General features: G+C 35.7%; 1 protein-coding gene across 1 annotated transcript; it reads left to right on the forward strand.

Annotated features, from left to right (window-relative positions):
• Nucleotides 1-39453: 39453 nt before the first annotated feature.
• Nucleotides 39454-60378, forward strand: LOC149801687 (uncharacterized). The gene is made up of 3 exons (XM_089955955.1): nucleotides 39454-39665; nucleotides 58311-58388; nucleotides 59662-60378. Exons 1-3 carry the CDS (start codon nucleotides 39518-39520, stop codon nucleotides 59787-59789), a joined length of 354 nt encoding a protein of 117 aa, XP_089812081.1. The 5' UTR covers nucleotides 39454-39517; the 3' UTR covers nucleotides 59790-60378.
• The last annotated feature ends 11711 nt before the right edge of the window (nucleotides 60379-72089 follow it).

Here is a 72089-nt window from a genome sequence, read left to right on the forward strand (position 1 = left end):
ATTCCTATTTTTCCCATTGTTTTAATTTTTTCCTCTTTTTTAAGTGGTAGCATAATGAAACTGAGATGTCTCGTTTTTCAGTGGTAGATGGCTATTTCTTTCCTAAGTTTTCCCGCCAATATACGAGTGGTTTTCCCAAAGTTTTGCTTTAACTTTCCAGCATGATGTTTCACTGAAGTTTCTAGTCTAAATTACACAATTAAATTTGGATTGAAATGGTGACCACACCATCTCTCAGTTCCGATTGGGTGTCGATCATACCCTGTTCTATTCAACTTAGCAGACAATGCCACGGCCGTCTGTCAACGTGGTGAGATTTACAACGCTAATAAGGGGCCTTTGTTCTTGAACAAAGCTTTCAACGTCCGCATGTGATTTTTGACACCCAGCTGGCTCACGTAACAATTACGAACAGGACCACTATAGCCGCGGGGTCTACTATATATCCATGGCTTCTAACCAATTACTTTGTTCTTGACTTACGTAATCGCGGGCAGGCAACGTGACACATGCATGTATGTATGCATCTATTGATCTATGGATGGATGTAGACGATTTACTGACAAGTTCCAAAAATGTAAACATGCAAAAACCCAATCGGAAGATAAACCCTTTTAAACTAAAGTAAACATGTCGTCCAAAGAGATAAAATATAAAAAGTATAGGCGTAATTTTTTTTAATTGTATAGAAAATTGAAGATAAATGTGACAACAATATGTGTGTGTGTGTGTGTGTGTGTGTGTGTGTGTGTGTGTGTGTGTGTGTGCATTGAAATTTGTATGTACATGTATACAAATTGTTGGTAGTGAAGTGGGAGGCCCTAGCCTCAGTGGGAAAATACATTATAGACCCACCCCCGGGACACTTTAGCCTCAAGATTTTTTAGCAGACACTGTGACACTCTAGCCTCAAGGTTTTGTTAGCACACTCTGGGCCACTCTAGCCTCAAGGGAATATAACATGGGGAATAGTGGACCTGTATAGCGTGAAAGGAAAGTGGGGTTGTTGTATAAGGACAACAGGAATGGAATAGGTGAGGTGACCTCACCGTGCTGAAGATTGGTAACAATGTTGCAACAATGTAGGAACAGGTGAGATGACGTCAGTCCGTACCAAAGAGCGGTGTAAAAAAAAGAACGCTTGGTGGGAATGGGACTGGCGGTACAGAGACATTTATAACTCATACAACATACAATATACAAACATAATCAACTATACAACCCACTAAAAAGAAATTAGGCAAGAAATCAAATCTTTTAGAGGCAAATGAGTGGCACTGATAAGGGCCTTTGGGTTCTTATTCTTCTATTTTCTCAAGTTTTGTCACCATTTCCTCACTTTCGCAATGATTCCTTTCTTCTTTTTCATCGATCTAAATTACTCCTGCACCTTCATCCTGTTGTTATTCAGTCTTTCAAACTCATTTATTCTTTCTATTTTCGTTTCCCTTTGTGTTTTTATTTTCGTTTCTCTCCTTTGCCCAGGTATCTTTAATCTTTTTTCACCTCTACTTCCAGAATCTTTCTCATCATTTCTTCTGCTTTCTTTAGCTGGTCTAATCCCTACTTCACAATCGATCACTCTATCCAATACAATGTGTCTTCTAGAAAGCACCTGACTTTGATGACATTATCAAGTGCCTCCTTCAAGCTTCCTACTCTCACATATTTTGGTGTAATTAATTCTCTTAATTTCTTCACTTCCTCCTCTATATTAACTTCTACCAGATATCTCGCTAATTTCAAACTGGTCACAAAGTCTAGGTTACATCGATACTTCAATTCTTTCTCAAGCCTTTCCACCACATATCCAAAACCAACTGTTTCAAATTGTTAAACAAATCTAATGCCATTTTCATTTATTCAATGTTGAATGACGCAAACGACGCACTTACTTACTTTGGATTAAAGTGGTTTTCGCACAGCCGTGCATGTACCGCTGTGTTATGCCTGCACAGCAGGCTGTTTGAATGCTCCTGGGGAAAGGAATTCGAGCCACTTCCCCAAGGCTTTTATGTGCTCAAAGAGCACTGTTTAATTGTAGCCGTCAGGCAGTGGGTCTAAGATTAGTCCCTAATTGTCTGAATGTAGGGCTTTGAAGAGAGTGGGAATAGACCCAACACTTGCTCAACTTTTCAGTTCGTATCTATTGAATTGCCTAAGGTTTGTATGTGTGGGAATTGATCCCTCACGCACTGATACTTATGAAGGCAGCGCAAAGGGCGTGCACTGCACGCTGATAGATTTTGATGTCTGGCATTGGCAAGGGACAAGGGGGCCGGAAGGTCAGGTCCAAGGTCACAGGTCGGTGCTTCTAGACTCCATGGTATTTTAATTCTACATCTGCCGTCTTGCACATATGGAAAAAAACTCTGTGCTGCTTTTCTTTGAAAGTTAAGACGAAGAGAGGTACCTAGGGTGACAGCATTATTGAGGATGATTGCCGCCTTGCGCAGCTGCTCCTGATGGTCTTTGGATTTTTTGACCACCTTTACTGTTGGATTCAATTTGGGGTCATAATACTGGTGTTATCTATTTTGATTGCTGCCTTGTGCTGCCGGTCCTGATGGTCTTTGGTGTTTAGACCACCTTATAAGTGCTAATTTAGGGCCTTATTTTCCTAGTGGTGGTAATTGGAGTGCCAGTTTGTGTATCGCGGAGCCTGATGATCTTGGGTGTTGGACCACCTTATATGATCTAGTTTTTCAGGTCTTATTGTACGTTTTAAGTGTTCGAGTACCCTTAATAGTATTATAGATGTCACCTTTGGTTAGAGTGTTACCGAGTCCTCAGAGGTAATGAGTTGAAAGTGCACATGCTGTATGAGGTTGTTAGAGAAGAAGGGGTTGTTTATAGTAAAGAAATTAATAGATTATGCAAAAGAAGTATAATGCAAATATAAAAGAAATTTTGAAAAATCATTTGTGGAGTTAGAAAGAGCAGCCTGTTACCCCTCTGGTGGTTGTTTCGGGCTATAGGCGATAACCACGCCTGATGGTCTTGCCTGTCCTTGCCTCCCACCAGTGGGTTCACAACTCTGCTCCCCTACAAGTCGTTCCTTGTGTTTTCTTTTTTTCCCCTCTTCTAGTTGCACCTATTTGCATTAAGATAATAGGTCTTGTTTATCCCTTTTTATTTGCTGGTCTATATTTATGTTTGGTTCATTTTCCTAGATTATGGATGCAGCTATTAGTATGGTGTTATTTTCTTTTGAGGCTAAGTATATTTTGTTAGTACAGATATAATTGCCGAGTACTCGGGTCTCTGAGACGTGTCAAAGACATCTGATCTTATTGTTCCTTAAATTTTGTTTGTTAGCCTGTCTCCTAGTTGTAAATAATTGAATGGTATTTTATTAGCGGGTCATACCTCCGGCCAACCCAGAGTGCTGAAGTGGGTGATATGTGCAGGTGCAGCACCAGGTCGCGCTTAGCGGTACACCTCCCTATATGGGCGGTAAACCGTATGTTCCCTCCGCACCTAATTCCCCACCCAGTTACACCAAGAGGGGTGTCCGGTGATGAAATGGCCAACTGTATTGCATAGATTATTCCACATGGTACAGTTTGTTTGGTTTGTGGAACACTGGTTTTAGTGATGTTGGAGGTGGCAGCTGCTTGGATTATATTAATTAAATTTTCGTTGAACATATTGACGTCCTCATTTTCTAGGTTTGTTGTGTTAATTTTGGTTAATTGTTTTCTGAAGGATTCCCAGTCGGCTTGGTCATATTTCCTTCTAGGGTGTTTGTTGGTGGTGTTATTTTGAACCGCAATCTGCAGAGTGACGATGATTGGAAAGTGGTCACTACCTAGCGAGACAGTTTGTTCCACTCTCCAGTGTATCATCTGTGCTTGTTTAGGTGAGCATATGGTTTAGTCGATGGCAGACAGAGATCCATCCTCCGGGTTTCAGCGAGTTGTTGTCCCGTCATTAAGGATGGTCAGGATGGATTCAGCAGCCCATGCCTCAACCAACCTGCCTTTCTTGTCCGTCCTACCACCTACATCCACCCCACACACACAGCTCGTTGTGAGCATTGAAATCTCCGCAGATGACGATGATATCTTCTACTTTATTGTTAGTTATTTGCCTAAGGGTTGCCAAATTAGAGGCGTGGGTGTTTCCGCGCGGGTCGTATATGTAAAAAATTTGAAGGTTTCCCCATCCCAGTATGGATTATTAGGGATTGTATTTCAAGTTTTCGCTATTACCTGGAGTGCGAATTATATTAACTGGTGTAAAATATTAGGTGGATTTTATAAGATAAAAATCACTCGACTGACCCATGTTACGATTTTTAAAGTGGCCTGGTGAGTAACCAGGGAGTTTGGGTAGCAGCTTAGTTTTTCCTGAGATCTTACTTTCTTGTATACAAATAATATCTGGCTTTGGAACTGGGTCTTGAAGTTTGATTTTTAATTCATTGATATTACTTGTTATACCCCTACAGTTCCATTGTCATATTATTAATATAGTCTTGATTGTATTATTCATAGTGGTGTGTGGTCATTTGGTTTGGTTATATAGGTGGGAGTAGGGTAGTTTGGCTAATATTTGTTTGATTTTGCCTAGATATTGCTCTTTGGTTTTTTTATACATGGAGTTAGGCTATTCGTGGTTAATATAATTATTTCATGAATAATCTGTTCAATTGAGGCGCTGTTGTAATTTCTCTATTTGTGTTTGGTTTTTCTTTAACTACTGGTGGGTGGGCTGGGTGTTTATATTTTTCTGATTGGGTATTACTGTTATTGTTTTCCCTATGTTTTTGTGGGCTTGGTTTATTATTTACTTGTTTAGTTCGGTTATTTTGGTTTGAATTTCGGCTTACTGTTTTGTTTTGAGTAGTATGTTTCTTGCCTTGTTCTAGGTTGGTGTTAATTAACTGCGTGATTCTTTTTTTTTATTTTTTGGCTGCATAATAGGGCATTTATTTACTGTTCACGAGATCTATTATTCTAGTTTCTCTATTTGTAGGCATTATGCGTATTGAGGTTTGTGTTCTTCCCTGCAGTTAATGCATTTTGGTGCTGCCCATCTGCAAGGTCCCTTATGTTGGCCCCCATATTGATTGCATTTGGACGCATAGTGCCCCCCAATGCTGGCAGTTGCTACAGAACCTGGGTTTATTTACGTATGGTTCCAGGCGATGGCGAACTCGATATGGTCCTAATCTTACCATGGATGTAAGGGGGTTTTATAGACTCAATCACTGCTGCATTGCTTACTTGTCCTTTTGTAATTATTTGGTCTGTAAGCCCTTTCAATAGGCACCCAATTTTCTTTAAATTTTTGGGTTCGAATTCGGTTGTCCATCCCTTGATTTGGCCTCTTTATTTAAGAACTGCTTTAAAAATACTGTTTCCTACTTGGGGATGAGGCGACTTAACATATATTGGTTGATTGTTAGACATGTGAGGTATTGGCCCTGTTTTGGGGTTTGGGATGTTGTAATATTTTGCCTATTTTGTGGTGTATTTGCACTTTTATCTTAATGTTGATAATTGAATCCAGTTCAAGGAATTTGCTAAATTGTTTTAGTGTGCTGCAGTGCACAATTATATAACTCGTGTTGGGTCGAAATGCTGTAAATTGACACTGGTGTACCCTTTGAGCGGCCCCTGTTAAGCTATGTATGATTAGATTGATTAGTTTGGTAGAATTACTATTTATGTATAACGTGTGCTCTGCTGAGTGGTAGGGGAACTTCGTGGGTTTGGAATTATTTTGTTTAGTTGGGTTTGGTTGTTTATTATTTGGGGTCTGATTCTTTGTTTCAGCTGTTGTCTGGCTGGTTGCTTTGAGTCCTTTAGCATTTTTTATTTTCATGGGTTACTTCCCTTTACCACTGGTCTGATTTCTGTTAATAGGGGTGGGGTGGTTTCCCTGTTTGGCGTTATTTTCCCTAGTTATAATCATTTCCTGGGTGTTGTGTAGACTAGCCCTTTGAGTTAGTATTCTAGAGGATCCTGGGGTTTGGCTGTTATGATACCTACTTTTGTTAGGTTTAACTGCACTTTTTGGGGGTCGGTTTTGAGTGTTGGGTTATGCTACTTATTTTTTATTGTTGATTTTCCCTGCTTATTGTCAATTGTTGGGGTTAATGTTTTTATGTCCCTGGGGGTTGTAGTTGTTGCTTCTGACTTGTTAGTTGGTACAATGGTTGCCGCAGTTCGTTTTTAATCGGTAATTGAGCAATTTCTAAGTAACTGGGGGTGGGTAGTTGTTCCTGAAATACTTGGTTGTCTGAATCAAGTGATTGTAATTCCAAATCCAGTATGGCAGGGTATCATCTAGTTACTGGGTTTTGTGAATTGAATTAATATTTGGGAAAGTTATTGGCGAGTTTGGACTGAGGTTTTGAGCTTGCTTTTGGATAAGATAGTTTCTCTCAGGAATTGTGTCAGAAAATAGTAAATGTGTGGCGCATAGTTCTTTGTGTTGAGATTTAGCGCTAAAATCTAGTGCTCCCATGGTAATGATTGGGGGGAGGGGCCTTTTGTTAATGAAACATTGTGAGAGGCCATTTTGTTCTCAAGTTTTTATAGTTGTCTAACTTGATGTTTCTTAGCGTTTGGGACTAATTTGTTGGTTTTTGGTAGTAGAGCCATTTGTGCTGATATAAGGTGGGTTGGTTTGAATTGCAGTGATTTATAAATTCTGTTTGGAGTGAGAGAATAAATGATTGAGTGAGATAGATAGAAGGATAGCGGTTATCAGAGTTAGTACAGCGTAATGAAATTTTTCCTTCCACAGAAAATCTCAGAGTGATTTTCTTGTGCTTGAGAACTTGTGAGGATTCTGCTCAGGTGTATACTAGTATGATTCCTAGTACCTGTTTTCAGGAAAAGGTTCCAGAAAATGGAGACAAAGGATGTTAAATTGAGGAAGGCGGTGACTGGGATAAATGGAGTTAAATGATGTTAAAAAGCGGTTAAATAATGGGTAACATTTGCCGTGATTTATCCCCTATAATTGAAAATCAAACAGAAGGTTATTAAGTGCTAAATAACTTGGGTGGATTCAATCCAGGTATGTTCTAGTATGTTTCCTAGTACCTATTTAAGGAAATAGGCGGTAAATTTGGTTAACAAAGGAATTAGTATTTGTTACAATGTTATTTAGATTTTAAAGCTTTTATATTTGCTCCGATAATATAACTGATAAAACAGCACAGAGTTATAATACCCGAAGGCTTAGTAAATGTACGATACCTTTTTGAATAAAATTCATTTGTCTAAAAAATTATTCCTTTTTGAGGTGGTGTATTTAAGATGGCGGCTAGGCGGGCTGGAACAAGGAACAAGATTTTGATGTCTGGCCGTGGCAATCGACAAGAGGGCGGAAAGGTCAGGTCAAAGGTCACAGGTCGGTGCTTCTAGATTCCATGGTATTTTTATTCTAATTTACCGTGTTACACAATTTGGAAAAAAACTGTGCTGCTTTTGTTTGAATGTTAAGACGAAGAGAGGTACCTAGGGTGACAGCATTATTGAGACGATTGTCGCATTTTGCAGCTGCTCTTGATTGTCTTTGAATTTTTAGATCACCTTTACTCTTGGATTAAATTGGGATCATACTATCTGGTGTTATTTATTTTGATTGCAGCCTTGTGCTGCCGGTCCTGATGGTCTTTGGTGTTTAGACCACCTTATAAGTGCTAATTTAGGGCCTTACTTTCCTAGTGGTGGTAATTGGAGTGCCACTTTGTGTGACGGGGCATGATGGTCTTGGGTGTTGAACCACCTTATTTGATCTAGTTTTTCGGGTCTTATTCGATGTTTCTAAGTGTTCGAGTACCCTTAATAGTATTGCAGATGTCATCTTTGGTTAGAGTGTTACCGAGTCCTCAGCGGTATTGAGTTATTAGTGCACATGCTGTATGTGGTTGTTAGAGAAGAAGGGGGTTGTTCAGTGTAAATAAATGAATAGATAAGGCTAAAGAAGTACAATGAAAATATAAAAGAATTTTTTAACACATTTGGGAAGTTAGGAAGAGCAGCCTGTTACTCACCTGGTCGTCCGGGCTATAGGCGATAACTTCGTCTGAGGGTCTTGCCTGTCCTCGCCTCCCACCAGTGGTTTCACACTCTGCTCACCTACAAGTCCTTTCGTGTGTGTGTGTGTGTGTGTGTGTGTGTGTGTGTGTGTGTGTGTGTGTGTGTGTGTGTGTTTGTATTTAATAAAGAAACACTCACTCACTTTTTCCTTACAAACACTAATTACAAACAAAGACACATACACATTTTATTTTGACAAGCAACAGTAACGAGGTGCTTATAGACACACTTCTAACAAAGTCAAACAAACGAAGTGCTTATAGACACACTTCTATTTTTCATCTTACTACCATGTCATTGGCAATTGAATTAGTATCTTTTTTCTAGAGTATTGGGTAGCCCTGAAATGGCTGTTATTTCGGGGACAGTTAGTTATGGCAATTTGTATCGTGTAAGATTACGTACCTGTCTGGCGGCAGTCTTTCCTACAGAATAGGGTCTGCTTCTTCACAAAGAGAAGGAGAACTCTTTTGTCGATAAAAGCGGTTGCCGCAGCGGCTGCTGCTGATGTTGATGCTACTCTCTCTCTCTCTCTCTCTCTGCTTCTGATGTCTGTACATCTCCGTCCATTATTCTTTCTCTTTCTGGAGGATTAGGTATCAGGCTTTGCCTGACACGATGTAAATTCAAGTAAGCTTCGTTCATCTTGGCTAGCCTTGAACACATCTTCATAGGAGGATGAGGCAACAATGGATGGTCAGACTGGAGGCTAACCCGCATTATATGGTTCAAGCGCGCACGCGATAGAAAACATATAGACAATGTTTAAAGTCGGAACGCTAGGATAGTTTGATTTGAGGGTGAGGGATAGAGAGAAGTTAAAGAGCATGTATCATGGGTACAAGACTCATGTTGTTTCCGTTCGAAGAGTATTTCAAGGAAGGATTGGGAAGAAGGTAACCGATGCAACTGCTCAGTAAAATAGACAACAGTTGTTTGTCTCCTTCTTGTAAACTCTGATTGGCAATAGCCGAACCGATGACACAATACACTACAAAGATTTGGCAGAAAAACACCATTTGCATTTTAGGCACACGTTCTCCAAACCACACCCACAAGGGTGGCTTTTGTAAATCTTGCAGAGAAGAACTCGGTGAATGAGTGGTCACTGTGGTAGCTGAGGCTATGTGAAAGGGCATGATGGTCACATTTTTAAAGTCGATGACATGCGAAGCGTCGATCGAAGAATCAAATGTGGGAGGATATCCTTTCCAGTGGACTTGGACTTTTTTGACGTCGTTTTCCCACTTTACGGGTTCTTCGTTCGAGAATGCTTTCGATGTCTTACACTTCGTCGTCTTCTTTGGTCACACGTTGCAACTCGGACAAGTAAAACGTTCCTTTAAACACTCCCCTTTCATGTCTTTCAATTTATAGACGCAGGATGACGGCCACACACTCGTCCAGAGATACGGAACAACTCAGTGGTCCAGTTGGATAGTAACCTTTGTCGAAAGTGCGTTTAGTTTTGCCAATGAGCACCCAATCTCAAGCTGTCAACACTACACCTTTCTTGGGGACAGCCACCGTCGGGAACAAATCAAACAGGCGCTCAAAAACAGTCACATCGTTGTCGAGATTCACTTCTTGGGGGGTGAGGGTGGCATGTCCGATGATCTGATGGTAATATCGTTTGTACGCTTAAACTAAGTGCAGTAAGACGTCGATGTACTTGAGAGTGTGTTGATGCGTAAAATATTTCTACATGCGTTCTTTCAAAGTGCTTTGAAAACGTTCTACGATGCTGGCTTTGGTTTCTTGATTATCGGTGGTGAAAAAATGAATGTCACGTTTCTTTAAGTCTTTTTGTTAAGCTTGGTTCAGAAATTCGGTGCCTTTGTCAGTTTTCCATCAAAGAGAGTGACGACCGCTTTGCTTCAACACCACTCGCACTAACTCGCTGATCGATTTAGAAGTCAATGGCACGATCCAGGAAAATTTGGAAAAGACGTCGATGACACGAAACTAATATTTGTAGCCACGATTGTAGGTGGCCAAATGAGAAACATTGGCTAAATCGCATTGCCATTGATGATCGATGCCCTCCACTCGAGTGCGACCTCTGGAAAATGTTCGTCGAATGGGTTAATAAAAAGTGTGCGTGGCTTGGTCTTGTAACCATCGTGGCACTTAAGGTAAACGAAGACTTTTCAGACGGGCTTTTGCAGCACGGTACAATTTCTGAACTCCTCCGGAATCTGCAGGATGGGATGGATCGTAATAAATGCTGGCTATCACCTTCTCCATTTTTTTATAAGTCACCCACTCTTCGATGATGCTACTTTGGAAGGGGCGAAATGGTGGTTTAGAACCAGCTTTACGTGTCCGATGTGCCACGGGAGTAGAACTCGAAGGTAGTGGTAGTGTTGGTGGTGGAGGTGGTAATGGGATGGCTTTGGTCCTTTTTTCTTTTTCCACTTCTGGTTTGCCTGCTTTCTTTTTCACTTCTGTCGAAGGAGGAGTGGACATCATCTTTTTAACCCAAGTTTTAAGTTCTTCTCGTTGGGGAGTGGGGGAAGGGATCAACAAAGACACTGCAGTCTTACTAGGAATGAGAGTTGCTGGCAGTGCTTGAAAGGTTTCTAGTACCTCTTCTTCCTCGGGCATTTGTGTGGTTGTGTCTGTCTTGACCACTGGGGATGGTGATGGTGATGGTGATGGTGATGGACTTTTCTTCAAGACCTTAATATCTTTCAGAGTGGGTAAAGCTGTTTCGTCTAAAGCTTTGTGATGAAAGAGATGTAGTCGTTGCAAGAGTTGACCGTACTTTTGAGATTTTTCTGTTTCGGACAAATCATTGCGATCCATCAACGCTTGTAATTCGTGTTGTAACTGGAACATCTCGGTCAAATGATTGGGAGGCAAATGCGGGGTCTGTTGTTCTTCCCAACGATGGTATTCCATCCATCGTTTGTAAGGCACTAAAGCCAGTTTTCGTCCTTCCATTCGATTTCAATGTTCACGTCTGAGATGTTTGGTCTCCAGAGGTCCTTTTTATCTTCTTCATGGTCCTTTTTATCTTGCTCCCATGAATTCTCCCAATTAGCATACTCCTTTCAGCAAGGGTCCTAACAACAGCAGGGGCAAAATTCCTCCGCGTTGTACCAACGTGTTCTTCTTTTGACGAATGGGTATTTTCTTTCGAGCCATTTAGCGAAGAACGTGACGATGTTTGACTAAGCATTTTTTCTGGTGTTTAGAAAAAGTTATCGTACCTTTCAAGACATTCAAGCAACATTCCCACACGGTATCGATGACGTCTTTGGAGGCAGTTTGAATTAGCTTTTTCACATGGTTGGAAACGTTTTGGACAGGACGGACAACATGTATCCATGTTTGACTAAACGAGACAGCAGTCCTTTCCTTTTCTTTCTTTTTTTTTTGGGGGGGGGACTAGAAGAGGGATTGCTTCTAGAGGGTGACATCTTTGGGTATTCAGGAGCACAAAGACACTGGTTCCCATTCTTTTGCCTCAGGTCTTTTTTTATACTGGAACGCGTCGTCACTGATTGTCTTTATGTCGTATCAATTTGATGACAGGCATCACGCTTCGTGGAGGGGTTCCCAACGGACTTAATCGGGACAGTTCTTGCTTTGACAAATCCAGTAAATTCTATAACATGCCTGATCTCTCTTGGACTTTGATTTTGGGGGCAGGTACTTTGTGAGCGTGTGCCACTGCAGCTAAAGAGGAGGAGGGTGTCACCGCCAGAGGAGAAGTTTTTGGAGACGAGGGTTTCCATTGTTTCATCAATGAGGAAGAATGGGTGTCAAATTGGGTTTGACAGGAATCACCAACAACGGAGAAGTGGAAGAACCTGAGGCTACTGGAGACACGGTCACCGTCGCTGCAAGTCGTGGTTTGCGAATGTAAGGAGGTTGCGTCCTGGCCGAAGTGTCTCTCTTGCGGATAGAAACTGTTTTCCGCTGGCTTTTCTTTTTCTAGGGCTGTGACCTGGTCTTGACATCGCTGCTTTTTTTCTTCTCATTTGGGGTTGGTTTGGCTTTTTTGGGAGTGATTCTTTTCTTCGGGAGAACTTCGGGGCATTGGGATCCCATTTTAAGAGGGAGAGAATGATGACACGTCCTAGAGAACCGTTACCGCCAGGTTTCAAAATGATTTGCTTTTTGGTTTGAGTGTAAATGCGAGGATCGGCCAGTTGCACCAAGGCTACTTTGTTTCTCTCAAAAATGCGCTTGGTTTGATGAGGAATGTGAATAATGCCTTGCAGTAGTTGACGTGCTGTCACCGTAAACCATCGTAAGACTTCTTTGAGACTGACTTTTTAAGTGTCCGAGGTTTATATAGATTTTCTTGTTAAGTCGACGACGAGGACATGTACACGACAGGCCCTCCGTCTTGGCACAAGAGGTGAAACAGATGGATACGAAATCGCAAATAATCGTGGTGGGGGGTGTGCGTTATAAAACCGCGAGTAAATAGGCGTGTGGGACTTTAGTGGCATCGTTGTACGCATCAGTCAGCCAAGGCGTTCCTAACTGTTTGGCTAAGACTTGCACTTGCGATTTATCTCTAGGGCTTTTCAACAAGACCACGTCATGAGCATTGAGACTAATGGTGAGATGGGCTTTACTATGTTGAAACAAATTTTGAGTTATGTAAATGACACTGGCATTACGATGATGCCCTTTACGCGTAAATCGCAGTTTAATTTCTCCTTCGTCTTCTCCCAGCATGTCGTCGAAAATGCCCAGATGGGTTTAACTGGGATCAGACACAATTATGTCTTCTTTGCAAGTAATACCTTCCATAAACACGATGGAATTGCCTTAGCTTTCTAGCATGAGGCTGTAGGCCGATTGCCACACTTTGTAACACCACACGATCTGTTGAGGTGAACGATCAATCAAATTATGTTTATGTTCGATAAAACGTTTGACAAATTCGGTTTTGCCTGAACCGCTAGGTCAGGCAATTAACATATTAAAGGGGATGGCGAAGATACAAGGACTCATAACTGGCATGATCTAAGTGTTTGTCAATGACTTTGAAAGTGAAGGAAGAGGAAGCAGAGACTGTAAAGGTAACCATAGTGCAGGGAATGTCACTTTTGAAACGAAGACAGACAAGATAAGAGTATTTATAAGTGTTTCAGGACACATGTATTGTCAAAATGGAACAATAAGAAAGACAAATATATATTTAAAAAAAGCCAAATGGTTAAGTACAGCGATAAAAAAAAAACACAACAAAGTGGAATATTAACAAGCCACTGTACAACATGTTTTTGGTAACCAAGGTGTACTAGGGACAGTGTGTAATGTTCTTACAGTCTCAACATTGGGTACAGTCACACAGGTGTCGTCTCGGAATGATCTTTCGGAAATGTCCATGACACTGATGGGAGTGGTTGTCCTCGGTCTCGGGTTTTTCTGTCACTGTCACTAACACAGGTTTAAAAGTTACTTTTTTGGTCCTAGCCTCGAGACCCCAATTTTTCCATCTGTCCAGTGGGGGTGTAAGTCACAAGCTACACACACATCTTCATACACATATTCAGGACCTAAAAGTTGACGAATCTTTCTTTCCCCTAGAGGTCGAGAAGTATCGAGATGAAAACGCAAGGATTTTAACAAAATGAGTTTCTCATGTTCATTTCAATGGACCACTTTCATTGTTTATTTGGTGGCAAGTACTGTTCGTAAAGAGTGCACAAGGAATCGGCTGGTAAACGAAATCCCAGAAAGGAAGTCACTAAGGCACACACCACACGTCGACCCCAATTCAACGGACACAGTTCTCTTAATAAGTGTTGGTAATCCTCCACTGTCCGAATAGTGTCATTGATTTCCTTCCACGGAATATGTTGTTTCACGAGTGATAGAGACCATGGTGTGGTAACGTGATTTATACCCTCTTGGGTGAAATGTAGCAAGTGTACATTTTGAACAGCATCGGTTTTATTTTAGTTCCGTACCAAAATTGTTTAGTCACTAACTCACACACCACACGTAGTACATAAGTTTCTTCTTGAACCAAGATTTCTTTTTGTAAATTATTTTGGTAATCCTCTAACACATCCGTTGCAATTCGGTGTATTAGGATCACCTTGTAAGTAGAATGAGTGGCATCCCAAACTTTATGAATCTCACGAGTTTCATCAATGTTTGACCAATGGAACGCTTTGAAATGAATTAGTGCTCTTATATCCTTCAGTTACCAGTGGTTGCAACATTGGTGATGTGACGAATGCAATTGTTCTTTGCGTTGAACTTGTATTTTATGTATTTTAACCAGCTCTCGGTAAATGCGTTCTCTCATCGTTTTTCTCCACATGGTCTAAAGTGATACCTTCCTGCACCAATTATTTCTCTTTGAAGTTCTTTAGGTCTTCGGGAGTGTGGCACCAGGAAGGATAGCCGCTGCCTTCTTGTTTCAGTTTCAAAAAGGCATCCACGTAGTCTGCGAAAATACCTTTCTGAGTCTCGTCGCCCTTGTGGTACTGTTCTGTCTTGGGAAAGTGGTAAATTTCGTACACTTCTAAGAGTTGGTATCCACGTCCAGAGTTTTAAACAATTCCACGCTGACCCACGTTCCCGTCAAGGCGCGTTCTTCCTGAGTGTGCTCATAAGGCTGGTCTTGATTGCACATTTCGGCACAAGTACGGCACAAGGGAAACATCAATTTTCCTTGGCAATGGTGAGGTAAAACGGGATGGTACAAGTCCGTGGGAGGCAAGACTTTGCACTTGATCAATCCTTCGTATTGTCGAATGTTGTCCAGATCGATGTGTTTCAGCAATTACGGGTGCCATGCGGGAAAGCGACAATATTCGCACACGTAAGGATACAGCGAACACACGTCCAAGTATTTGATTTCTTCTCCTTTCTCTCCGTCAGCGTGGTAAAGCAAACAGGTGGCATTGTCGGTCCTCCGTACAAATTATCCCGTGGGTTCAGTGGGTCCACCAACTTGTAACTTTTCTCAATGCGTTTAAACTCGGGATTCGTTTTAAAACGGTGATCGTACTTGAGATCCCACATTTCCACTACTTGGTATCCTTGCTGTTCTAACTTCAAGCGCCGCTGACATGTGGCCCGGTACAAGTCTTCAATGGTCCGTTGTAAAAACTGATTTTAGTGTCACGATGAGGGAAGCAAATGGGACATCCGTGAAATAAGCATCCATTAAACTCGTTCACAATCTTAGGGTTTTCTAAGTCACAGATAACCACCGAATACCCCCCGATGGTCTTTTCGCCTCCTCCGTTGCGGGAATGTTGGATGCATTTGTGTTCTTTCTCGTACAAGTAATGTAGCCAGCATAGGGCTTTGACTGAGTATTGACATTTGACAAAGTTAGTCGTTTGATGGCTAATGATAGCCATGGTGTTTTCGGGCATGAATCATTGGCGGCACACTAAGGAACACGCTTTGGCAATGTTGCAGGCTTCTTTCAAAGGATCAATCCCTCCGTGCTCCATGAATAATTATCGAAATGTTCCACAGCAGCGCCGTAAAATGACCACGTCTGAACGACAATACTTTAACATTTCTTCCTGAAAGTCGAAAGGGTCTAATGCGTGAGTCTGGTACCAAGCGTAGAAAGCTTCTCCTTGTTCAGTACTCATGCTGTCAGGGTCATAGTAGTGAGCCTCAGGCAAATGGAATAGAACGGCATGATGAGTAGCTTCGATATTGAAAAAGTGCAGAAAATAACCTTTAGCCATTTCTGTCACTCCAAACGTTTTAGGCATTGGACGCAAAGGCATAGCTAAGTAACTTATCGAATCTTTAAACTGCACTCGTCCCACTTGCATGGAAACGATTTTGTGAATGCCAATTGAAAAAGATGAAAAGGCCTTTTTTCAGGCCATCTACTTCATGTGGGGGATGGTAATTTTGAATGTAAGGCACTGCACTCGTCCTTATCCTTCGTCTAGTCAGGGTTGAGAAGCCAAATATCATTTCAATCCACAATGCTTGTGTTGCTCTCTATTGTTGTAGCCATAGTACCATTTCTCACAGTAATAACCGTATCCTAGGAATCCGTTGATACTGGTAATGGGATCGAAATGTTCATCGTGATAATGGACGTGAATATATTTTTTGACATCTTTGCCCCGAAACAACAGAGGTCCGGGCACTTCTTGAGGATGCACTTTCAACGTGTACCGTGGAGCCAAGACGTCTTGTAAATTTGGCATTTCAGGAATGCCACAAGGTGTGTCTTTGGATATACCCGCTTGATGTAACAGGAGTTCCACTTCTCTTCGTTGTTTGGCTCGGTCAGAATTGTCGAATAGTTTTCCAGACTCTTTTCCATTCTGCCTTGTCGTTCTTATCGGCATGCGTTCGTCGTAACTCATTTGGTCGTGAGGGTTGTTAATTCGGACGAGGCTCGTTTTGATGCTACGAAGGTCGTCCACCTTTTTGCGTCCAGTCTCTTGGGGAAGAGAAACGTGGGTCATGAACAGTGTCGCTTTTCCATCGGTGATGTGAAACTTGTCGTTGGCTTGTTGCACGTGTTGAATCTTGTCGATGACTTTTGAAGGTGTCAATTCTGCTGGGTTGCTAAACTCGATCCGAACATGGGACTTCATGCTGTCGTGATGAATGGAAAGTCTCAAGCGATCGTCTTCTATGGCTTGATATTTCCGTTTCAGTGTGCTTAACAAAGAATCCCACACATTGGTATTGAACCCTCTTCTTTTTCCAATGGTACGTCTGACTTGAAATCTTTAAACTTCCCCGTGTAAGTGTAATCCGTCGTTCTAATATTCTAGAGGAGCGCTTTTCCGTCTCTCGAATGTGATAGTAACTTTCAGGGTTAACTAATGGTGGTGAACTTTGGTTGGGTGTAGAATCTCTGGGTCTTGATTCTGGCTCACTCGTGTCATCTTCAAAATTGCTGTCATGAATTTGTGCCAATACTTCAGCTACGGTGGGAGGCGATAAATCAAGTTTCTGCCTCTTACTTTCTTCTTCTTTCTCCTAGACATGATGAGATCGTTTCATCTTGACTGCAAAAAGTCAAATGACTACATTTTGAACGCCATGGACCCCTTTATATCCATGTCAGACCAGTGTATATATAAAGGGCCAGTGTCTTCCCTTCCAGTATTCATTTCACTATCAACCGACCATAACGATGGAGGAGCCCACACAGTTCCAACTTCTGATCAGAGCTTTGCGAGATGTCATAAGAAAGCATTGGTTTCAGAAAAGCCGACGTACTACTCCCCCTCCTTTCGAGATAAAAGTCAAGATACTTGCTATATCTGTAAGAAGAAAGGACATTGCACCACAGTGTCCAGACCGTCAAAAAAGTAAGACAGGTATCAGAAGAGACAAAAGTCAAAATACCTGTTGTCACTGTCAAGAGAAAGAACATTGGTCTTCAGAATGCACTAAGAAATAACAGAAGCAAGAGGAAGAGAGTGGTTCCGAACAGGAAGAAGAGATACCCTCCTCAAAGAAAGAATTCAGACACGTAAAGATAGAGACAAAAGAGAAGAAAATAAGACGAGGAGAAAGTGAGGAAGAAGAGGAGGAAAAACCTGTGAAAGTAAAGAAATTAAAAACAGGGGGAGTGAAATTTTTAAAATGTTGTGTTGTGATGTGAATTGGATTGTAAAATTTGTACCAGAATAGACCAGACAAAAAACGTAAGTGTCTCACGCACTCACTCTCAGACGTACATCATGGGGAGAAAAAAAGAGACTTTGAGTTTGAATTGATTTTGGCAAAATGAATGATATCTCTTTTCGAGAGAAGAGGGTGGCCCTGAAAAGTACCCTTGGGTATTTGTTGTTTTTTGCGGGTTTTTTTAAATCAGGAACGTGACGTAATCAGCTTTAAAAGCCTTAAGCCTTTGCCACGGCCAAGGCCTCCTTCTGGACTTGCTCTTCTCGATGATTTAGTAGATATCACTAGGGGTGGTATCATAGACGTAGTAACAGGGCTGGGTTGTTTGGCTCAGGAAGGTCTTTTTCTCTTGGGTCGTATTAAAGAAGTCTGCTAAATTTGTTTCAGACTCCTTAACTCTGCTAAAATGCCTAAGAGTACCGTCACCGTTTGACTTTCACTGTCCTCCTTCTCTCCTAGGCTTTGTTTGTTCTGTGCTTCTTCTTCTTCTTGTCGTTTCCTTCTTCTTGCCTCTTCTTCTTCTCGTTGTTTCTGTTGCTGTTGAAGAAGAAAAGCTTGTTTTGCTTCCTTCTGCTGTTGTACAAATTTCTCCAATTCTTCTTTCTGTTTCTGTTTAAAATCATCCACGTGTAGTAAAGAAGGAGAAGGTGGTGAAGGTACTGGTACCAGAACGAATTCTTGCGAAGAAGAAAGAAAGTCGACTAAATCCCAATTAAAATCGACCTCTTCTGGAAGTAGGACTGTGTTGACTTTGGTAGCCACTGCTATACCATCGCTTCTCATCTCCACGGCCGGTGCACCCCAATTCAGTGTTTTCTTAGTTTCCGTCATGTTTGAAAAAGTCTGTCGCATGGATTCACTGCGCACAGACGCTAGCGCACCTATATATGGAATGTGATGTCACAGGTAGCTCTCTTCGGATTGGAAGACAGACTCCACACTATGACTGAATTTTGTAACGTGTGTTAGGATTGGTGAAAAGACTCAATTCGTTTCGATCCGCTCTTCCACTATAATTAACCTCGTTCAGTTCATTCCGTTCACTTGTTCTCTTTACAAGATGTGGACAAACGTAGAATCATCCACCCTCGTATCGTCGATGCTGTTCTGTACGGACTTACACATGTATGTGAAATCATCATGGACAATTATCAGATCACCGATACAAGCGTTTGGAAAAGAAGAATGTATGTGTGGAGACAAGGCTGTTTGAAGAGAGTCCTTACCTAGGGACCAGAAGTCAGAAAAAGTTTGAGGAAGAGAAGAAGACCTATGCGATATCCTCTATGTTAACGTAACGATGTTAACATAAACCCAAAGGCCCTTTTCAGGGCCACTCATATGCCTCGAAAAGATTTGCTTTCTTGCCTAAAATTGTTTTTCGTTAGTTGTATAGTTATTTGTGTTTGTATGATGTATGATGCATATGTTATATATCTAGAAAAGATTTGCATTCTTGCCTAAATTATTTTAGTGGATTGTATAGTTGTTTATGTTTGTATTTGTATATTGTATGTTGTATGTGTTATAAATGTCTCTGTCCCGCCAGTCCCGTTCCCGCCAAGCGTCCTAGGTTTCTTCTCGCTCTTTGGTCCCCATTGACGTCACCTCACCTGTTCCTACATTGTTGCAACATTGTTAGCATTCTTCAGTACCGTGACGTCACCTCACCTGTTCCATTCCTATTGTCCTTAGGCAACAACCACACTTTCCTTTGACGCTATACAGGCCCACTATTCCCCATTCAATTCCCCTTGAGGCTAGAGTGTCCCAGGGTGTGCTAAAAACACTTGAGGCTAGAGTGTCCCAGGGTGTGCTAAAAACCCTTGATGCTAGAGTGTCCCAGGGGGTCTGTCATGTATTTTCCCATTGAGGTTTGGGTATCCCACTTCACTACTATTGTTGAATAATGAGCATACATTAATACATATGTACGTACATGAATGCATACACACATACCTAACTGAAACTATTACCTGTCCAATACAAGTCTTTACTTTTTTTTTGGTCTTCCTGGCATTTAATTTATAAGAATTAATTAGCTGATCGTTACAGTTATAAATTCGTACGATGTTGTCCCACTGTATAGAATTGAGCCCATAACCATACAAACTCGGAATTGAAATTGTGTATGATATTTATTTGGCCCTGAAGGCTCCTACATAAATTATATCACTGAACTGTAGTCACTGTTTGGGATAAGCATGATGGCAATATCATCAGGTAATCGATGGACTAAGCAAACTATATCCTTTTATGTTTCGCCTCCTAATCGATTACGCATGTAGGTTGCAGCGATACCAACGAATATACATAAATATGGTCATGACACTATACAAATATAAATCACCAATTTTTATATTTTTCGTTGAATGTATAAACAAATTTGGATCAGTCAACAAACTGGACGTATTTATGTTTTTGATGACTCATTGTCGATTCGATTTTTAGTGACGGCACGTTCGGGTTACATTAACAAATTTCGTGTCCTTCTGGATGGAATCCAAATATAAAGTCAATGCGTCCAAAAAACATGTTTACGGTTATAGCTAGACTATAAATATGTGAATATATTTTGGTTGATCTGTGTATGTTGAGTGAGAGAGAGAGAGAGAGAGAGAGGGATCAATTCTATCCCGAATAAGAAGATCCATATGAATACTCGAAACTGAGTAGTCACACGTCTTTGATCCACCGAACGGAGATCTTTCAATCTTTGCAGCAAATAATGTTTCTAAGAAGCAAAGCAACGGGAGCTTAAGTCTTTCTTGTAGTTATTAATAATAGCTTAAAATAGTATTAATAATAGCTTAAAAGACTTTTTTTTTCAATGTTTCGGTTAAATTATCCGTCTCTGATGTGAATGTTTCATAGGTACCATACCGCTAATCAATTTTAAGTGCATGACTGCAAAACATAGTTCGCATACCGACGTGTCTTATTAAGTGTCATATGACCTTTACTGGACAGAATACAAAATTAATTTTACGATGGTAGGATAATAATGAAAAGAAGCTAAAGTGAATACAATCAATCAACAACCAGTCTGTATTTCCTCCATAAGGAGATTTTATTTCCAAATATAGAGAGCAGGGTAGAACACAAGACATTTACCAATATACATGAATGGTTTCAGAAACATTCCAAAAAGTCAATAATAAGTATTTGACTAATACAGATGAGGAAGAAACAAATTAAATTTTAATAATTAGGAAATACATGCCAGCATGCAAAAAGGCAGATAACCGTTGCACATAAATCTAAACAATGGTTTATTATTACAGTATGTGTCCATTAACGATAATGACTTTGCTTTTATATAATGTCTTTATAGGTAAAATGATTTGGTAACAACCTATGATAAGTATTGCTGTTGAAAAATGTTTGGTCTTAGTCTAAGAATGATCCTCGTGATGCAAGGACGAGAAACTGGAATGAACAGATCTGAAAATGGTGAAATCGTGTTTTGTCCAGTCCGTTCTAAATGTACTTGGGTCATCTGCAGGCGTATAAAAGCAGCATTCAATGTTTCCAATTTTACACCATTGTTTGCTTTTTAGTAAGTTCTGTACCAACCCGTCTATGATTAGTAAATACAGAAATGAGAACAGGACGCACCACCCCCGGTCTAACCCCTCGCTTGATATTATTCTCCAGATTTTCCATATAATCCACATATTATATAGTTTCACGAATATAGCAAGGTATCAAAGGTCTTTTGAGTATTGAGAAAGGCACCATGGGTACGCCTTCTACAGTCAGATTTATACTTAATGACCTCTTGAAGATTCCAAGAGACCGTGGAGCAGCATAGATTCTTTGAAAACCTTGATGTTGTAAATTAAGGAATAGGGTTTCGTTCGATTTTGGGGATGAAGCTTTATGACTGCAATGTCACAATAATACGCTTCCAGTAAATTGTCGAGATATATTAGCATTCCATAAAAGTAAATTTAAATTTATTGTTATGCTAACTTCAAAAAGGTACAGAATTAAAAGTGACATTGTTAGAATTCTTTTGGTTTTAAAGATTATGTAAGGAGTAGATGAGTGGGATATAATGAAACGAAATATGTTATGTATTGTTGTAGTTTTGAACAATTAGTTTTACTCTGCTGTTAGAAGGATATTTCCATGATACAGTGGTGTCAGGAACAATCTTCCAAGTATACTGTTTCGGCATACTGCGATTGGAACATTTACGCGTGCATATTAGGCTCCAGATTTGCTGCGATGCAAGGCCAGAAAATTTATTTACACGCCACTCGTTTCGTAATAAGCATAGATACCCGCCCTAGTGGAGGAATTATCAATGCCCCAAATAAAATAACTCACATTTAGCTTCTTATAAACCCTGTTACGACTCTATATGTCTTAAAATATGTAACAGGAAGACAGATAAATCAACAATGTAAGTAAACTCAACAAGCAATTAATTTACTACAATACAAAATGAAAATTCACGAGATACAGTATTGTAAATTAAATTCCACATAATCTTAAATGTCAGAACACAAGTCCAGATACAATGTTCCTAATGAATTCCAATAGTCTTGGATATCCTAATGAATTTCAATAGTCTTGGATATTCTAATGAATTCCAATAGTCTTGGATATCCTGATATAATACAATGATGCAATCCAGAATGTCTTGGAATGAATTCACAAAAATCCAAAATAATGTGCTAATCTAAACGTTAATGAGTACTTTAGAATTTCCGACGAAAATTTTAAATAAATAATTCCTTCCAAAGTATTTATGATGTCAAGAACACAACTACTAGTAACTCTGATCATAAATGGATTCCTACTGATTGATATAAAACAGATATAACTTATTTGTTTGTTAAATCCCTGTTTATACACGTTTTTTTCAATCCAACTGAAAAATATTGTCTAATTGTAAACAAGACTGGTCTTGAACTCAAATAGTATATAAACATTCTGTTTTCAACTTGCAATCATTTACAATCGTCAGACATATAAAGCTGTTTACTATTTACAACCATGGACAAAGTTAAGCACACAAATTAAATCAAACATGCGTAACAACCCTTGTAAAAACCTCACTGGACTTTTTCAAATTTGTGTTACTCCTGGTCTTATACAATTTGACCTATTGTTAATAATGGGTGAAATTAGAATGTGTTTGGGAATGCTGAAGTTACTTCAAAGGTCATTTTCAATAACTTTTTTGCATTGACATTTATTTTTCTGTATGTGCATGATTGTTTGTTTTAGATACATTATCATCTTTTGAACTTGCGATTGAGCTGAATTGAGATAGTCCCTCAATGTCAAAAGTCACAGTCCGTTAAGGATGTGGTTTCTTTGCAAAATTAGTACTTGAGTTTATGTTTCTTTGAGTGCTTTCAGAGAGTAGGTGCACTCCGATTGGAGGAATAGATCTCATCGCAAGACGGTCGCCTCGTATCGGCGGAGTCGTAATATCCGCTAGTGAAATATTACACATTGGTTGCACTTGAGCAAGTGGTCAACAGTGAGGCGTTGTCCTTGCAGATGATGGTACTGGATCGCAGAGGTTGCAACAACAGGGGACATGTTTACATAAGAAGAAAAAATTTATGCTGTCATTTCGTTGAAAATTTAGTTATTACTAAGCCCTCTAGTCTGAAAAAACAAGTTTAATATTTTATTATTACATTTTAAGGAGTTATATATATATATATATATGTATGTATATATGCATGCATGTATGTGTGTGTACATAAGAGTGTGTGTGTGTGTGTGTGTGTGTGAAGGTAAGTAGACTTCTCCATGTGTTATGGATCACTCACAACATTCCCTGCTAGCCACCATTCTTTCAAAAGTTATGCACAGAATGATATTGCATATTATGATCTAGATCCTAGTTGTTGATAACATACAACTATTGTGTGTGTGTGTGTGTGTATGTTTGTGTGTGTATATATATATATATATATATATATATATATATATATATATATATATATATATATATATATATATATATATATATGTAGTTAGATAGATGTGTGTGTGTGTGTGTGTGTGTGTGTGTGTTTGATTTGCGACTTGGACATGCAGTCTTGTTTACTACCACACACATGCTAGTTAATATTTATATGTGAAAATCCTGACAGAGGAAATGTTTATCTTTTATATTCCAGTCTGACTAGTCCAGTTATATTTAATGTAATTCTCTCTTCTAGGAGCAAAAGGTTGTGAAACAAAAATAGTTCTGCCCCATAAAATGCTCTGAATAATCAAATATAAACAACTTGTATCTATGTATCGATGTAGATGATTTAACGGCACGTTTGCACCATACTGGCAAGTTCCAAAAATGTCACCGTAAAAGAAAACAACAGCAAAATAAACCCTTTCAAATCGAAGTAAACATTTCGTCCTACGATATAACATATAAAAGGTAACGATGTTAACATTAATTTAATGCTATATGCAATAACAGATAAATGTGAGAAATATAATATCATTAGAACGTACATGCATGTATGTATTTAAGTATGTATATCTCGAGATCCCTTTTCACATGTATACGCATTGTTTAATCATAAGCATACATGTATTCGCACGTACATGCATACGTACGTACGTATGTACGCACTCACGCACGCACCCATCCATCCATCCATCTGGACATGCATACATACATAGATACATACATAGATACATACATACATACATACATACATACATACATACCCAGAAATATTAATAGTACTAGTTGGCTCAAGAATGTACTTATTTGTGCCCTTTCAGGTATATAATTTATAGGAACCAATTTACCGATCATTAAATTAATAAATTCTAAAAACCTTGTCCCACTGTATGGAAATGAGCCAATAAGCATACACACTCTGAACTGACAATATGTATGATATTTACTCGCTCTTAGTCATGGCACTTAGATAAAAGATATCACTGATACTGTAGTCATAGTTTCGTAAAAAATAATCGATGGACTAAGCAAACTATATCCTTTTAAGTTTTGTCTCCTAATCGATTACTCGTGTAGGATGCTGCCATATTAATGAATATACGTAAATATGGCCATGACACTATACAAATATCAATCACCAGTTTTTACATTTTTTGTTTAATTGCATGAGCATCTTTGAATCGATCAGCAAACTGGAACTATTTGTATTTGTAATTTTTGACCACTCAGTGTCTGGTCGACTTCGATTGTTGGCACGTACGGTGTACTTTAACAAATTGTGCGTCCTTCTGGAAGAATGCCACTAAAATTGCAAAGGATCACAATGTATACGTATACGTTTGATTCTAAACTATAAATTTGCAAAATATGTATAGGTTGATCTGTGAATGGAGAGAGAGAGAGAGAGAGAGAGAGAGAGAGAGAGAGAGAGATCAATACAGGCCCGGACAATTAGAAGTCCGTGACTAATATTAGAAACTTAATAATCAGACTTCTTTGATCCACCGAAGTATGATCTTTTGAAAATTTGCGGCAAATAATGTTTCTAAGAAGCCAAGTAGCTAGAGCGTAAGCTTTCATGCAATTATTAACAATAGATTAAGAGATACCGGATCTCGAAGTTTTTAGCAGATTATATGTCACTGACGTGAATGTTACTAAATTCCATGCGGATACGCCTATCTAATGTCCATAACTGGAATACAGAGATCGCACGTCGACTTTTCTTTTTATGTTGTTTGTGCCATTTACTGAACAGAATCAAAACGTCGTTTTACAAAGGGGGGAGAACAATGAAAAGTAGCTAACCAATTCTGTCTAATCAAAAGTGTTATGTTTCCAAATATGGGACTTAACTATGATAGAACTGAATGGAGACTGCACATTATTTGTAACCATTTGCATTTATATATCACAATTGCTGCCTAGATAACTAGATGCGTTTGCTTCGGCATAAATTCCCTTCTTGAGTGGTCCTCTGTCATAAAATGCCTCACAAAATCAAATCAAATATCACAGAGACTTCGTTATTAAGTAGCTGTTCACATTTGACTTTATAGGATTAAGAAATGTTGGCTCCATTTTCCACTTTACTAATAAAATTTCAGTTAAAAACTCAAAACCACGCGCCCGAATTTTTCCCCAGTTCCATTTGAGTTCATTTTATTCCGTTTGGATTTGTAGATTTCCATTTCGGTCGTTTTTTTAAAAACTTTATGTTTTATTGGGTTTAAGTCTTTATTGATCGTCCAACCCTGTAGTTCCAATAACTATAATGGGGGGGGGGGGGCGAATGGCCACGTGGTATAAAGCACTCATTGTTACGGATCATTGCCATCTCACTTTTGTCTGCGTAGGTTCGAATCTCAGGCTCGGCCAATGTAGGTATGTGAGAAAGCTTGCCGGTAGCTTCTCTTGGGTCGGTGGTTCTTTCTTGGGTTTTCCAGGGTTCTTCCTCCACCATTTATACTGGCCGCCACGTATAGCCTATCTTGTGCTGAAAAATGGCGTTAAAGCCTATAACAACAACAACATCTGCCATCAAAATAAAAACAATGATTTACAAATTTTTCCAGTTTCCTTTCGTGAAGATTTGCTGTCGATCCTCACCAACAATCCACTTTGTACCGTATGGGAAACTAAAGAGGTAAAAGACAGACGAACTCATCCTGCCTACATCTCACTGCCAATCTTCACATCGACAACCATCAGCTCAAATTACTGGTCATTCAGCATGGTCCATATGAAAGCCAGAATGGCGATCTTTTGACCACAACCATAACTTTTGTGATTTCAAAGTTTAACAAAAATCTTTGGGAGAATTCAACCTGTTGTTGGCTGCTTCTCAATCACTTTACTAGAGTCGAACAAGTTTGTCAAATCGTACGTTTAACTTACAATATTTAGAGTTATGTACCTTAGATTCAATTAATGTATTTACCGTACTATTTCAAAAGAAACATTGAAAAATACCCTTCCATTTGTTTCACTTTTAAAGGCAGTTATCATTTAGCGAAAGCACAATGAGCTTAGGAATAACGTAAAACTTGAAGTCCAGAAAAAAAACAATCTACTACTGTTATGCGAAATTCACTTGGACATAGAAGAATCTGTGACAAAAGTATAAGTATTCTTCTGAGAAGCCAATCATATTATCACGAAATTAAATTTTTCACGATTATTATTGTTTCTATTCAAGAAACGAATTGAATAACCTTAGCCGCATATGAATCCATCAATATGGCAAAAGCTACAGTCCCTCTTATAAGAAGGAAAAGACGTTAAGATCAACTCATTGAACACAAAACAGATCTAAATTGCTTTGCAATATTTTGCAGACTCTTTAGGTGATAATTCAGCAACAATATTAGAAACGGTATATGTTACATGATGATATTTTTCAAGGTGATAATTTTATCTAGTTCCGTCCACATGGTTAAGTTACGAAGTCGATTTCGAGATTGCTGATTGATGTACAGTTACATTATAACTGAAGTCAATCAATTATTCTCCAACGCTTTATCTAGCGTACAAAGGGCAAGCAAATTGTATTATTATGTTCTGTGTGGGAAGGTTACATTTTACTACAGCTTTGAAAACGTATATTATGGGGAGTGAAAAGACATGAAGGGCTTGCTGCTACACAGGAGACGTAATAAAACAGACATATAGATACTCTGATTACCAATTGTATATGTAATAACCCACCCATTGGTTTTCGCTTGCATGGAAATGAAACTTTTATATTCCCATGTGACTTAGATTACCACCGCAAACCTAATTGATACTGCTTGGAGAGCCATCACTCCAATCTCAAGAGAACCAACTCACCACAGCAAATGAATCACTTGATAGACAACTGTTGTAGAATCGTGCAGATCAGTAAAGCATTTTTAAATTCAAAAACGAAAGGACTGCAAAACTGTGAAAGTTAACTTTTCCTCAATACTGACTATTCCATGTAACGACTGCCTTAAATGGGAGTTTAATGACAAGAAATATCAGAGAGAAAGAGAGAGACAGAGACAGAGAGAAACAGAGACAGAGAGATTTTTTATTAAAACCTTAAAACCAATCCACTTCAGATTTTCCGAGTGAATCCAGCAAGCTTCTCTAACTTGAGAAATCTGGGTTCAGTGCAGTTAGGGCATAATATGGTTACCCGCAGGCGCGTATCGTAATATATCATTACATTGAGCCAATGAGCTCCATTGCCTCTCATTGTAGCCTGTTGTGATGAATATATTAAATGTTCGGCTTTGAAGGAACATAATTCTAAAAATCACCCGTTTCGGCAGTTTAAATAGATTCTAACTGTTCATGCCAGTGTTTTTGGCAACTAATGTCTATCCGTTTTTCTATTCCATGGATCTCAAAACTGTTCATATTTTACCTTAGATGCACACAAGTTGTATATTGCCTTCAGATACATTTACGGAGAAACTAGAATTACCAATTTTTACATTTGAAGGGATAGTAGAGCTATCCAATATGTGTAGAGACTGTTCAAATTGTGCGTAATTTATACAGAAAACAAGTAGTATTAAAGCCCTAAGAAAAATAATTCTTTTATTTTCTTCATATTTCCTGATTATCTGGTCCTGAGTGAAAAATATTACTTGCATTAAACAGAAAGCAATATCCAAGCCAAAACCAAAAATAGAATGTTTTGGCTTTTGTGTAGGATGTGTGATTTAGGCTATTCCGGAAACGTCGCTTGCATTAAAAATTACCGTAATTTTGTTCAACGAAAATAATGACATTTGAATACCTTGTATCTCATTTGATTTCTAAAAAAAAGAAGGTGAATGTGCATCACTTATAACTAATGCAGAGGAGTGCACAAAGAATGAAGAAGACTGAAGAAATATATTTTAAAAAATCAATTGATATAGTGATGCCTTAAGGGTAACAATACAGGTTTACGCGTTTCCTTTGAAAGTAAAAGTTAGTAAAATTAACTAATGCATATATATATATATATATATATATATATATATATATATATATATATATATATATATATATATATATATATATATATATATATATATATATATATATGGTGCATATTTGCATGTTAAATTATCTCGATTTCGTTTGCATATTATTATCACAATTGCCGTCCTTTAGTGGGTTAAAAGTCGTGGAACACACAATAATTTCTTTGTTGTTCATCTATCACTTATAGATTTGTATGGGAGGGATTGTTAATTCGGATTTTGTTTGTAGTTGTTTCCATGCCATTTCTTTGGTCTGTAAAAGCATTACTATTTTTTAAAAAACCGAACAATAACACGCACCTGTTTCCTGGTTCTCTTTACAAAGAAAAGAACCATATCGTGCTCTATGGTACATTCACCAAGAAGGTCATCAACAGAGAACTTTTGATGCTACCTCCCTCCTCATTTACCAGCACTGCCCAAGTCATTATGCAAGCTGGACCTGAACTTGCTCATTTTAGTTTCACAGCACAATAGACGCAAAATGGAACTTCAGTGTGCTGGATCTTCCATCCTGCTTGCATTCCGTGTTCTGGGAAATAGTATTAAAATAATGACATGCTCAGACGTAGTGTTGGTATGGAGCGCAAGCCTTTTTTTATTACAACCAGTTAGGAAAGTATACACGAAACTGTCCACATATGGCATAACTTTGTCAACAACCCATGTATCAAAGTTGGAACGAAGTTTTGAGCAGACAATCCTTCTGATATTTACATAAATATGCATGGATTTCCCTTTCATTCTTAACTTCAACGTTTGGTAAAATTAGTACATCAATCAAGACATGAAATTAAAACATGCATACATCGGTACATAGAAGTAAATGTAATATTAAAGGCATCAAAACATTGTGTAATGATTGTGGCATATCTTGCCCCATGACACATTAGCCACGAATGCTATCAGTAGAGACGTATGCGATGTAGATGAAGCTTTTACGTGTTTGGTGGTGGTAGTGATGGTGGTGCTGACGGTATTGACAAATTTCTTTGCCATGATCCCCATTCAATCCACTCCTACCTTGCACAATATTATCACTGCAAGGAGTGTACATGAAAAAAGAAAAATAATGGTATGGCAAGTCAGTCTTATTTCACAGCCCACAATTTATTATTGTCCTAATTGACTTAACTCCACGAGACTGTTTACAGCGCAAATGGAATAGCACAGAGAGTCTCAAAGCAACAATTCCATTTTCTTCAATATCATAAACGTCTAAGGTTGCTATGAAGCAAAGCGACCTTTACCATAAAACTCCAAGTAGGGTCACATTTCAAAGCTAGATGGTGGAGCATTTGGTCTGGCTACATCTTTATGTACCCCTAGAGACAGATAACAAAAATACGTTTCTATGAACATGTTTGAGTCTTGAAAAAAAGGTATAAACGCTATTTGTGGCAGAATACAGCTTATCAAAGAAAAGAAAGAAAACCAATCTGAAAGAGGGTAAAATGCAGCAGATTGTCAAACTGGATTCATAAAAGACCCTTTTGGCAAATAATAACTGTTGTTATAATTTTGACACCTAATGAAGTGCAATATTAATTGTCCATGCTATTAAAATGTAATATATAGACCTTGAAACTTATGTTATTCGTATTTTGCTCATCATTTCAGAACTGATGGGAAAAAGAAAGATCTTTGACTATTGCTACGACTTCATGGTCTTAAACTTTGTAACATAAAGAAGCAAAACCAACAAAAAGTTTTGTTAGATTCAACAAACAGTTTATTCCGTAGAATACAAAGTGAACATTTAAAAGGAAGTTACAGTATTGTAAATTTAGTCCCATATAATACTAAATGTTCCATCACAAGTACAAAAGAATGGAATATTCCGAATGAATTCAAATATGATTGAATCTTTTTGATGTACCAATAGCATTGAATGGCCTGCTACACCAGTAGTCTTGATGCACCACAATGGTATAACCCATATTATCCTTGAATGACTCTTCAATAATCCAAAAGTAATGTTTTAGTCCAAAAGGTAAATGCGCTATTTGTAATTTCACTATTTTTGTTACGTATTTAAAAACAACTGAGTCATAGCAATGTCAATGGTTACATGTACTGATATATCAATTACCTTAGTGATGTCGAGGACCTTTTAGGTATTATATATTGCAGCAGAAGAATGTACAGTATGTGAATCCTTGATCAATACGAATTGTATCAACTAGGTATCAAAATATGCTTACATGTCTCACCATTTGTTAACGATTTGTGAAACATATATCCTAGCTTTAAAATATCTCCTAAAAGTATGAAACAAAACTTCAAAATTTAAAAATGATTTCGAAAACCGTGATCGATGTATTTCTATTACAACAGCAAACAAGTAATTAACGTGTGGAATATTATGCTATTGCTAAATTTCTTAATGAAGATTAACATTTTCTTTGATCCACTGTTTTAACATAACCCATAAATGATCTACTTTTCTACATTCAAATAATAAATGTACAATTGCTTCATTCTCCAATTTACAAATAAAAAATACATTCATCATTATTCAGTATTGTGGCTTTGGGTAAAAATGAATTTGTATGCAAAAGTTTAAGCATAATTTTAAACTGAAAATCCCGCAGTTTTAAACCTTCAGTATGAGCAAGTAGAGCGATCTGATGCATTATTTTCTTAGAATGTTTAATATCAAACTCACTTTTCCATTTACTGTAGACTCTTGTTTCGTTTTCTTCCCTTTTTATTCGTAACAATTCGCTATAAAAAGAAATTGTAACTTACTATACAATGTGCATTATGTTTTTGTATTGACACCTTTTCAATTTCCCTTATTACTGAAATAAAACTTAAAATTCTTGCTTCAATCAATCCATGATCTTTTAAAGTCATCATAGGAGTGGAAGGAACCATCATGTGCAACGATGATATTATGGCTGCTATTTTCATGACAATCTTTAATACAAAACATATTTGAATCATGCCATACTGGTAAAAGTAATATCTAATTTTCAACTAAAGATTTTTATTTTTGTCACGCTGCAAGCAAATTTCCGTACAGAGTAATCTGTCTCATTTGCCAGCTATTAGGATTTGCTTCATCTTCTTCATTATCTCGATATGTCTAGAGGAACTTGTATTGGATTTCTTTGTAGAACAGTTGTGTCTAACAGATGTTGTTACGGTCTGTCTAGAGGTTTACTAATTGGGGTATTCAAATTATTTCGTTTCTGTCTAATGCTCTGAAGGAAATATCACCATTCTCACAGTCCAGAGCATGGTGCTAGCATTTTATATGGATAAATCTTTACCCTTTTTAGAAAGGTGCATGTATTCTCCGCCTACTGTGTGTCCATAAAAAGTTTATCTTCAAGTTTTAAAAAAGGATTAATTAATGGATATTGTTTATCATCCATGCTAAAGCATGTTTAACTGATTTTTGTGTTAATCAACTTTAGCTACAGATACAGGATATATAACATGCTTTTTTCTGTTTTCCATCTACAGCAGAAGTCAGCAGATGAAGGGTCCAGAATTTGCAATGTTCTAAATCTATCTGATTTAATGTTTCGTTCCAATTCATTTAAAATTATTTTGTGCATGATTTGCAATTACCACAAGTGTTATTACTATTGGTGACATTTGCCTTTACTCCACACTCAGAACATATCGTAGTATTCGTCATATTATAGTTTGTTACCTCATTTCGAATGGACATTTTACTAATCAAATTTTACTACCGTTTCTCCCAGCATAAGGATATTATGAGTTTTAGTCATTGTTAATATCAGTTGAAACAAGGATCAGATTAAATTGGTTGGCAATCTTGGAAGTATGTTTGGTTTCATTTTATAATATCAATGCAAAGAAATGGACGATAATCAAGATAAACAACATAGCTGAAAAAGGTTGAAAAATCACTAGAAAAGATGTTTACATACGAGACAGGTCCGCATGGAGCTGAAGTTGGCAGAGTGCATGGGAAACGTCTACATGATTTCAACAGATCAAGATGATTGAGAGTAGAATAAGAGGTGGAATTAGCACGATACCACACATATATACTGCAGCATATTGTGAATACTACTTGTACAAGGATGGTAACATAAAAAATGATTTTGAGCACGAAATGAAAAGGCTAATATCGCTTAATTTGTAATTAGCATTCGACTATCGTTATGGCGGCTGGATTAAGGACCAATAGTTACCGGTAACAACCTTTATATGCACAACTGATAACAAATTACATAAATAGAAGAAAATCTTTTTTTTCAAATATCAGACGTCCTTGTTACTGGTTTGATGTTAGAAGTAGATCTAAAGATTTATCCCCTGGATCTAGCACAACCATTTCTGATCTTAAAATTAAACGTTCTATTGTAAGTCTTGCTCATCAGAAAATAAGGCAGAGAACGATGGTGTATTCAAAAAAGGTACTTTGTTCAGTGTCTGTCAGACTTAGTTTTGACATCGTTTTGTCAGACGTTGTATCACTAGAAATTGTATCTTGTCATAAAACTCTTTCACTTATATTTAGTGACTCCCTAACCATAATTAATGTTAGTTGGTTGCTTTGAATGACTACCTGAGCATCTTACACAAAATAACTATACATTTTGTAAATATCTGCATTTAATTTTTTATTTGAATGTGACTATTTTGATGAATGATATCTAATTTAAGACTACTATCATACAATAGGTTCCTGTGGCCAGATATTTTTATGGCTAGCAATGTAAAATGTGTGTTAATATTTATTGTTTTCTAATAAATGTACATTCTTATTCATAAAAATACACTGTGGCATCTGCTTATGTGTTTCAATTAGAAACCTTGAGAATAATCCAAATTTATACAGCTGAGCTGGAAACACTTATGGATTTTTTTCTACACATTTTTCCACAGTATAAAAACATTATTTAGTCTAATTTTGAGTAATTATGTGCGAGGTTTGTTAAAGTGATCTTCGCTACATTGTTTATAATTCTTTCCCTAGTGATCACTGACTGATGGTACAATGGTTCTGAATTAATCATGCCCTCCGAAGGAATGATATATATTCCGTATGAGGGTCAAGTGATCACATTCCTGAATGGTTTATAAATTATATAAAATCACATACTCCCAGTCTGACCTTCATAAAAACCAATCGTTTTACTCCGAGAATAAAATAAAAATAGAAAGTGTTTACGTGGCTCAGTGATTACTGAATCAAGGTCGGGAACTAAGTCAAAAATAGAAATAGTGTTTCTATTATTAGATGTTTATGAAAAGAGTCAGGTCAAACTTAATTTTCTGGAAAGTATCAAGTTCCTAGTTTAAAAAATTACATTACCTTGACATGTAATGAAATTAAAAATAAAAAGACTTTAAAACTTACTAACAATTAAATTAAATCAAATAATCATAACTATATATATATATATATATATATATATATATATATATATATATATATATATATATATATATATATATATATATATATATATATATATATATATATATATATATATATATATATATATATATATATATGCCCACAGATTAAACTTTTAAATCATTGCTATCACATTTCCTGAAACTCTTGAATTCAATTCAATGTAGCTTTTTGACATTATTTCTGCTGCGTAAAAGTGAGTTATAGTTTTGTGTTCGCTGTACAAGACACAGCAAAAGGTCTGTCCTACTGATGGTATACAAGAAATTATTTATTCTAAGCGAACAACGGTATTTTGCTGCTCTGATTGGCCAGTGTTGTTTTTTCATGTGGTTTTATTCCGACATTGTTGGGCTGTTGTGTTTCGCTTGTGCGCTAAAAATTGATACCCTATTTTATTTTATTTTAGTGTTGTCCTATCTGTACAGAGTCTGTTGATGTAAATTATTCCGTGCAAGTATATGTACGCGTGTACTACTACAGGCTTATATTTATTTTTCTAAACATATGAATGATATCATTACCACAAAATGTTCAAGAAAACATCTCAAATCAACTGTTAGACCAAATGGAATATAAGATTGTCATTGTTTAAAAATATTTGATTCAAAAATGGAATTAAAATATATAAGTTACACGGAGGACAATATTATGATAAATATGATTTTAAAATCAACAGATTTTTCATCAGAGCTCAACAATGTTATAAAATTGTCAGTTGTAAATAAACCATATTATTTCCTCCCTTGATCCCCACTCCAATTCCCCGAACCTGGATATGTAGAATAAGCTATTCTGCATGGGGTAGGAGACGACTAATAGAGGCATGTCTGAATCCTGTCACTGGATCAGTCCGAGTCGGCTATCGTGCAATGTCCTAGGGCAAGAAACTTTAATAAACGTACGGTATGTACTACCGTATTTACATTTCCGTGTACAGCTATGTTAGATTGTAATAATTATTTGTTGATTATTCTGAGTCGATGTGGGGAAGATATTTCTCAAAACGAGTAATTAGCCAAAATGCACAGCATTCACGAGACTCTATGACAGCATGGGTTACTTTTGCAAAATGGACCCTCCATATTCTCGTAACATAAGGAGTAGTCCTTATATTTGTAGGTATTCTTGTTTACTAATTTGAGATAGGACTATGTCCTCGTATTATGTGTTTGGGTCGTGTTTTGGCATCAAGTACTAATATTCTACTCTGAAAGGCTTACTAATAAGCAATGCAAATATGAAACATGAAACAAAATTTGTAACTGTGAAATTAGAGTTTCGCAATGTGCGGTCATTAGGTGATTAGAGATTAATTACTGTCGTAATTGTGCGTTTAAGAACCTTTCAGTTGACAACGACTGTTGTCTTGATGTTCTTCAAGATACGCTCACGCTAGTATTTAACTATTTAGGCATGAGACTCATTGCATGTAACAGTACGTGATTCCAATTGCATGGGCGCTAAAACAAATTGTGTTGCTGCATCACAAAACCAAACCAATAGTATTTTCTTTTTGTCTTTAATGAAAGCAGTAAAAGATGAATTGTTCGATAACATGACAATTTACTAATTTGTTATCAAGAGCCACGAAGGAGTGAATGATTGCTTTCAAATCAAATATATATTCAGTAATCGTCGACAAATTAATCTAGTTTAGCCTCTTTACTATGTAACTGGAACTTATCATTGAAACATTAGTTCCTTTACACATTTCCCAGGATAAACACCGTGTGTGCCATTCGCTGGCCAGTTGCTGCTGTTCTTTGCAAATTCTTGCTTTTTCTGCCACAGATACGGCATGCCCTTCTTCTGGCTTTACATTGATATCTCTCCAGAAAGTTTCGTCTTCTCTTGTGACTTAAAACTTGCTATGCTCATGTTTTAAAGACGGCTTAAAGACGCTATCGCTTTCATGAAGAAATATGTGGAGTGCCATTATTTGGGTTGGTGCAAGCGGTGTATCGTTATGAGTTTGTTGTTGTTGCTTTTATTTTGTCCAGCTGATGAAATTGAAAGTATATGTCACTACAGGAGGCGGTGTATTGGTAACTAAGATCTTATTTTCAGCACTAAGTTCATTTCCTAGGATAAGTATTAGCTGTACTCCTTTCTATATTTTCTGTCATGGATCCACTGTGAATTCAATCTCCTTCGCTTGTTCCTAAATACTTGTTCATTTCCAACGTCGTTTATAAGTATGTCTTTGTTAAGTTTGATGCGTGATTCTGTAGGTTTTCCATGTCTGAATGCAGCCTTTGCAGATATTTTAAGACTAAATTCATTTGTGATATAATTGCTGAATTTTGACAGCGTGGGGAAAAGGTTCATCATGATGATGATTATGATCATTATTATTATTATTACTTTCCTGATAATTGGAGGCTACGATGAACATGATCTTACCAGATATATGTAAAACTTTTATAGGTAATGTAATAAAGTCAAACGTTTTCTAAAACCTAGCTGCCAGACAGACAAACTACCACCCAAGCAAAGTATTTAAATATTTGAGGCAATTGTTTGTCGCAGCAAATGAATCGCAACAAAAATCGCTTCAAAGATATCATTAGTTCCTTTGGAAATGTTTGGTCTTGAAAATTGGAGAACATTCCTGCTAAAGATGCCTTTCTCATTGTCTGACACAGCAGCCCGATTTTCAATAATGGAATTTATCATAAACTCGCAAAGCATTATGTGTGCATATTTGGAAGACAGACACCATTTTTTAGCCCTCCAATAAGCACATAGTTATATCATTGCTCCTAACGCCTTCCGATTTCAGACCAATATCTGCATTTGTCAAGCTAAAAGAAAAGCCTTTTTATAAAATAATAATACACACACAAGTTTGAATACTGTAAAGAAACAAATTTAAAGTTGAATAAAATTGTGCATCAACTACGACTCCTAAAATGGTGACGTGGCACAGTCATCCAGATCAATGCCAATCATAACTCCCATATATATTAGCATCAGTAATCATTTATTAGTATTGACATACATACATACATACATACATACATACAGCTTTTAGCTGCATCTAATAGAAGGGGATCTGCAGAGCATTATAATTTTCGGATGAAACTTTACTTAAAATAAAATTTTCATTTAATTTCTGTTTTAATTCATTTTGATTGGGTATCGTCATCCCAGAATGAAATTTTACCTCAAATGTTTTCAGTCTGTATTATTGCTTTGAAAATGGGATTCCATGCAAGATACAGTCCCCTATGTCAGCACAGTCCTCAGCTGACGAAGTTCAATATGTAAATTCTACACAAATTAGCTGTACTGGGAAAGTTTATATTACCGTCTGTACTCGATTATAAGTTGCTTAAAACAGCAAACAACAAAGATCCTGGTCTGCCGCAGCATAATGGGCCTGCAGGTCAGGGTCAATGTTGTTAGTTCTACTGATTACTCCTAGCAAACTGCACAGACCCAGAACTTTATGCGCATTATGTGAGGCAGATATGGGTCTGTGCAGTTTGCAGTTTGGTCTCGTTCTTTAAGCGGGAATATACGGTATATATTTATGTTGTCATAATGTTCGCAACCTTCCGATCTGCACATGAAAATTGCATCAGTGAATGAGAGCTAATTGGCTTTACGCATTTTTAGTTTGCTGATCGCTTAGCTGTAGCCAATATGTGTTAATCTGAAATGTGTCTATGAGTTTTATCGGGGGGAAAAAAACAGGTTCCTCGACGCATGATTTACTGAGAGATTCATGGTGATAAGAAAAAGTAAATTACCTTCACATATTTGCTCTTAATTATTCCATGCATGATCTTTTATTGTCGGTAAAGTACTCACCACAATTACCTATAAATATATTGCACACACACACACACCTACCCTCTGACAAATTAAATTTACCTTTCTCGATTCAATCTTCAACATAATATTATGGACTGACTTAATAATATGTAGAGAAAAATGTATAGCAAACTTCGACAACTATATATAACTCTCCGCTACGAATTTTAATTTCACAAATGTAGACCATATTCGCTTCTTCTATAATCTTGTTGATATTCCTTGGACTCTGATCGATGGGATTGATTTTTTTTGCTGATATGGTTAAGAATTATGTGATTGATATGGTTGAAAATAATGTGACTGATATGGTTGACAATTATGTGACTGATATGGTTGACATGTATGTGACTGTTATGGTTGACAATTATGTGACTGATTTGTTTGACAATTATGTGACTGATAGAGTTGATAACTATTTGACTGAATGGTTGACAATTATTTGCCTGATATGGTTGACACCTGGACAAAATTATTTTTAATAATGAACTGCTCAAAGAAAGGAGTAAAACATCCTAAAATACCAGAGTGGTGGAATGAGGATATATATATGTTTTAACAATATCAGAAATAAGCACAAATGTAAAAACTCTACAAGAAACGGAATAATACTTTAACTCATCTTTTTTGAAAAGCAAGGAAATAAAACAATATTCTTGACCAGTGCATCTATGCTACAATAAGGTTTTGTCAATATTTCCAACATGTTTATCTAATTTCAAAGTACCAACCCTACCTTTTTAACAGCAAAGTGGTCAGAGATTACAGAGTTGAAATAAATGGGAAATCTCATTAACGATGTTTTGGGGGTTTTTAAGACGCAATGTTTGCTATTTAAAACATTAAATTGTGTTACAGTCTAAATGATGTTTTTGCAAGGAAACTCAAACATCGTGAATCATTAAAATTGCTAGAAAATAGAAAGTTTTAAAATTGGAATCCATTTCAAATTTAATTGTTCTAAAATAATTAAACCATTGATTGTAAAATAATACTGGTCAATTGTGACTACACTCTGTCATGAAATAAGCAAATCAACTCTGTATGTAGCCAAATTTGCTTCAGTTCTTTCATTTTTCAACCAGTTAAGCATATGTTTGACAGTTGTGCAGTTTTGCATGTTTAGCAAAATAGAATGTGATCAGAATGAAATAATTATTCCCTACTTGTTTTCTAGAAGCACACATCTTTACATTTACAGAATTGCAGTGACTAGTTTTCCTGGGCTGTGATTTCTTGACCAAGATACTAAATTAAGATTCATACATATGCAGGTGATTATTTTACAATTTTCCAGCTGATGTGCATTTTCCACCTTGTTCATAATTACTAGATTTATTACAAAAAACATCACTATTTTTCCTTTGCCTTTGAGGTTTAAACAAAACTAAAGTAAATGTATATACTTGGATTTTCTTCGAACATGGCGTAGTACTGCCAGTTTTGATTTACGTTCCTTTAGCTTCATAATAATCAATTTTCAATGACAGAGGAGTTCCCTTCGATCTCGAGCATGCAATGATCAAACTACAATCAAATCAAATTTCTATAGGTTTAAATCGCCTGTGCGATCAACAGCTGCCGCTTGACAACGCCTCCTCAAAACGTGCTATATAATCGGTGCAGGGGTCTCACAGCGGGAAGCTTGCCTAAGAGACAAGACGGCATCATGCAGGCTTCACGCGGTGCCTACCTTGCATTGGTGCTAGCGATTGCTGGAATTGTTTCCTGTTTCTCATCACCGATTTTGCTGACTTATGATGACCCTTTTCAAGACAATGGTGACAGAACAGACGGATATTTACTGTATTCAAAAGGTAAGAATTCCTACTAAACTAAGTAATATTTCTTGAAGTAAGAAATAGATAAAGGTGACTTAGTTATTTTGACATTGCCTTGTTTTATTTTTTCCATATTTTTATTTCATGATGTAAACAAAACTTATTTACACATCGGATTTCCTTTATGACTTATAGAGTGATAAATACTTCGAAAACATTGAAGTTTTATGGTTATACCAATATAGATTATCTTGTGATATTAATGACAATATCAGTTCTGGCATACCGAGATTTACTTTTAAACAGAGAGAGAGAGAGAGAGAGACAGAGAAAGACAGACAGAGAGAGAATCTTATGACTATAACATATTATATTAAATTATAGATTTAGTGACCTTATCTTTAAAGTGGGTAATCGTAGCAAAGACTACAATGCTAAAATCAAAGTAACTAGGATAGGATTTGATTGTACAGCAGATACTTTTGCAAAACTAGGTGGTAGAGCATTTGGAATACTTATATCTAAATTGTGTTCTAAAACAATGGAGGTTCCTATAATTTTCATGGTATTTTTCAATAAATCATTCCTCTTGACCATGGGCTACTAAATCAAGTTACATCATGGATATGGATATCTAAGTGTGGGCTTTCGGCCGCATTACTCGCAACCTCATAGTACGGTATTAGATGAGATTTGGTTCATCACTCGCCACAGATGTGCAAACAAGCTTATTCATCGTGTCAAACACGCCAACTGTTGTGCCGTAGCAATGGATGACCTTAGAAAGGGGAATAGCTCCAATGTAAAATTAGTCAGTGTCGTCGTTTACGTATGCTTTTACATGCAAGTAAAGTAACAATAATTGGTGTAATCAAACGGTACTCTTGGCTCTGCATAGGAAAAATAATTATAAAAAGTGAAAGCTTTGAAGTAAGAGAGCCAATAATCAGATTTATAAGTAAGGTCATGACAGCTAAAAACGTGTAAAGACTAAGTCTGGAAATCATTCCGAAAATATTTCATCTCGAATTTAAAGCTGTTTTCAAAAAGGCAGGAAAAATACGCATTAAGGTGAGGTCATATGGAATATAGTGAAGTTACATGGAACATAATGAGTCATCTGGAAAAATATTCACCGTGATTGACACATTCGGTAGTTAAATTCACAAAAGCAATTACTTTCCCTAATTTGACTTTCCGCTGATACGTTACTTTACTACATTCATGTGACAGAGCATAACCAATATATTAACCAAACGGAAGGTTTCCCGCCGCAATTACGGATGCATAATTTGATTAATAACATATTAACCAAAAATAAAATGTCACCACTGCCATTACGGGTACATAATTTGACTAGAGCAGCATCCTATAAAAAAAAGTTTTCTGTCAGTATTTCTAGTTAATTTTTTGAACATATGTCAAGGGTTGCGTGGGAGAAAGAAAAAAAATCAGAAGTCGTTTGCCTTAGCTCCATGATAGCATTAAGAAAACACGGACATTCTCACGGTATTTCATTGTTGTAACAGTATTGCATTGTAACAAAATATGTCAAATATAATGAAAGCTCTGTAGTCATATATCTTTATAATAAAATAAAGTTAGTCGCTTCCTGAATATTTTTCTAAGGGAAATGTTGATCGATCCAAACTGTAAAGCCATGAATTCTGGCGCACCTTGAATTAACGAGCATTTCCGAATGAAAGATTGGACTGACGACGGTCAATTATACCATGTTGTGAATCTTTGGATTAGCATGTAATTTTGTTTACATACTTTTAACTTTGCAAGTCAAGCTCGATTATAAAAATGACTCTCTCTCTCTCTCTCTCTCTCTCTCTCTCTCTCTCTCTCTCTCTCAGCTACAGCTGCATTTGATGTTTTCCATATTATGTGTATGAAATAGCATGTAACTCCTAAACACGTTATCTGTGAAAATTGTTATCAAATTATTGATATCACCAGTTTTTGCTGAGAACAAATAGCTGATATCGTCATTTAGCAAATAGCTGATATCATCATTTAGGAACATTTTATGATATTAACATGATGGATTTTGAATTTCCTCGTAAAGTATTTTGATACTACTGGTGTCTCTATTACTTCAGCGTAATAGAACTTGATATTGTTCCAGAGTATTAGTGTCCGTATAGTCCCTCTTTCTCCAGAGAATTAGCAATTCATGTAGTCTCTAATAATCTAGAGTATTAGTACTCCATATAATCCATATTGCTCCATAGTATTAGTAATCTATCTAGTCCATATTACTTCATAGTATTAGTAATATATATATAATCCATATTACTCCATAGTATTAGTAAAATATCTAGTCCATATTACTTCATAACATTAGTAATCTATCTAGTCCATATTACTCCATAGTATTAGTAATCTATATAGTCCATATTACTTCATAGTATTAGTAATCTATCTAGTCCATATTACTCCATAGTATTAGTAATCCATATAGTCCATATTACTCCATAGTATTAGTAATATATATATAATCCATGTTACTCCATAGTATTAGTAATATATATAGTCCATATTACTCCATAGTATTAGTAATCTATCTAGTCCATATTACTTCATATTATTAGTAATCTATATAGTCTATATTACTCCATAGTATTACTAATATATATATAATCCATATTACTCCATAGTATTAGTAATCTATCTAGTCCATATTACTTCATAGTATTAGTAATCTATCTAGTCCATATTACTTCACAGTATTAGTAATCTATCTAGTCCATATTACTTCATAGTATTAGTAATCTATATAGTCCATATTACTCCATAGTATTATTAATAATATATATATATATATATATATATATATATATATATATATATATATATATATATATATATATATATATATATATATATATATATATATATATATATATATATATATATAGTCCATATTACTCCATAGTATTAGTAATCTATATAGTCCATATTACTCCATAGTATTAGTGATCATCCATAACATTAGTGACCACTTCTGCTTGAATCGATTACCAATATGTAGCAAAGACCATTATGAGTAAAGACATCACAGTGACCACTTCTGTTTGAATCCGTAACAAGTGGGGATTATGGACATTAGTTATTACATAGGTTTGAAACCCATTGCAATTATGGCTTAAAGATATCAGTGATCACGTCTGTTTGAATTCATTACCACTATGACTTACGACTTAAATTACCACTTCGGTTTGAATCCATGACCACTGTGGATTAAAGATATCAGTTACCATTTCTGTTTGAATCCATTATCACTATGGATTAAAGATATCAGTTACCATTTCTGTTTGAATCCATTATCACTATATGTTAAAGACATTAGCAACCGCGTCTGTTTGAATACATGACCACTCAGTATTAAAGACATCAATTACCACTTTGGTTTTAATCCATTATCACTATGAATTAAAGACATCAGTTACCACTTCGATTTGAACCAATGACCACTGTGGATGAAAGACATCAGTGAGCACGTCTGTTAGAATACATTTCCACTATGTATAAGAGACATCACTTACCACCTAGGATGGAATCCATTGCCGCTATGTATTAAACACATCATTAACCATTTCGGTTTGAATCCATTACCACTATGTATCAAAGACATCAGTTACCATATCGGTTTAAATCCATTACCAATATTGATTAAAGACATATGTGGGTGTGTTCTTCTGTACATTTATAGTGGTTGTTTCAAAAGGAGATTTACAGTATTTTACCTGTAGCTTCTGGTGAAGTTTGACAACTAAAATGAATCAAATTGTTTGTTGTAGTGGCAGCTTATTAAATATTTTGACATCTTTGTAATTACAGTGATATAATCTAGACAATCATAGCAGTTAGAACTAACTGCAATGAATAGTTGGTGCTGTGCTCACTTAAAGTCACGTGACTCAAATGCATGGCGTAATGACCTTGAAAGGAGACAGAGACCGTTAGCAATTTATGTATGCACCAGTGTGATGAGTCTTTTAAAGCGGTAAAAATACAATTTAGATGAGTGGAAACGGTTTTATAACGTCATCATGATATGTGTTCAACCTGCATGGATATCGCATATCCATCTTTCAAAGAGAATGATCGATATATATTATTCGAAAAAAAATTATGTATGTGATTTATGTGGAGATGTTAACAAGCTTCCGCATCGAATCAAAACGTAGAAATCAAAACTTCTAAGCCGTTTTTGGCCACTATAATATGCCAAGAAATGTTACTTTGCTTAGAACATATTCTCTCAGGAGCACTAAATTGTGTTAGATATATAACAAAAATCAAGTATATTTTGTGTTTTAAAATTAAAATTTACTGATTTACTGAATCAGTCGACACCTTCAATCTAAAAATATCCCAAAACAATTTTCCTGTCAGAAGTGCTTTTGCATTTAAATAATATATTTTACAACACATTGTTGCCCTGCAAACACCAAATAAAGCCAATTGTAAAGAATCCTCACATACTGTATGGAATTTCGGAACTCCAAAACATTCTAGGAATAGTAAAACATTCTTCAACTTTTGGATTTATATGTAATCCTTAAGGTAACAACTTTCTTATTACGCACACGTGCTGATGTAATCTATAACTGTATAGATGCTTCCCGATAAGGTCACTAGCAGACGATATTCTGCCCATTTTACCTGGACGATGGGCACATAGCAGTTTCTCCTATATACGATCACTAAAATTTACCATTTTTAACAAGGCACACCGAAGGAAAGTCAACTTATAAATCACAAATACAGTAATACCTCGAACATTCGCGAGGTTAGGTTCCAGAACCAGTCGCGGATCAGGCGGAATCGCGAATGTTTGGTACGAGTCACTAAAAATGTTAATAAATGCTTATTTCTAGGGTTTAAACCTGAAATATGACCCAAATCATGCTCCCAAAGCACTTTAATTTCATTTAAAAGTCAGCTTAATACATTACCCCTAAAAAGAGAAATAAATGGTTGACGAAAAAATAGAGTACAGTATCGCCTAATGGGTATTTGCCACACTAGCGCATTTACAGTATGGTACATGTATACTAATATTACCCCTATACTAATTCATTGGCTGCCGTTTTCTTTTGCACTCACAGTAAGGTAAAACCAAGTAACGAATGGGACTGTAAACTTAATGACTGATGTTTTCTAAACTTCATATGTAACAGAAGTCATATAACGAAGGTACAATTCAATAAAATAAAGAAAACATGTACGTAGAGGGTACCAATGAAAATTTCGCGAATCCGTGAATTCGCGAATCCAGAAACGCGAATGCACGAGGTATTACTGTATAGATACTAACAGAAAGCTTGATTTGCGTTCTGTTTATATATGTAATTTTCGTTAAGGTAACTTGAGAATCAATGAATTTATTTCAACTTTAAAAACACCATATAACTTCAAGGGTCAACGGCAAATCTGCCCGCTGACCACAAATACGGCCAATATTTATTAATTCAAACAAACCCTAGGAATGTCACCATTTAATAGTTTTAAACGTGTTATGACTATTTGTTTGCTGCGTCTACTTCAAACGTTAAACGTCCTTTGCCAATATCACATCGTTTGTTGTTTTGTTTTTTTGGTGAAAATGCATGGATTGCTTTTTTGAACAAATTTCCAAGATTATGGGTACCAACCCGCCCTTATGAATTCCACGAAGGAATTCAATATGAGACTGAAGCAAAGAACAATAAAAATACATACTTTAAATATATTTGTCAAAACTTAAAAACTGTAAAACAAAATTCTACGTATCTAACAACTTGTATACTGTCAGCTTCTCAAAGTATTTGACATCTTACACACCGTCAATTTTTCGACCTGCATACTGTCAATTTAAGCTTCTCATGAGACTGACGAAGCAAAACCACAGATAAATGTACAGTGTATCACGGGACATCTTGACAAGTTTAGAATAGTCCTCTTAGTCTGTAACTCGTGTAATTTATATATATATATATATATATATATATATATATATATATATATATATATATATATATATATATATATATATATATATATATATATATATATATATATATATATATATATATATATATATATATATATATATGTATACACACTTAGACAAAGATAAACAAATACATCCACCTCGTACTATAATTGTATGTAGATCTGACGTCACATCCGGGGCTATCAAAACATAAAATATTTATGTAATCAGGACATAGCTTCTTCCGGCAAAAGGGTGATCGTGTTTCCTGTTCGTTTTATAAATAGTCAGTTTCAGCTGTTTATTCACTTCAATGCATTAATAGCTAAGAGTGCCGTGAAAATGCTGCAAGTTTCTGGCGTACTTTCAATGTCATGAATACATTTGTATTTATATTTAGAACTTAATTTTGAGACTGTACATTTTATAGCGTAACAGGAAACACTTTAATAACATGTTGACATTTTTAAATATATTTGGAACTAATTTCAGAGGACGTCAGTTTTGTAATCCAATCTACATGTATGTACTGTTTACGTCCATAGTAAACTCGGTTTTTGTATGTAATTATAGCAACATTTTCCCTTCCATTTTTTACCGAAAATGGTAAAACACATTTAATAAAATGAGTTTGCTATCGAAATTTACGTCCTTAAGTGCGAAATGCGATGGTATATATGTCGTTGTATTCCAGAAGAATTAAAATTATACGTTGATCGGCACTAATGTAGCATAAATAAATTGAACTTACATTTTTGTACTTGGAGTCTACATCTGATTTGAGTCTATATTTTTGGCAATTTAGAATGTCAAAGTTGCTATGACAACAATAAAAACAATACATTACTGATTACACTCTTGCAGTTTTATTTGTTAGTTTTGTCTGTCACCTGGCTTATAGTTGTTTGTTTTTTTAATCTAACCACATCGGTCTTATTCCTGTTTAATTGGTTGTTTGATCTAACTGATATCAGACTATTTCTTCTTTTGTTTGTTGTATTTATCTAAATTCATTTTTTTTGTTCTATTTAACTGCCATCTGACTATTTACGGTTCCATTCCTGAACCTATTTATCGAAAACAATATTACCTTGAAATGAGCATGACGAAATCTACCTTTACAAAAAGAAAATGAAAGTAAATAAATATGATGAAGGCCAGTCAGCTTGTACTGTTTCAAACTTCAAACATTCCGGTGTTTATCAAAACCAGTAACTTTTATTTAGGCATTAGGGGATTGCGGACTGAACGAAAGGTTATTTTACTTCCAAAAATGAAGAGCTTTACAACCTGCACAGCTTCCCGCCTCCGAAAATGAAGACTTAACAACGTAAGTGCTCCAAGAATCATGGCCAATTTTATAATTACAAAGAACACGTAAACACCCGTTTGTTTTAAGAAGAACTGCTTAATTTTAATTATAGTCAAGAGATAAATTAGATTAACCTTAGCAAAGTCATGAAAATTAAAAGAAAGTAATGGGGACACGTGCTGGGAACTAATTTCTTGTTCTTAACATACATAAGTGACCTCAGATCTGGTCGGCGTACAGATAATATCCAAAATTGGATAGTTAATCGCCAACTAGCAGAGGAGCTTACATACCGGCGATGGTGCAGACTGGTATCGCCTATCAAACATCGGTTCACAATTCAGTGACAAACATTGAAATAATAAGTATGTTTTATCACCAGTCCAGATACTAAGGCGTTACTTAACTCTGGGATTCCAGTCTCCGAACTGCACTCTATTATTGTCATATTTAGTCTCTCAATAAATTTCGATTCTGGACAAAAATCACTTCACACAACTTCATTATAAACCAACTGACGTATGCCATCAATGGGGTGACGTCACTTACTTATAAAACAATTGACATTTCTTAAATTCCGTGTCTGTATATAAATTTTTAGAGCTGCATATTCCTCCACGATTTAAGTGAAATTTAAACACATTCATACCTAAGTGATTACTTGCTAAAGAACAGACAGACATTTAAATTTTAAAAAATGAGGTTTAAATTATTTAATCGTATTTGATTTCAACATCTTTTGATATAAACTGGAAATCTTTTATTTTAGAACTGCTAATTTGATAGCCGCAAATTTTACCGATATTTGATTTGTTTTCACCCAAAGCATACTAATTACCTACTATTTTGGTCAATTAACATATTTTACTTCAGCAAACGGATGTAGTCTCACTTTGTCAGTTCTGTCCAATTAATGAGTACCGTCAACTTAACGAAGACTCTTGAATTAATAATCTTTATTTATTCGTCTGTCCAATTGTTCACCTCTTGGTTATTCGTGTTTTTTCTGTTCCTGGCTCTTTAATGAACTAGAAGGAAGGCGTTCCACTAGTTCTCATTATGAAAGTTGGACTTTGACTTTTAAAAGTCTTACATTTCAAGACAAAATTAAAGATGTAGGTTTGAGTCTCGTGCTCGGCCACTGTGGGTATTCGAGAAAGTGTGCCAGTATCTTTCTGTGGGTTCCTACCTGGATTTTCCCGGGTTCTTCATCAGACAGTGATACTGGCCTATATGGTAACTGAAAATATGGTACCTATTTTAATGTTTATTTTCAATCAATTATTTGATCGCAGATGCTTCCCGGAGTGTTGGATAACGGCTGTTACCGCACCCTTTAACAAAAGGTTGAATATAAATAAATCTTAAATTTATAGAGTGATTAGCTTTTGACAAGACCTCAGTAACATTATTAGTTCAATTTTAAATGAAAAAATATATAGTTGGTTCAAACATAATGATAATATAGGTGAATAACAAGCTGCTTTTAGAAGTGGATATTTAACTGCATATAATATATTTACCCTGAGCACATTGATATGTATATTAAATTTTTGAGGCAACAAAGAGGTAGTTGTAATGCTCTTTTTGTTGATTATAAAAATATGTGACAGTAAGCTTCGTTTTTATTAATTAGCAATTTATAATATTAGCAGTAAAATGCTAACGATACTAAAAACCATATATGCAGATTTCAAAGCTTGTGTGAAAACGCTAAAATGGCTTGACAGAAACATCTATCTGCCCAGCTGGTATTAGGAAATGTTCCGTTTTATCACCTTTTTATTGTCATTAAATCTAAATGATTTAAAGACACATAATTTTGACTAGAGTAGCGGTGTAGCGTTCAAATTTGCTAAATTATCTGCACTGTTGCATGCAGATACCTTGGAAGAATTATAAATAAACTACTAAAATAATGCAACATAATGATAAACCTGAGAAAACAACCCTCTAAAATTGTAGTTTTTCGAACTGGGGGATTATTGAGAGGATATAAAAGCTGTTAATTTGGTAATTGCCTGATAGAGACGGTATGTTATTATAACTATTTTGGTTGTGTTTTTTCTTCTACAATCTCATGGCATATGTGTCCAAAAAATGATACATGTCATTGCCCAGCTTGAATTCTGGACTTAATTGTTTTGTTAAACTGTCAAGAAAAACTCTATTCCAATTTATTCGAATCTAAAATAGCACCAATTGTTAATAATTGGTTAGAAGTTGTTTTATTCAAAGACAATGTCATTGAAGCTTTATATACGTCTTTTTTGTAAATACATTATTGGGTTTATAACACACACTCCGAATGATTCTCTTTATAATGAGTTAGGTCGAATGCCAATGCAAGTAGTAAGATATAGTATAATTCCTAAGCACTGGTTCTAATTATTAAAGATAGCTCATGATAGATTCGCAAAACAACGATAGAGCCGACAATTGACAAAGGGCACACACTGTGACTGTTGCGAAATAAATTTAAGAATCTCATTTTTTTTCATACGGAATTGGAGAAGTTTGGGTTAATGAAGGGGTGGGTTATAACAAACTTTTTCATTATATTTCTAAAAAGTTGTACAGATAGAGTTAACTTCGAAGGATAGATTACAGTTATATAATAAGATCAGAAACATTTGAATTGCTAATATTAAATAGAGTGTTTGAACTCTTCGCACAGTGTTCGCTTACTATGTATGTACAGAAATGGAACGATTGTCATGCTAATTCTGGAATTGTCATGTTTCGTGGCTGTACCATATCATTGTAATACATTTATGTAATTAGGGTCAGTGATTTATGTTACACGAAATACATACATTCATGCGTGCACGCACGCTCGCACGCACACACGCACGTACACAAACACATGCATACCTACCTACCTACCTACCTACCTACCTACCTACCTACATACATACATACATACATACATACATACATACATACATACATATGTTGGACACGAATATACTATTCTTAAGGTGTTGATCGTAACAACTACTGGTACGGAACTGATAAAACCTACTCGCATTATTGAATTCAGATTCCTAGGGATGAAACCGCTGGAATACAAAACTCAGATAAGATTTTGCTCTAATGGAATTCGCTGAGACAAATCTAAATCATAACATTTTGGTCATATTAGCCAATTCGGACACGGCTCTACCATTGTCATGGTGTTGATCAAAACAATTACTTGTACCGAACTGATAAAACCTGAACGCATTATTGAATAAAACTTTCCCGGATAAAACAGCTGGAATACATAATTCGGATAAGATTTTGCTTTAATGGAGTTCGCTAGGACACATCTAAATCATAACATCTTGCCATATTAGCCATTGTGATGTCTTGTATACAAAATATGTGATTATCAGTTGTTGAGCTTTTCGTAGATGGTAAGAACAAGTGAAAACTTTGATTTGCACTAACCAGGGTCCTGTATTACTGCTCAAACGTAACATTATAATCGGAAAGAAGATATTTGGTTTTATGTTTTTATTTTAAAATAAAAATGAATGACGTAGATAAACGCAATGGCAATTAATTATTTATTTCTTAAATAACGACAATACACTTATCAATTTCATTAGCATACTCTAACCGTGGATATACACCATGGCAATGGATTTTGATTTTTTTCAACGGTCCAACTATGGCAGATGAGTGTAATGGAGCAGACTTCCTTACAACATTCTAGTAAACGACTGGTATCCATGAATTTTTATGGTCACGCTTTTAAAGAGTCATCAAGGGAAGTAAGTTCCAACAGGCCAAGAGAATTTTTTTTGCAGGGATGTATTCTGCTAATGCTACTAACTGAATGCGATTCACTGTTGGGTTTCTTTAAGTAATTGAGTTCTAATTGATTTTTCATCCCTTAAGTTGTGCGCTGTTTTACATCATGGTCTAATATTTCCCTAAATTAATAAAATAAAATTGCTCGTCATTCGGAAATCAGAAAATTTAAGAGCAAAATTATTTAATAAAATGATGTGTCTTTATAATTAGAAATGAACTTTAAAAGAGCTACTCTGGACAAATCTGTAAATCTATGTCAACGAATAGAAAAAGAAATATATAACTGTACAAGATAATGTTTTGTCAATATCTTTATATATCTATATAAGACTATGTATACATACACACATACTAATTTTGTTTATGATGGACTGTAGCCATCAGAAATTTGTTGCAAGTATACAAATTAATTTACGTTATAAATATCGCCAAAAGGATCGTGTCAAAATGTGTATTTAAAAGGTCAAAATAAATTCCTGGATGTATCCTGATTAGGTGGCGCTCTACATTTTCGTACTTTGCACAGGGTTTAATTTTTAAAGAGAAAATATTTCCCAAGGTTTCCTCACTGATTATCCTGGCTATGCTATAAAAAAAAAGTCCCATGTAAACTCAACCACACCCCACATCCCACACCCAACACCCCACACCCCACACAACCATGTTGAATAGGGGTCTACTTTAACACTGCATCTTGCACAGGATGATAATGGACAGGAAGATGACATTTCCACAAGTCTTCCTGAGATGTCACTAATAAATGTTAAAGTTTCAATGGGGATAGAACAGATAAGGTTTAAGAGGAAAAAGGTCAAAGGTTTGTTAATTCTTCTAGAGCTAGTATATGGAAGAAAGCGAATCTTCTTTGTCATGATTTTCACCTTAAGTTTGTTATAATTGAATGAAAAGAAGCAATTTTCCTTTCACTTAATGCAGCAGGTTAAAATTTAAGTTGACTTTACTTCTGTGTTCTAAGACCTCTAATTTCACCATAATCAAGGTCATTGCACGCACAATACTGCTTCGAGGCATTTTGCGTAAGCAAGAGCACGCTATACATGATATACATAACATCAGTATTAATGTACCACTTTGTTGCAAAACGCATGCATGATGCTATGACAAAGAAAAATAAGTGAACACATTTTATTATTTGTTTAAGGTGGCGCTCTATAGTTTCGTATTTTGTATATGCTTTGATATTTAAAGAAGAAGAATTTTAAACGTTTACCTCGCTGGTTGTCCTATCTTTTTATAAAGACCACGTATATATTTGGTATTGTTAAAAGAAATTGTAATTCCCTTATTTTGATGTATGACTAATGAGTGAAATTTCGGTTATAGTAAAAACTGCTAGCTCAGCTTGGTCGTTTTCACTTCCTGGACTTCAACGGTAAAGTGCAAAAGAAAAAGCAGATAGATTTTTACTTTTATTTATTTTGTAAATCATTTGTTGCACTTTCAGAAGCTGGTATTACCTACACTGGCAACAATTGTCTCCTCTATTTTAAAACATGCTAAAGTTAGTGCACTTTTGTAACAGTTCAGACTTAATTTTCTTGGACACTAGGACAGCCATTTTAATCAAAAGTGGTATAGAGTTATGCCAACATTCTCTCCACTGTGCATGTTGCAAATGCAAACGACTTTACCTTACACCTGGCATTACGTCAGAAAGACGTAATAACTATGAAGCGCCCCGGTGTCACGGTGCATATATTGTGCATGGTGGTGTGTGTTTGTGCAAAATATTTTTTATTAGAGACCAAATATGAATACGCCTTTATATGAGTGTAGGCAATTTCAACGTTCGCAGCCACCATTTGATGAGTATATTATTGTGATCTCTTGTGCCTGCACTCAACTTCTGTGTTAGAAGCTCCGTGTTTTGTATTGAATTGGTGTGCATTTTCTTTGTCTAGATCAAATCTATTTCCTTTCGTAAATACTGAATTTAATAAGTAACTGTCATGTAAAGTTGAAAGATCAACTATTAATAAACAGTTATCATTTGCTGACGTGTAATTTCACAATATTTATGAGTACAAAAAGGAAAACATCGACTTGAAGAATTGAAATTCAGTAAGTAAAAATGAAAAATAAAAATTGAACCTAAACACCGCCTGCTCTTTCTTTAAATCGTGCATGACAAATGACATTGGAGGCATGACGTTCGTGACCGCAAGAAATTAACTCTCTCAATCAATATTCCTTGCAGTAGCCATATTTCCCTCGAGTTTGACTTTTATTATATTTTAAAAGAACAATTTTTTAATCGCATAAAGAAATAAGTTTGCATTACATGCCAATCCATTTAGGTCTTTTGACTCAAATCTGTATTTACTGGATAGTGAACTTTGTATGTACATATATTACCTGTAATTAAAAGTCAATTTCAAAATATAATTCCCTCGGTCTGTTATAACCTATTTATACAGTTTAAATTACTGTTTGTTATCATTGCTTGTGAGACTCGGGCAAAATATGAGCATACTAACTGCATAACATACCGTGCTTCTACATTTCTTAATTGTTCCTTTTCAAATATTTCAATCTTTATATCGAATTGAAGTTGATATTCTGTGTGTGTGTGTGTGTGTGTGTGTGTGTGTGTGTGTGAGAGAGAGAGAGAGAGAGAGAGAGCGCACCAAACACATACGGACATTGAGTTGATGACCTTATGGAAGAGGTATGGCAGGCTTCATTACAAATGGGTCAGCCATGACCTAATGTGTTATCCTCGTTAAAGATAGTTTATTATTATTATTACTTACTTACTTACTTACTTACTTGCTTACTTACAATGGCTCATATTCGACTTAAAGGCGGTCATTAACTTCGCTGTAAGTCACTGAACGTGGTTTCCCGTCAAGCATCGTCGCAAAAAGAGCAACCCTACAGGAACAGTGACCGCACATGATGTGTTTAAGATTCTAGTTCTTTTCTACAGTAGTGCTCAATAAATCCAAAATCAGAATTCTGAAAATTTTATGAATTTTTTAATAGTATTTACGATCGATGTTTGTGTTCATCAGAAGGTAATGCAATTCAATTGAGTGGAATGCGCATGTGCCATCTTGCAGTGAGTAATTAGTACAAGAGCAGCGGGTTATGAGCAACATTAAATTCTCATTAGCTGTTTGTGATTGTTATGAGATAATGTGTCTGAGCAAACACTGTCCTGCACACGGAAAATCGGGAAATAAAGGCTAATATTTCACAACGGAAAAGCTAATATGAAACCATCTAGGAATACGTAAAAGACAATCATACGTAAAACAAGACAATCATAATGTGATGAAAATCAAGCTTAAAACTCTTTCCGAGAGAATTTTCATTATTGAACAATTCATTCCGATATTATTTACTTTCTTTCTGGAGGCCAGGCTAATATCGAAACCCTTTACCTGAGAGAATTTTCATCATTGACCAATTCTGATATTATTTTACTTTCTTTTCTTTCTTTAGGCCAGGCTAATATAATGCTTTTTATAAATTTGTAAACTGTAATTCGTCTTATAAAGGTGAAGTTTCGGCTTAGACAATAGATATAACAAAACGTATTCATCTTCGACAAAAGATAAGCCTAACTCTTGAATACATGACTTGAAGCTGTGTATTTTCAAAACTGTATCCAATCGAAAGCAAAATTTAATTCCAAACTTATGTAAAATTAAATTTTGAACAGAGATTGAATTACTGAAACCTCATCCTGTTCTAAGGCAAATTAATTTAAAACAAATTATTTGACACAAAACAGCAATTTTTTCAGGACTCCTAAAGTATATGCATCACTCAAGAGTCCTAAAGTAATTACATCATTCTGCATTCATAAACTAAATACATCATCAGGACTCATAAAGTAATTACATCACTCAGGACTCCTAAAGTAATTACATCGCTCCGTACGCATAATCACTACACTCAGGACTCAAAGTATTTATATCACTCAGGACTCCTAATGTAATTACATCGCTCCGTACTCATAATCACTACACTCAGGACTCATAAAGTAATTACATCACTCAGGACTCCTAAAGTAATTACATCGTTCCGTACTCATAAAGTAATCACTACACTCAGGACTCATGAAGTAATTACATAACTCAGGACTTCAAACAAATTAGAAATTAACCATTAAGTATGCTACATGCCATGATAAACCAGCGCTTACTGAAGATCACTGTATTTTTGTAAACAAATGCATAAAAACTTAATCTTACACGAGTCAACTATTATATGAAATGTTAATACAATGTATTGCAGACGTTAGAAAAGGATACGTATTTCATTAAACTTGCTTATAAATTGGTGTCATTGTTTCCTCGAGAGGGCCCATCATTTTATTTATCATTCTCATCCATGCTATAATCATTATTATTGATGTTGTTCTTGTTTATGTTGTTGTGGTTACAATAGTAAGGGTCTGAAAATGCGCTTCACGTAGACAAAACGAAAAAAACAGCAGCTTGTCACTGAGGAAAATCAGAGACAAGCTCTCGAGCATGGCGCCTCACTATGCTAAACGTGGGAAGGTGACACCATGCTTAGCAAGAAATTCCTTTGAAGCGGTATTATTTCCCACTTTATATCATTAGACTCCTGCCACGACAATGTGCTATTTCACAGTCAAGACTTCAAGGGTTTCTAGAATAAATAGTATCCCTTCTCCCTCCCCAAAACTAAATCAAATCTTCCTCATGACAATCACATGCCGAAAATACTTCTTTAGGGTTCGCTTTAACGACACCACTCCTTTCTTTGCTGTTTGTAATTGGGATTCAAGGCAATAAATTGGCATTTTCAGACAAGATTATGGTGTCCATTTTAAGAACTCTGTGAATAATTTTCTCCCTTTGTTTGATAAGAAACATTTTTAACAACACATACGGACAATTCAGGTTTGTCAGTAATTAATTATTTTTTTTAAAGTATAAAATGTACAAAGTCTAATTCCTTTCCTTTAAAGTACACAATGTGAACAGTCCATCGAGCACAAAAGGCCATGTTAACGATACCAAGTTTTGTACTTTAGGAAGAAAAAGCACACATAACCGAGTGGCCTCAAAACGTTTCGCTGTAAATTCCGAAGACATCGGTTCTAATCCACACACTTGCAGTAAATAGTTTTTTTTATGTCCCTTTTCAAACATTTAGCTGCAAGAAGAACAAGGAGAATTATAGGTTACTGCATTTGTATGGGAAAATATGAACGAGTTTTTGGATGGAATACTGCACGAACTTGTGAGTGCAGTATATCCTTCCGACAAAACGAGTTCATATTTTCCCATACAAATGCAGTAACCTTTTTATTATATGCTCATTTTTTATTCTACCTAAGGTTTAATTATATAAACAAAATACACTACAAGAAACAATGTAAATGAATGAATGCCGTATCCCAAACTAAATACCCAAGCGCAGATTTGTCATTACACAATGACATCATTATTAATGCGCACATAACTCCGCCCAGATAAATTTGAACTTAGTCGCGCGATCGACATAACTTTCGAAAGAAAATGGCGTGTCTAGTTAAAATTGAAATTTGCAGTCATATTGTGAATGAATGCGCATTGCAACAACTTTTCCATTTGATCTGGAATGAATATATTTTGGTATTTTGTTTCGATTCGACGAAAGTTTGTGATTTTGGACTGGATTCATCTGTGCAAATTATACATGAAATACATCGGATTGAAGTTGCGCGGGAGAAGCGTGTTTACGTCTGCAAATGTGTTTCTGTTTCTGTCATTGAATGTTTGAAATCATAACGTAGGGAAAATATGAAGTCTTTCAATTGTAATTATCAAAAAGACGCTATGGAATTTAATGCTGATTTCATTTTGAGTGCAGTAAGGAGGATGCAATTGCACTTATCATCAAAATTACAGCACAATTTCGAAATGTGTAATCCAGATTGAAAACCTATGACATGGCTCATGTAATTCGGTTTGCAGAATTAAGAAAAAACATTTTGAGGAAATTCAGGATGTAAAACTGTAAGTATATTTTATTTTGCCATCCTTATCACCAGATAAAGAAGACAGTATATGCCTTGTCACTTGTATGTTATTTGTAAGGACCTAATCTTCGGTCTTTTATATAATGTAGCTAGCCTAAATCCGTAACATTGTATCAACGCGGAATGTGCCAAAACAGCTTGGTTTTATTGCAGTCCACGAAACATGTTTTAGTTCATTCAGAAACAAATTTAAACAACCACAACGTAAAGAGCCTCTTACGCGAGTATATATCATTTGTTTGCAAATCAAAAGTGCGTCTGCGTCATTGTTTCTTTACAATAGAAAGTAGTTCCTTTATTTACGTGAATGCTATATGTGTATTGTCGCGCACGTTCAGTATCGGGGAATATTGAACGATTCTGACAATGTAAAGTTAACGGGGGAAAAAGGAGCATATAATAATCCATAATTCTCAAAAAAATCTCTGTGATTGCGGATAATAAAGGGAGTATATGTTTTGTACAATGAAGTTCAAAAAGAAATATAGAAACGTCATTTTGCCGTACCAACTGCTGCGATCATAGTATGTTACCACACATTAATGGCAAATATTCCTTTGATGGCATGCAAACCTAACGTCACTGATTGCTAACGTTACTATGCCACCAATGCGGCAGCAACAGAAGAAATAGATTACTCCATTAGGAAATTATATTAGAACTTTGGTTGCATGCAGCACGATATAAAGACAGTCGTTGGTGCATTGTATTGTAACATCGAAAGGTCTGAAATATATTGTACTAACTTGCTTACGTATATTCATCTAAAAATCTTGCAAAATATGGGATAGCTAAAGAGGAAGCAAACATATATATATATATATATATATATATATATATATATATATATATATATATATATATATATATATATATATATATATATATATATATATATATATATATATATATATATATATATATATATATATATATATATATGAAAGAATTATTCAATTATTCATAAGAGAATTTGTGAATAAAACTGGAATCTTCGCAGAAAATGTAGATGAGACTGGTGAGTGTCCTAATAAATTTTCGAATAACAGATAAACCGTTTTTGCCCAGAGGACTCCATGAAGGGATTAGGCAAAACTTATATATCATATATCTCAACAATAAATTACAGGAAATTTTATGTTTTCATCACGATTGTTGTCATTGTAAAACTGAAAACAATTCTGAAATTTAAATTTAGACAAAATACAGTAACAAAGTCATCCTGGCTTGATGTAATTTTTGAGCGGGGAATAAATGATGCTGAGAATTTTCCGTTTAATATAGACCATCCACCGATCAGAATCACTTTCTCTCTCTCTCTCTCTCTCTCTCTGTGTGTGTGTGTGTGTGTGTGTGTGTGTGTGTGTGTGTGTGTACATATATATATATATATATATATATATATATATATATATATATATATATATATATATATATATATATATATATATATATATATATATATATATATATATATATATATATATATATATATATATATTCTGTAGTTCGTCTGTGACAATGGATTATTTGAAGTTCTCAACACAATTTCAGATTTTCCTCTCGTAGAACCAGATGCCCAGTATAACGAACTTCCATTCATCGCCCGTCCATTTGATGTTGACAAGAGAGGTTAGTATATGAATGATCTATTAAGAATGACCAACACGTATTTCTTTCCTTTCCCTCTGCCTTCTTTCTTTAATTTATTTCTCTAGCTTTGTATTGCATCTATTCCAAGGCAATCGATAGAGTCCCTTTAAAATGCTTCCGTTTCAAAAGCACACGTAGGCTTCATAAAGCCGTTAAGTACAGGTTATTTAAACTAGTTTTGGTTTAGAAAATATATATTCTCATTACCAAGAAATATATCTAAAACTTAATCATGTTTAGAGCTGGTTGATGGGTTAATGTTACGTGTAACGAAAGCTGGTGCACACTGACAGTCTATATAAATAGGTGATGAATATCTGTCAGGTTCTTATTTTCATGACGCAAGACAAACAATTATACCTCATTTTACACTTCGATGAATAACGTTGATTAAAAAATAATGAATACAGGTTACGTACGACTCTTTGAAGATATTTGCAGGCTTTTTAGATCGTGTATCAAAATTGTTTAATCCCTGTTAAGCATTATGTAATAACATCACGTTATTTTCATGCTCCTTTTATTATGTACCTCATGTAATAACATCACGTTATTTTCATGCTCCTTTTATTATGTACCTCATGTAATAACATCACGTTATATTCATGCTCCTTTTATTATGTACCTCATGTAATAACATCACGTTATTTTCATGCTCCTTAAATTACATACCTCATATGTTGTGAACTTTACAACCTGATTGTAATGATGTCTTGTCTTGGCATTATAAGTGGCGTTGCCAAATAATTCCTAATGTTGTGGTTTTACTTATCAAATAATAAAACAGTATTTGTGTTTTCTGGAATTACTCTTGCAGATAACAGTAAAATCACTCCATTATATCGAGGAATCAGCCTTCCTTTTAGGATAATGAAGACTCTCTTTACTTTGCCGTATTACTAGTACAAAAGAGTACAAGTGTCCCTACTTTAGAAGTTAACATTAGTACATGGACATTATCTAACTGCCCTTTCAGACGAGCATTATTCTTGTTTCTGCACAAATCGATGCATACCTATAATGCCTAAAATCCGTCGCCATAAAAATGATCCGGATTTTCGAATGCCAACAACTCGACGTGATCTAGCAATCAAGATTTCATTATATATCAAGAACCAGGTTTGTTCTCTCGTGCACTATAACCGCTATATCATGATAAATCCAGAACTATGCATCCCATAATTTGTTCCTATTTTGTGAGAAAACTTTGATGTATAATTTATAAATATTCTATATTTTATTTTTTTGGCAGATGACAAGAAACGATCAACAATGAATGAGCTGATTAGAAAGCTAATTGCTTTATACGGTACCAATGAGATCACCTTTTCTGGACGTTCTTTGCCCGTACGTTTTGGGCCTGGTAAACGGAGAAAATAAACGGATATGAAATCATCTGTCGTTCATTCTTCGTAACTTTTGTTCACAGATGTAATGAAAATTAAAAGTGATTGTAGCCAAGGACGAAAGCGATATTCTGCCTTAAAGTGTTTTCAGTATGGAGATTTGCAACAACAAAGCTAATGGCTGGACGATACCGTACATCTTCTCAAATAACAGTACATCCTTGTGAATCCAAACTGCAATCACTTGAATATTCTTGAACCACTCGAACGACTTTCTCCGTTTCCGAAATAAAGACGTTTCTTTCCAATGACATTAAAAATGCGAACAACCGAAAACTTTAACATAAATTTTGATCCTACATAACTTCCCGTTTTTGAAGAGCATGTAAATTATTTACAACAGCTAAACCCACTGGAACTCATGCCTAATATTTAGTAGATACAAATTCATCACTTAGGACAGTTGTCAAGCTGGACATTGCATCCTAAGTTTTCAAATTGCGAATTAGATTCTTTTAAGTTTAAATTAAATGTACATTTTACTGACCTAAATCACCCATAGGGAGTGATTTTGGACATTTAGGAAGTTCGTCCTGTTCATTCCGAATAAAAAGACCTCTTGATTCCATTGTGATCTTTTGCTTAGTAAGACTCCCTTTAAATTACTTTGACGATATACTGATATACCAACAGGCCGATATGCCGACTCTTTGATAGGTCAAAATGCCGATATGCCAATACGCCGATATGCCGAATCTTTGATAGGTCAAGATGCCGATATGCCGAATCTTTGATAGGCCAAGATGCTGATATGCCAATATGCCGATTTACAGAATCTTTGATAGGTCAAGATGCCGATATGACAATACACCGATATGCCGAATCTTTGATAGGCCAAGATGTTGATAGGCCAATACGCCGATCTGCCGAATCTTCGATAGGCCAAGATGCCGATATGCCGAATCTTTGATAGGCCAAGATGCTGATAGGCCAATACACCGATATGCCGAATCTTTGATAGGCCAAGATGCTGATAGGCCAATACGCCGATATGCCGAATCTTTGATAGGTCAAGATGCTGAGAGGTTTAGCACCATATTCTTTTTTCTTTGACACAAGAATAAAGGATGAAGCGTAACTTAACTCAAAATAAATAAAACTTTGTATTCCTTTACGGTAAGAACATTTCACTTGATTAGAATTAGGTTCATTCGCTAATCTAGTTGTATTTTGGTAAATGTAATTTGAAGTCAATCCTCGCTACATTGCAATTTAATGTTTTGAAGCGTTACTGGCATATAGATTCTTATGTTGAAGGATATTACGTTCATAGTTGCTTTATTTTCGTGCGTTAACTAATTTTATCTTGTTGATACAACATATATTTTTTCAATCACCATTGGACCCACGCATAATAAATATGACCAACACCAAGTTAATTGTAAGTGACAAGATACGATAACTGTTCCGGCTATTTCTCATCCATGAAAAAAACAACGTCTAAATTACTGCATGCAAGAGTTCAAGTTTACTGCATGTTACCAACTCTGCGGCAACTAGCTTCGATAGTATGTCTTTGCTGATGTTTGCGTTTGCGCGTGCCCACAAAATATGGTATTATGTGAAGTTATACCTATCAACCCTCTGGAATCTACTACTGGAGAAATACTTCAGCACAAATGTGGTGTAGACAGGTCTTGTCACGTAATGAAGGTTTTATTTGCAGCTTAATTCCTTAATCAATACTTGTCCAAACTTGATATGTGTTTCAAAAATTATGGATCAAGGCACAACAACAGATCCAAAAGTCGGCGTAAACAAAAGTTTTTTTAGCTTATGAAAATTAACAAACAATTGATTTAATTGCATACAATTATGATCGAAAGTTATATTTGAATGCATGCAAACACACCAAACAAATTGTATTTGTCTACCTAAGACAAGCTTTGCTTAATTGTGCTGACAAGGTTTTCCTAAAAGAAGTCTCGCTCTTAAAGGTTCCAGCATGGGCCGAAAAACTGCCGTAATTAGTTCATCTACATTTAAATTGTCTGCATTGAGCGTCTTTTTTGTTGCACAGGTTTGCTTATGATTTTCTCGGGACCAACATATGGACCTACAGAACTATGGAAGAACAAACCCAGAATCAAGTAAAAATGCCATAGTTACAAGCTTTGGTTGCTTACAATTTGACACCACGGATACACTGAAGAAAACAAACGGTAATTTTTTAACTGCGGAACTTCACATAATTCTATCTATATTTTAATCTACTTTTTAATCTATCCTTTAATCTATCTTTTCAATCTATCTTTAATATTCATTAAGATTAAATAGTATACTTTGAAACTTTAAATAAAACCAACCACGACGTTTTGAAATGAAAGATGAACATTTAAGCATTCAAGAAATAAAATTCATATAGAAGAAAACAATTCTATGTAATTTTCCGTTATTTTTCAATATCAAAGCAAGTTATTTCATTTGAAAGATCACGTCAAATGATACAGCAATTCACTAAATGCACAAATGTATAGGAATGAATCCTTATTCATAGTAAACTCAAATTAATAACATCGTCGATAATAGAAAACTTGTGTTAATAGTCTACATCACTAACCTATTGTCCATCACACACTAATATTTAGAATGAAAACATACCTGTAGCTTGTTACTTCATGCCCATACGCAATTAAACTTAACCGCATCGTAGCCAGTCAGGAATGAAAGAGAGCGTAGCGGATCATAGCCGATGGATTGATGATTTAAACACTCTATCAAATAATTCTCATAGCTAAAATGAGTCTACACATATTTTGGTTGCAAAAATTGAAAAAGTATGTTGGTATTTAAATTAAAGTAAATATTGGTAGTTTAATGTTCCAGTTTCCGTTGAAAAACGTAAATTTACAGTATTTAGTTGATACAATTACTGATAATTATCCAAGGGAATTAACTGATTTAGTTTGACTGTTGCTTATCGTACAGATCTCAAATTTGGAATAATCTGATCACATATATTAACGAAACTACGTAAAATATAAATGCATGGTGTTTGTTTAGGTTGCCTGCTATTTATATGCGAGAAAGTAAAATGCGCGAATCGTTTCCACCTGATGAACATTTACTGTTAGTACATCACCTAACACAATCTGAGGGGCCCCGAGTGGCCGAGTGGTCTAAAGCGCTCTCCGTTACGGATCACTGCCATCTCACCTCTGTCTGCGTGGGTTCGAGTCTAGGATTCGGCTAATGTGGGTATGTGAGAAAGCTTGCCAGTAGCTTCTCGTGGGTCGGTGGTTCTTTCCGGGGTTTTCCCGGGTTCTTCCTCCATCATTAATACTGGCCGCCATGTATAGCCTATCGTGTGCTGAAACATGGCGTTAAACCCTACAACAACAACAACAACAACAACACAATCTGACTTGCTAACTACGGAAATTTATTTTAGGACAGTACCACTTTGCTTTGGGAGAATGTACCTGACTAAGTCATTACACAGCGGTTTCAGCATGAACTATTGCCTCGAACTATAATAATATGACATCACTGTGTTTCAAGTGAAATACTCAATCTACTATTGCTTTCTTTAGCAACTTTCTTTAGGTCAGTACTACGAAACATGACTCGAATGCATACCGAAGCTACCATTCTGGCCAACTCGGCTATTTAGAAAACGAGGATTGACCGAGAAGTTGCGAATGCATCGAACTATTTTATTTTATTTTCTTTCATTTTGCAGCTTCTCAGTCAAACCAACAGTCAATCCAATTCAATATGTCACAAATAGCCTAGCTGATCCGAATGAATTGCGATTTCTCATTTTGCGAAGAAATATCCAGCGAACAAATGTGTGATATTTCTGTAAATTACTGTCCCAACATACAATTGATGCATCGTTTTTGCCTCACATAAATAGCTAAATGTGGGGGTCTTAATGTGTTGCTTTTTCTCTTGAGAAATATTCTCCAACAGACAACATAATACGAAAAAAATATCCTCGGAAGAAGACAAAATTAGATAGTAGTGATTTGATACGAAACCTGCGTAAGATCGTGTGATAAATATTTGTAATAATTCATGAATAGCTGCAGCAAAGATAGCGTAATAATTCTTAAAATATATTTGTGCAGAAAAATGAATGCATCTTTCAGAAGCAAATCCAATATCACGTACATTATTTTCTGTCGCTATTTATCTAGACGACTTCAAAAGGTTCCGAGGTAACGTAACTCCAATATCACGTACATTTTTTTCTGTCGCTATTTATCTAGACGACTTCAAAAAGTTCCGAGGAAACGTAACTTCAAGTTTGATTTCAATAAAACATAGCTGCTGCATTAGACCCTTTGACGAGTGATGACATCCAGTTCAGTTTGTTTGGTTGATCTCATTCTGAGTATATCAAAACGAGGCCACCTTTTGACCTGTACGAGTCCTTGCAGTAGACATGTATCTACATACCTGCTTTGGAAAATCGTGCAAAAAAGGATGTTGATTAGAACAGAATAACTTTCAGGGGCTGATCCAGAAATACCCTTTAGTATCTTTAAGGGAGGACTTAAATGAATAGGCTAGAGATCGAAGGGACGGAAACCCAGGTCAGGCCCAATACGGGCAAGCCGCGGAATCGCATGCATTTTAAGCGTTTCCAGGGCATTATTTTAACATCAAAAAAAAATTAAATTCTCCTAATGACTTCCTTGTCATTTTACTCTCATTTTTTTGGTTGTTGGGGCTGTTTTCGCGTTAGTCCCCCACCTCCGCCCTCATTGTCCACTTTCTCCATCACTGTCTTTGATATCTTAAAATGTTCACATTTTCCAATAAATTCTCATTTTGTCGTCCTTCACCGCTTCATATTCCATTTTTTACTTCGTTCTCTCCAACTTTCTTTGCTTCCTTCCTTCCTTCTTTCTTTTTTCCCGCTGGAAAAAAATAAAATAATTTAATACGGGCGTCTAAGATAACTACTCTCATCTTAACACAAAATCTACATTAAGGATTTCCAGTTGTTCATGTTTTGTGTCGCTACTTCATCTAGCCGTAGAAAGCATAATATATTTCCAAATGAAGAAGTTCTCTTATTCAAATATCACAACTTGCAAATAAATGGAACAGATAAAACTGTGATTAAGCAACATAATTCAGAATATTATTTCAATAACCGCATGTGAAAGATGCGTTTATAAATTATATAGACATACTTCATGTACGACAAGCTATGCTGTAAACACTGAGAGTAAATCGCTACAGATGGAAATGGGAAGTCTATGGATGTCTTTCATTACAACGGTGTATATTGTAGGAGAAATCGATTCAATCACATATAGTTGTGCTGTTAAAGGCAATCAAACTGAATTAATTAAAGTCGCACGTTGAGCTCATTTCTGTACGTTTGACACCTAAGTTTTATGTCGCAAAGAAGAGCCGACTAGATCGAATGCGCTCGGGTTTTGCTTATTCTTCACGGAAATATTACCGAGTTTCTTTTTCTCAACTATGAACTCACCAGAGAGGTTTCGTTCACTGAATGTGTGCTCTTATGTCACTTGTTTAGGCTCGAACAAACAGTAACACAAGAAAGCGTGAAAACAACAAGCTTTGAAAACTACAATAATTTATTTCCCTGGAAAAATTCTGTAAAAATGAACAAATATGAACTTACGGTTTTATAGAATCAGATCCAAAAGTAATCTAAAAATATTCCGAGAATAAAATTGTTGTAGTCCTAATAACAACATGTTCTTCTGATTTCACGTTCGAATCGAGAGGAAGAATCCAAGATGGAAGACGATGACGTATGCTGCAATCTGTAGTGTTGAAGTCTACAGTTCCTTGTAGAAATAAAAATTATCACTCCGATTTCTGATAGCTGAATAAATTTTTATAAAATAAAAACTGTCCTTGTTCTACCATATTACATGAGCACACGTATTTTCCAGAAAAATAATGGAATTAATTCTTTTGAATCCAAGTAATTTGAAATAACTCCAAACAGCACAACATACAACTAAGAGTTTAACAGCCCAGCTTCTACTGAGATTAATTCTCTAAAACATGAGTTATATGGGCTTTCTAAAACGTAAAGAAGGGGTCACGTGATCATCTTCTGGAATTTTATAGAAGCAAGTACTTGTTACATATCACGTTTACCCAGTGTGACCCTGACAAAAACCAATCATTTTTACTCTAAGAAATTAAAATAAAAAAAATTGTTTATATCTTAAAGACAAAGTCCTATCATGACCTTGAAACAATCAATCATTTTAAAATAAAATAGAACTTGTTTACGAAGGTTGCTACACATTCTGAAACAAGGTCCGGATTTAGATCAACACCTGATGTTTATAAACTAACAGTCAAGGTCAAACTATTTTCTAAAAAATGTATCATCTCTAGTGAATAAATTTACATTACAATATCATGCAATGAAAAATAAAATTTTTAAAACTGACAAACAATTAAATTGAAATAAATAAATATTAAGTCAGATATAATTAAATCAAATATACATACCAGTGCAAATGGTTCCATAAAGGTAACGCTTTTGATGGTTCTGTTTTGTCTGGCGACTGAGGTCTCTGCCATTTTGAGGTCATTTCCACTTTGTTACGCTGAGTCAATACTGAAGTATTTCTGAGCTTCAATTTGGTAAAGCAAAATCACCGATGAGTTCCATGTCATATTTGAAACTCAGTTTTATAGTGTTCATTTCTTTGTATCTTTAAGATCCGCTTTTTATACATTCAAAACTTACTGTGCAGCTAAAAATGGCTTGATCATTACATTATAACGTCATTAATATGACGTAACATCCTACTACGGACTTTGCTAGAGACTGGAAATAAAGTGACGTGGCTGCGACTTCTGTGTTTTATTAAATACTATAAAAGCAAAATTTGTGTCAACATGAATGATGCAGTAACAGTCATGTGGAAGGAAATTAAAAGTCAACCAAAAGTATACAAGACCTCAGAAGATCCTTATCAATTTACGACCTGTCGTAAATTGGCTGCTTATTGAAGACTGACTCAGCATAAACTTCATTTCTTTGTAATTTGAAAGGAGGAATCTGTGATCTTCAAACTTCGAAAATTTGATGAATTTGCAAATACTCATTCAGCTATTGTTTAATGGAGAATTGATTATACGGTATTTTTCCCAACAATTTTTTAAGTAATGGCTTTCGTTTCTGATAGATATCCAGCTAGGGCATGGAAATGTACAACAGGTTGTACATTTGTAAGTTATTCTAGAATGATTAAACCCTTACCTATTGCACATTATCAATATTTCAAAAAAATCACATATTCCAATACATCGCAAACGATCATGTTCAAAAGGAATGAAGAAAAAAGCTTTATGACGTAGAAAACATAACCCCCCTATACTAAAGCTCTTGACAGCAGATTTATTTCTTCTTTACTTGTGCCATGGGGACATTGAAAATGTTGTTGTGGTTCATTAAAATAAGTGATTGTTTATGACAGATGGTTCATTAAAATAAGTGATAGTTCGGGAAGGCTACAAACAGGCAAACACCGAGTCCCAATACAAATTCATACTCGGTTGTTTTCTAACATTAAGCCTTTTTTAAAATTTATCGATAATAAATAAATAACAAAACTATCTGAGCCACTAATACAATACAGTGCTATTTGTGGAATTTCATGAACGCGAATCCAACAAAGAAATTTTCCCTCTGGACACACCAAACAAAATCTATTTATTTTATTGAGAGCGGAATATATTACTGATGTGAGAGGTTCAATTATCAGACATATTGACATTATTTTCCTTCTGTTTGACAAAGTTTTCATTAACACATTTCAACAGCCCACCCTCCGCATAACTAACATCAATACCTCCGGTCAATGTGCAAAGTGTTAAAATTCACTATATGAACGTCAGCAAAATATATGCAGAGATATATCAAGCAATATATTTTATGAGGAGGTTAAATAGGTGAGGGGTCTGTGATACGGAACTCTCCCGCGGGCGCATTTTAAGCGTATCCAAGGCATACTTTTAAGCATCTAATCCGCCTCGGATATGGCAGACTCTAATAGAAAAAGCTCAAGCTTAAATCGTAAATTCAAAAACGAAAATGAATAACACATTATTGGTTATGCAAACGATAGAAGACTGAGTTCATATGTGTTATAGAAGCAATAATACACTAAGCGATGTTTGATAATCAATTTGAACCAGACCAGTTTCAATTAGTTGCCTTTTGAAATTTGTAATCGATAGTGGTAAACTGAGTAGACACAGGAGTGGGTAATCGATAGTGGCAAACTAAGCATACTCAAGAGTGGGTAATCGATAGTGGTAAACTGAACAGACTCAAAAGTGAGCTAATCAATAATGATAAACAAAGCAGACTCAGGAGAGTGGGTAATCGATAGTGGTAAACTGAGTAGACTCAGGAGTGGGTAATCAATAATGGTAAACAAAGCAGACTCAGGAGAGTGGGTAATCGATAGTGGTAAACTGAGTAGACTCAGGAGTAGGTAATTAATAGCGGTGAACTGATTAGAAGTTGGTAATCGACAGTGGCAAACTGAATAGACGGCTTAATATGTAGATATAGAATCAGTTTTGATATTTTTCTTTCATAAATTGCTTTAGAATTTGAAATAAAATACGCTCACTCAATGTTATCACCAGTAGATAGAGGCAAAGATAGCTGCAGCAGATTCTATTATTAAAATCTATATTTAAAATTCCCTTACACTAAAACACCTCTGGACCAGTGATATATAAAAACGAACGCACATACCTTGGTCCCTTGACCATAGTGATGCTTCAGATCTGGACCACTAATATGATAATATATTGATGGTGAACAGAAGAGTCATGAATCTTCAATTATTAGGTTTCCGCACTCTCGTTTGGCACTATCGAAAACGAGAGAGAGAGAGAGAGAGAGAGAGAGAGAAGCAATATAAGAACTTCTATGCTATTTCATTGATCTGGGTACTCTTATGTTACGTGTTTAGGCTCGAATAAACAGTAGCACAAGAAAGAGTGAAAACAACAAGCTTTGAAAAATACAATAATTTATTTCCCTGAAAAATTCTGTAAAAATGAAAAAATATGAACATACGGGTTTTAAGAATCAAATCCCAAAATAATCCAAGAATAATCCACGAATAAAATTTTAGTAGTCCGAATAATAAAATGTTCTAATGATTTCAAGTTCGAGTCCCGACGAAGAATCCAAGATGGAAGACGACGACGTATGCTGTAACCTGTAGTGTTGAAGTCTACAGTTCTTTGTAAAAACAAGAAATATCACTCCGGTTTTGGAAATCCGAATGATTTTTTATAAGAGCTATCTTTGTTTAAGAATTTCACACGAGCACACGTATTTTCCAGGAAAAAAGATTCCTTTTGAATCCAAGTAATTTTAAATAACTCCAAACGACACAACAGTCACTTTCCAGTGTAATAGCCTAACTGTGTTTACTTCTCTAATACGATGGTTTAAAACTTGAATTTTACACCCCGGATAAGGGTCAAGTGGTCATGTTTACATATATATAAAAATGACGTAGCCCCTGCATGTCCTTGAGAAGACCAATCATTTTACTCTAAGAAATAAAATTTTGAAATATTGTTTACATCTTAAATCAGTAGTCTCTTCATGACCTCAACAACAACCAATCATTTTAAAATAAAAATAGAACTTATTTACGTGGTTGCTACTAATTTTAAATCACGGTAAGGATCTAGGTCAACACCTGTTGTTTACTAAAACGAACAGTCAAGGTCAAACTATTTTCTGGAAAAGGTATCATCTCTAGTGAATAAATTTACATTTCAATAGCATGTAATGAAAACTAAAAAAAATTAAAACTGACTAACAAACAATTGAATTGAAATAAATATATATTAAATCAGATATAATTAAATAAAATATACATAACAGTACCTCGAAAACGTTTGTGCTGCGATATGCCAAGGTATTCTGAATACAGCACGATACGTACCATAGCATACTTCAATTGTATTAGGGACCATCTATTTAATTTTTTAAGACGGGATCTGACAAAGTTTTGAAGAAAATTTCTGTCGGACAATAGCTGGAAAAAATATCTTGCTCTGATTTATAGCAGAACAACACCATACGTGTTGACACCGAAGCAAACAATTTACAGCTATACTACTGATATAAAAGGCAGGGAAACTTTCTAGTAGGATGCCAACACCCAGACAAGATATTTATCAGAGAGGACCAGTAAACATGAAACACACAGACTCATCGAAGGAGAAACTATTAAGTGGAATTAAGAAATTACGTTAAATACAAAGATGTTGTTCTGAAAATCTGAGGATTGATTTGCAGTCTTACGATGTATTACGTGTTCTTAACACGTTAATATACATTAGTAAATAACTAAAAACGATAATTTGTTAAAATCTGAATTTGAACTGAATATCTTTAATAAATCCCATTTGACCACCACTTTAGCACACGTGACATGTGCCAAGCATGTGATTAAAGGATCATAAATATAATCATATTTTAACATTGAAAATAAATTTGTGACAGATACAAGATTTTACAAAGAAAAATTGATAACTTTTTTAATTATTTTGTTATTAAAAACGAAGACATGCTAATAACGCAAAATTCATAACAAGATTTCTCGGGAATTTCCGTACATTTATTACGTCCATAGCCGATCAAAATACAATTCGAAGTGATAGTCATTGCTTTAAGAAAGATTTCATACGAATAATACAGAACATCTTTTTAAAAAAATGAAAATTAATTTGATGCATGAAATGGCTGCACCGTTTTAAGTTAAATCTGTCAGACTGACTGAGACAAGAAGTCAGACTATATGTTTCGTATGCTGACATAAGGTTGTAGTACGTTGTATTACGTTTAAAAATTTGATGTCATCACAAATAAATAGACATCACCGACAGAAACATAACTGCAATCAAAAGTTTCAACATTTTAGTACCACTGAAATTTATCAGAGCGTAGAACACTGTGTTAGAGCGTATAAAACGCGATAACATAATGCCTAGATTAGATTTTTGAAGAATGATCTAATTTATTAAAAATGTTGCTTGTTATTTTTTTATAATTTCGAGAAGATCATAGTAGCATGTGCACAAAATAGTTATATGCCTGATATCTACATAACAATCCAAGCACACAAGTATAATTCCATTATGGTGAACTTGCATGTTAAATATGCCTAAAGCAATGAAGTCCGCGTATTGGAGTCATGTACAACTGAGCTTGGAGAACCAGTCCACAGGAAATATAATCAAACAGTTTACACAGAAAACAGGATGTCGTAAAAATATGTGCTATAACACAGATGACGGGTTCACCATCCTACACAGTATACCAATCCCACAGATGACGAGTTCACCCTTATACACAGTAAAACAATCTCACAGATGACGAGTTCACCATCCTACACAGCAAACCAGTCTGAGAATTTTGTTGGTTAGGGTCAAAACCGTAATCGATTCAAACGGACAAGGTTAACAAGAATGTTTGCAAGAGAAAAAGCAAACGTGCGATCCAAAGGAAATTTAAAATTTGAAATGTACCAAAATTATATTCCTAACTATATAGAAAACTAGCAGCAGATGAAATGAGATAGGACAGTGGTGATATGTATAGCATTCCAATGAACTATGTAGTACTGAGTTCCGGGGATGGTAAACATAACAAAAAGACAATACAGTACTGACATGTCCACAATCTACAATGCTTCATTTTAAGGTTGGTTGCCTTTGGTTTAACTTTGTTTAAATATCTACAATCATCAACTGGAAATAATGTAATTGTACCTTGATTTATATCAAACAGTTGCTTTAACAACTTATCCAGTTTATGTCCATGACTTATCACTATCACCTCTGCATCTTCTAGCAACCGCTTTCAATTGTAGGTCATGTTTCACAGAAAAGATTGACAGACGATTACGATATAATCGAACACGTTTATGTATTCATTCTGTCAGATTCAGCGCAAACGCAGTCTTTCCGCTTTTAGTCACTTCACATATTATTACGTAAATGTTTTGCCGTTGTCGTTCAGCGACATGTTTTTTATCTTAAACATGCCGTTCTTTTGATTAAATACGAATTCAATTGCTTTGAATCGGCCGTGTTTTCTGCAGTCTGATTATATCCACATGATACTGATCTGGAACTTTTTATACGTCGGTAAATTCTTGAGACTAATTTTGGTTCCCAGTTTCTATATCATTATATGTGAAGCTTTATCTATACCAACGCCTTGCACTATAATAATAAAAACAAGCCCCCACCAATCCACCTCCGTGATTTTCGA

This window comes from Sinohyriopsis cumingii, chromosome 4 (genome assembly GCF_028554795.1).
Source record: "Sinohyriopsis cumingii isolate HCF-2022 chromosome 4, ASM2855479v2, whole genome shotgun sequence".
NCBI lineage: Eukaryota > Metazoa > Mollusca > Bivalvia > Unionida > Unionidae > Sinohyriopsis > Sinohyriopsis cumingii.

Excerpts from the sequence above, each read along its gene's own strand:
- LOC149801687 (XM_089955955.1), top strand. The coding sequence starts at position 39,518 with ATGCAGGCTTCACGCGGTGCCTACCTTGCATTGGTGCTAGCGATTGCT. Across the intron at positions 39,666-58,310 it reads ATATTTACTGTATTCAAAAG|ATTTTCCTCTCGTAGAACCA; the intron begins GTAAGAATTCCT and ends ACACAATTTCAG. Across the intron at positions 58,389-59,661 it reads ATTTGATGTTGACAAGAGAG|ATGACAAGAAACGATCAACA; the intron begins GTTAGTATATGA and ends TTTTTTTGGCAG.